Source organism: Heptranchias perlo, unplaced genomic scaffold (genome assembly GCF_035084215.1).
Source record: "Heptranchias perlo isolate sHepPer1 unplaced genomic scaffold, sHepPer1.hap1 HAP1_SCAFFOLD_60, whole genome shotgun sequence".
NCBI lineage: Eukaryota > Metazoa > Chordata > Chondrichthyes > Hexanchiformes > Hexanchidae > Heptranchias > Heptranchias perlo.
In genome coordinates, this window is record NW_027139623.1 from 79 (window position 1) to 72,167 (window position 72,089).

Genomic DNA, 72,089 nt, shown 5'->3' on the forward strand with positions numbered 1-72,089 from the left:
GACACCACGCGGGCGGTTCAAGCGAATCCGTCCCCCCCCCCCCCTCCCGGTCGACGGTTCGTCCTTCAAATTACGAAAAACAAACGGCCTCAACGGCCACCACGGCGGGGCGGTTCCTTTACCTTGCGTTGCGATTGGCTGCCTGGCCTGTCAATCATTGCCCTTCCCACGTGGCTGGGCGGGGCGGGGCCGCCTGGGCAGCTTCTGATTGGCGTGGAGGTGCTGCCCGCGTCACGCGGCGGTGGATGATTGGAGGGGGAGCGGTGTGGGGCGGGGCGACTAGGAAGGGGTGGGGGGGGGTGGGGTGGGGTTGGAGGAGGCCGTTCAGCCCCTCTATTCTGTTCTATTATGAAGAAGGCGGCGGCCGTTCAACCCTTCTGATCTGTTCGATTAGGAAGAGGAGGTGGCCGTTCAGACCCTCTAATCTGTTGGACAGGAAGAGGAGGAGGCCGTTCAGCCCCTCTATTCTGTTCTATTAGGAAGAGGAGGAGGCCGTTCAGCCCCTCTAATCTGTTAGACATGAACAGGAGGAGGCCATTCAGCCCCTCTAATCTGTTAGACATGAACAGGAGGAGTCCATTCAGCCCCTCTAATCTGTTAGACATGAACAGGAGGAGTCCATTCAGCCCCTCTAATCTGTTAGACATGAACAGGAGGAGGCAATTCAGCCCCTCTAATCTGTTAGACAGGAAGAGGAGGCAATTCAGCCCCTCTAATCTGTTAGACAGGAAGAGGAGGCCATTCAGCCCCTCTAATCTGTTAGACAGGAAGAGGAGGCCATTCAGCCCCTCTAATCTGTTAGACATGAACAGGAGGAGTCCATTCAGCCCCTCTAATCTGTTAGACAGGAACAGGAGGAGTCCATTCAGCCCCTCTAATCTGTTAGACAGGAAGAGGAGGAGGCCGTTCAGCCCCTCTAATCTATAACTAGATTGATTCCTGGGATGAGAGAGTTGTCCTATGAGGAGAGATTGAGTAGAATGGGCCGATACTCTCTGGAGTTTCGAAGAATGAGAGGTGATCTCATTGAAACATATACGATTCTGAGGGGGCTCGACAGGGTAGATGCTGAGAGGTTGTTTCCACCTGGCTGGAGAGTCTAGAACTAGGGGGCATAGTCTCAGGATAAGGGGTCGGACATTCAAGACTGAGATGAGGAGGAATTTCTTCACTCAGAGGGTGGTGAATCTTTGGAATTCTCTACCCCAGAGGGCTGTGGACGCTCAGTCGTTGAGAATATTCAAGGCTGAGATCGATGGATTTTTGGACTCGAGGGGAATCGAGGGAGATGGGGATCGGGCGGGAAAGTGGAGTTGAGGTCGAAGATCAGTCATGATCTGATTGAATGGCAGAGCAGGCTCGAGGGGCCGAATGGCCCACTCCCGCTCCTATTTCTTATGTTTCTTACATAGGAACAGGAGGAGGCCATTCAGCCCGTCGAGCCTGTTACTATAGGAACAGGATGAGGCCCATTCAGCCCCTCGAGCCTGTTACTATAGGAACAGGAGGAGGCCATTCAGCCCCTCGAGCCTGTTACTATAGGAACAGGAGGCCATTCAGCCCCTCGAGCTTGTTCCGCCATTCAGTTAGATTATGGCTGATCTGTATCGCTTTATGCAAAACCAAGATCTACCAACGTCAGTCTTGAAAATTTCAACTGATTCACAGCCTGGACTATAAAAAACCAAGAGCTAGAAGAACAAATCTGTAGGCAAATTTCTGAGTGCAAAAATAAGAGGGCAGTAATAGTAGGGGACTTCAACTACCCGAACATTAACGGGGATTCAAACAGTGCGAGGGGCACAGAGGGCGTAAAATTCTTGATCGGTGTCCAGGAGAACTTTTTTTAGCCAGTACGTGACAAGCCCAACAAGGAGGGGATGCAATTCTAGATTTAGTCCTGGGAGATGAAGATGGGCAAGTGGGTGAAGTGACCATACTGGGGATGGTGACCACAATTCAGTTAGTTTTAGCATGATTATGGAAAAGGACAGAGTTAAATCAGGAGTCAACGTTTTAAATTGGGGGGAAGGCAAGTTTTACAGAACTAAGAGGGGGATTCGGCAGAAGTGGACTGGACACAACTGCTCGAGGAGAAGTCAGTGGGAGGCACTGAAGAGTGAAATTCTACGGGTACAATGCAGACACGTCCCCCTCAAAGAAAAAGGGTGGCACTGCCAAATTTCGAGCAGAATTTAGAGTATACGGGGCAGATAAAGAAAGCTTATGACTGTCACAGAAAACTAAATACTGCAGCAAGCCGAGAGGAGTCTAGAAAGTACAGGGATGACGTAAAAAAGGAAATAAGGAAAGCAAAGAGAGGGCGTGAAAAAATATTAGCTAGTAAGATTAAAGAAAACCCAAAGATGTTTTATCAGTACATTAAGAACAAGAGGATAGCTGAGGAAAAGGTGGGACCTAACAGGGATGATAAGGGTAACTTGTGTGTGGAAGCAGAGGACGTGGGGAGTGTTTTAAATGAATATTCTGTCTCAGTATTCACAAGGGAAAGGGATGATCCGGACGTCGTAGTTAAAGAGGAGAGGTGTGAAATATTGGATAAGGTAAACGTAACGAGAGAGGAAGTACTAGAGGGACTGGAATCCCAGGTCCAGATGGATTGTTTCTTGGACTATTGAAGGAAGCCAGGGAGGAAATAACGGACGCTCTGAGGATCATTTCACTAGATACAGGGGAGGTACCGGAGGACTGGAAGACTGCAAACGTAGTACCATCGTTTAAAAAGGGTACGAGGGAAAGGCCGAACAATTATCGGCCGGTCAGTCTTACCTCGGTGGTGGGCAAACGATTAGAATCAATACTGAGAGAGAGGATAAACTGTCACTTGGTTTAATCAGGGATAGTCAGCATGGATTTGTTCAGGGGAGGTCATGCCTTCCAAATCTGATTCAATTCTTTGAGGAAGTGACAAGGAGGATCGATGAGGGCAGCGTAGTAGATGTTATCTACATGGATTTTAGTAAGGCATTTGACAAGGTCCCACATGGCAGACTGGTCAGAAAGGTAAAAGCCCGTGGGATACAGGGAACTGTGGCGAATTGGATCCAAAATTGGCTCAGTAACAGGAAACAAAGGGTAAAAGTCGATGGACGTCTTTGCGAATGGAAATCCGTTTCCAGTGGTGGGTCGCAGGGCTCAGTGTTGGGTCCCTTGCTGTTTGTGGTATATATTAATGATTTGGTCTTGAATGTAGGGGGCATGATTGGTAAATTTGCAGACGATACAAAGATTGGCCGTGTCGTTGATAATGAAGAGGATAGCTGTAGAGTCCAAGAAGATATCAATGGGTTGGTGGAGTGGGCGGAAAAGTGGCAAATGGAGTTCAACCCGGAGAAGTGTGAGGTAATGCACTGAGGGAGGGCAAACAGGTCCCTGAAGGTGGCAGTACAGGTAGATAAGGCTGTGAAGAAGGCATACGGAATGCTCTCCGTTATTAGCCAAGGGATAGAATACAAAAGCAGGGATGTAATGATGGAACTGTATAAAACGCTGGTAAGGTCACAGCTGGAGTATTGTGCGCAGTTCTGGTCACCACATTACAGGAAGGACGTAATTGCTCTGGAGAGAGTGCAGGGAAGATTTACAAGAATGTTGCCCGGGCTTGAAAATTGCAGCTACGAGGAGAGATTGGATAGGCTGGGGTTGTTTTCCTTGGAGCAGAGGAGGCTGAGGGGGGACTTGATTGAGGCGCACAAAATTACGAGGGGCCCAGATAGAGTAGACAGGAAGTACCTGTTTCCCCTAGCGGAGAGTTCAAGAACTAGAGGACGTAGATTTAAGTTGATTGGCGTAAGGGGACATGAGGAAAAACGTTTTTACCCAGAGGGTGGTGGGTGTATGGAATTCGCTGCCCGAATTGAGAGAAACTATTCCCTCTGGTAGAGGGGGGGGGGAGTCCAGAACAAGGGGGCAGAACCTTAAAATTAGAGCCAGGCCGTTCAGGGGTGATGTCAGGAGGCATTTCTTCACACAAAGGGGAGTGGAAATCTGGAACTCTCCCCCACCGCCCCAAAAAGGCCGTGGGTGTTGGGGGTCAGTTGGAGCTTCCAAGACTGAGATCGAGCGATTTCCGTTGGGTATCGAGAGATATGGAGCAAAGTGGGGTGAATGGAGTTGAGGTACAGGTCAGCCGAGATCGAACCGAATGGCGGAGCAGGCTCGAGGGGCTGAATGGCCTCCTCCTGTTCCTGTTTTACAGGTTGGAGGGGCTGAATGGCCTCCTCCTGTTCTTATTTTACAGGTTGGAGGGGCTGAATGGCCAATCTCATCCCTCTGAAGCTTCCGACAGTCTGAATTGCTGACCGTTCCCCCAAGCCGTGCCCATCCCGCCCGAGGTGTGTGTGGTAGCTCACCCGGCTTTATCTGGCCTCGTCCCGCAGGCGGTCCTGGGAGATGGCGGCAAGCAGGATTGGGAAGATCGGCTCCAAGACCAGCGCCCTCTTCCTCTGCGACATGCAGGAGAAGTTCCGCCCCACCGTGGCCTACTTCCCTCAGGTTGTGTCTGTCGCTGCCAGGATGCTCCAGGTGAGGGGGAGGGGGAGGGGGAGGGAGAGGGCATAGGGCATGGGAGGGGGCATGGGAGTGGAGGAAGGAGAGGGGTCGGAGGGAGGGGGGTTGATTGGGTATTGGGGGGGAGAGGGATCGGAGGGAGGGGGATTGATTGGGTATAGGGGGGGAGAGGGATCGGAGGGAGGGGGATTGATTGGTATAGGAGAGGGGGGAGGGTATGGGAGTGGAGGAAGGCGAGGGGTCGGAGGGAGGGAGATTGATTGGGTATTGGGGGGAGAGGGGTCGGAGGGAGGGGGATTGATTGGGTATAGGAGGGAGAGGGATCGGAGGGAGGGGGATTGATTGGTATAGGAGAGGGGGGAGGGTATGGGAGTGGAGGAAGGCGAGGGGTCGGAGGGAGGGAGATTGATTGGGTATTGGGGGGAGAGGGGTCGGAGGGAGGGGGATTGATTGGGTATAGGAGGGAGAGGGATCGGAGGGAGGGGGATTGATTGGTATAGGAGAGGGGGGAGGGTATGGGAGTGGGGGAGGGAGAGGGGTCGGAGGGAGGGGGATTGATTGGGTAGAGGAGGGGGGGAGGGTATGGGAGTGGGGGAGGGAGAGGGGTCGGAGGGAGGGGGATTGATTGGGTAGAGGAGGGGGGGAGGGTATGGGAGTGGGGGAGGGAGAGGGGTCGGAGGGAGGGGGATTGATTGGGTAGAGGAGGGGGGGAGGGTATGGGAGTGGGGGAGGGAGAGGAGTCGGAGGGAGGGAGATTGATTGGGTAGAGGAGGGGGGGAGGGTATGGGAGTGGGGGAGGGAGAGGGTCGGAGGGAGGGGGATTGATTGGGTAGAGGAGGGGGGGAGGGTATGGGAGTGGGGGAGGGAGAGGGTCGGAGGGAGGGGGAGTTGGAGTGGAGAATGAGGGAGACGGGTAGGGGGTGTAGGAGAGGGGTCGGAATGAGGGGAGATGGAGGAGGGTTGTGGGAGAGGGGTCAGAGGGCGGAGGAGATGGAGGAGGGGAGGGGTCGGATTGAGGGGAGATGGAGGAGGGTTGTGTGGGAGAGGGGTCGGAGGGAGGGGAGGTGGGGAGGGGATGTGGGAGAGGGGTCAGAGGGCGGAGGAGATGGAGGTGGGAGTGGGGAGGTTTGTGTGGGAGAGGGGTCAGAGGGCGGAGGAGAGGGGGTGTGGGAGAGGGGTCAGAGGAGATGAAGGAGGGGAGGGGGTGTGGGAGAGGGGTCAGAGGGCGGAGGAGATGCAGGTGGGAGAGGGGTTGGACGGAGGGGAGATGGAGGAGGGGTGTGTGGGAGAGGGGCCGGAGGGAGGAGGAGATGGAGGAGGGTTGGTGGGAGAGGAGTCGGAGTGAGGGGAGATGGAGGAGGGGGTGTGGGAGAGGGGTCAGAGGGAGGAGGAGATGGAGGAGGGTTGTGTGGGAGAGGGGTCGGAGGGCGGAGGAGATGGAGGAGGGTTGGTGGGAGAGGAGTCGGAGTGAGGGGAGATGGAGGAGGGGGTGTGGGAGAGGGGTCAGAGGGCGGAGGAGATGGAGGTGGGAGAGGGGTTGGACGGAGGGGAGATGGAGGAGGATTGTGTGGGAGAGGGGCCGGAGAGGGAGGAGGGGGTGTGGGAGAGGGGTCAGAGGGAGGAGATGGAGGAGGGGGTGTGGGAGAGGGGTCGGAGGGAGGAGATGGAGGAGGGGGTGTGGGAGAGGCGTCGGAGGGAGGAGGAGATGGAGGAGGGGTTGTGGGAGAGGGGTCAGAGTGAGGGGAGATGGAGGAGGGGGTGTGGGAGAGGGGTCAGAGGGTGGAGGAGGAGAGGGGAGGGGGTGTGGGAGAGGGGCCGGAGAGGGAGGAGGGGGTGTGGGAGAGGGGTCAGAGGGAGGAGATGGAGGAGGGGGTGTGGGAGAGGCGTCGGAGGGAGGAGATGGAGGAGGGGGTGTGGGAGAGGCGTCGGAGGGAGGAGGAGATGGAGGAGGGGTTGTGGGAGAGGGGTCGGAGGGAGGAGATGGAGGAGGGGGTGTGGGAGAGGCGTCGGAGGGAGGAGGAGATGGAGGAGGGGTTGTGGGAGAGGGGTCGGAGGGAGGAGGAGATGGAGGAGGGCAAGTGGGAGAGGGGTCAGAGGGAGGAGGAGATGGAGGAGGGGGTGTGGGAGAGGGGTCAGAGGGCGGAGGAGATGGAGGAGGAGAGGGGAGGGTTGTGTGGGAGAGGGGTCAGAGTGAGGGGAGATGGAGGAGGGGGTGTGGGAGAGGGGTCAGAGGGTGGAGGAGGAGAGGGGAGGGGGTGTGGGAGAGGGGCCGGAGAGGGAGGAGGGGGTGTGGGAGAGGGGTCAGAGGGAGGAGATGGAGGAGGGGGTGTGGGAGAGGGGTCAGAGGGAGGAGATGGAGGAGGGGGTGTGGGAGAGGGGTCGGAGGGAGGAGATGGAGGAGGGGGTGTGGGAGAGGGGTCAGAGGGCGGAGGAGATGGAGGAGGAGAGGGGAGGGTTGTGTGGGAGAGGGGTCAGAGGGCGGAGGAGATGCAGAAGGGAAAGGGCTTGGACGGAGGGGAGATGTGGGAGAGGGGTCAGAGGGCGGAGGAGATGGAGGAGGGGAGGGGTGGGTTATGTGGGAGAGGGGTCAGAGGGAGGAGGAGATGGAGGAGGGGAGGGGAGGGGGTGTGGGAGAGGGGTCAGAGGGCGGAGGAGGGGGGAAGGTTGTGTAGGAGAGGGGTCAGAGGGAGGAGGAGATGCAGAAGGAGATGGAGGAGGGGGTGTGGGAGAGGGGTCAGAGGGCGGAGGAGATGGAGGAGGGAGAGGGGTTGGACGGAGGGGAGATGGAGGAGAGAGAGGGGTTGGACGGAGGGGAGATGGAGGAGGGAGAGGGGTTGGACGGAGGGGAGATGGAGGAGGGAGAGGGGTCGGAGGGCGGAGGAGATGGAGGAGGGAGAGGGGTCGGAGGGCGGAGGAGATGGAGGAGGGAGAGGGGGTTGGACGGAGGGGAGATGGAGGAGGGAGAGGGGTTTGGACGGAGGAGGAGATGGAGGAGGGAGAGGGGTTTGGACGGAGGGGAGATGCAGGAGGGAGAGGGGTTTGGACGGAGGGGAGATGCAGGAGGGAGAGGGGTTTGGACGGAGGAGGAGATGGAGGAGGGAGAGGGGGTCGGACGGAGGGGAGATGGAGGAGGGAGAGGGAGATGGAGGAGGGAGAGGGGGTTGGACGGAGGGGAGATGCAGGAGGGAGAGGGGTTTGGACGGAGGAGGAGATGCAGGAGGGAGAGGGGTTTGGACGGAGGAGGAGATGGAGGAGGGAGAGGGGGTCGGACGGAGGGGAGATGGAGGAGGGAGAGGGAGATGGAGGAGGGAGAGGGGGTTGGACGGAGGGGAGATGGAGGCGGGAGAGGGAGATGGAGGAGGGAGAGAGGGAGATGGAGGAGGGAGAGGGGGTTGGACGGAGGGGAGATGGAGGAGGGAGAGGGGGTTGGACGGAGGGGAGATGGAGGAGGGAGAGAGGGAGATGGAGGAGGGAGAGGGAGATGGAGGAGGGAGAGGGGGTTGGACGGAGGGGAGATGGAGGAGGGAGAGAGGGAGATGGAGGAGGGAGAGAGGGAGATGGAGGAGGGAGAGGGGGTCGAACGGAGGGGAGATGGAGGCAGGAGAGGGAGATGGAGGAGGGAGAGGGGGTTGGACGGAGGGGAGATGGAGGCAGGAGAGGGAGATGGAGGAGGGAGAGGGAGATGGAGGAGGGAGAGGGGGTCGAACGGAGGGGAGATGGAGGCAGGAGAGGGAGATGGAGGAGGGAGAGGGAGATGGAGGAGGGAGAGGGGGTTGGACGGAGGGGAGATGGAGGAGGGAGAGGGGTTGGACGGAGGGGAGATGCAGGAGGGAGAGAGGGAGATGGAGGAGGGAGAGAGGGAGATGGAGGAGGGAGAGGGGGTCGAACGGAGGGGAGATGAGGGAGGGAGAGGGAGATGGAGGAGGGAGTGGGGTTGGACGGAGGGGAGATGGAGGAGGATTGTGTGGGAGAGGGGCCGGAGGGAGGAGGAGAGGGAGGAGGGGGTGTGGGAGAGGGGTCAGAGGGAGGAGGAGATGGAGGAGGGAGAGGGGGTTGGACGGAGGGGAGATGGAGGAGGGAGAGGGGGTTGGAGGGAGGGGAGATGGAGGAGGGAGAGGGAGTTGGAGGGAGGGGGGAGGGAGAGGGAGATGGAGGAGGGAGAGGGGTTTGGACGGAGGGGAGATGGAGGAGGGAGAGGGGGTTGGACGGAGGGGAGATGGAGGAGGGAGAGGGGGTTGGAGGGAGGGGAGATGGAGGAGGGAGAGGGGGTTGGAGGGAGGGGAGATGGAGGAGGGAGAGGGAGATGGAGGAGGGAGTGGGGTTTGGACGGAGGGGAGATGGAGGAGGGAGAGGGGGTTGGACGGAGGGGAGATGGAGGAGGGAGAGGGGGTTGGACGGAGGGGAGATGGAGGAGGGAGAGGGGGTTGGAGGGAGGGGAGATGGAGGAGGGAGAGGGGGTTGGAGGGAGGGGAGATGGAGGAGGGAGAGGGAGATGGAGGAGGGAGTGGGGTTGGACGGAGGGGAGATGGAGGAGGGAGTGGGGTTGGACGGAGGGGAAATGGAGGAGGGAGAGGGGGTTGGAGGGAGGGGAGATGGAGGAGGGAGAGGGGGTTGGAGGGAGGGGAGATGGAGGAGGGAGAGGGAGATGGAGGAGGGAGAGAGGGAGATGCAGGCGATGAGAGGCAGGGATCGGGGCCGAGGGCTTCCTCCAGCCCTGCCTCCCAGTGTTTTAACCGGAATCTTTACTCCTAGGCGGCCAAGGTTTTGGAGATCCCGGTCGTGGTCACTGAACAATACCCTAAGGGCCTGGGTCCCACCGTCCCGGAGCTGGGAGCTGAAGGGTTGAAGAAGTTTAACAAGACCTGCTTCAGCATGTTATGTCCCGAGGTGGAGAGGGAGCTGCGGTCCATCCCCAAGCTGGAATCCGTCATCCTCTGCGGCATCGAGGCCCAAGCCTGCATTATGGTCTGTCACTTTAACCCTCTCCCCTGTTCCGGACAGTGTAGGGGGAGCTTTACTCTGTATCTAACCCTGTACCTGCCCTGGGAGTGTTTGATGGGACAGTGTAGAGGGAGCTTTACTCTGTATCTAACCCTGTACCTGCCCTGGGAGTGTTTGATGGGACAGTGTAGAGGGAGCTTTACTCTGTATCTAACCCTGTACCTGTCCCTGGGAGTGTTTGATGGGACAGTGTAGAGGGAGCTTTACTCTGTATCTAACCCTGTACCTGCCCTGGGAGTGTTTGATGGGACAGTGTAGAGGGAGCTTTACTCTGTATCTAACCCTGTACCTGCCCCTGGGAGTGTTTGACGGGACAGTGCAGAGGGAGCTTTACTCTGTATCTAACCCTGTACCTGTCCCTGGGAGTGTTTGATGGGACAGTGTAGAGGGAGCTTTACTCTGTATCTAACCCTGTACCTGCCCTGGGAGTGTTTGATGGGACAGTGTAGAGGGAGCTTTACTCTGTATCTAACCCTGTACCTGTCCCTGGGAGTGTTTGATGGGACAGTGTAGAGGGAGCTTTACTCTGTATCTAACCCTGTACCTGCCCTGGGAGTGTTTGATGGGACAGTGTGGAGGGAGCTTTACTCTGTATCTAACCCTGTACCTGCCCTGGGAGTGTTTGATGGGACAGTGTAGAGGGAGCTTTACTCTGTATCTAACCCTGTACCTGTCCCTGGGAGTGTTTGATGGGACAGTGTAGAGGGAGCTTTACTCTGTATCTAACCCTGTACCTGCCCTGGGAGTGTTTGATGGGACAGTGTAGAGGGAGCTTTACTCTGTATCTAACCCTGGACCTGCCCTGGGAGTGTTTGATGGGACAGTGTGGAGGGAGCTTTACTCTGTATCTAACCCTGGACCTGTCCCTGGGAGTGTTTGATGGGACAGTGCAGAGGGAGCTTTACTCTGTATCTCACCCTGTACCTGCCCTGGGAGTGTTTGATGGGACAGTGTAGAGGGAGCTTTACTCTGTATCTAACCCTGTACCTGCCCTGGGAGTGTTTGATGGGACAGTGTAGAGGGAGCTTTACTCTGTATCTAACCCTGTACCTGCCCCTGGGAGTGTTTGATGGGACAGTGTAGAGGGAGCTTTACTCTGTATCTAACCCTGTACATGACCCTGGGAGTGTTTGATGGGACAGTGTAGAGGGAGCTTTACTCTGTATCTAACCCTGTACCTGCCCTGGGAGTGTTTGATGGGACAGTGTAGAGGGAGCTTCACTCTGTATCTAACCCTGTACCTGACCCTGGGAGTGTTTGATGGGACAGTGTAGAGGGAGCTTTACTCTGTATCTAACCCTGTACATGACCCTGGGAGTGTTTGATGGGACAGTGTAGAGGGAGCTTTACTCTGTATCTAACCCTGTACCTGCCCCTGGGAGTGTTTGATGGGACAGTGTAGAGGGAGCTTTACTCTGTATCTAACCCTGTACATGACCCTGGGAGTGTTTGATGGGACAGTGTAGAGGGAGCTTTACTCTGTATCGAACCCTGTACCTGCCCTGGGAGTGTTTGATGGGACAGTGTAGAGGGAGCTTTACTCTGTATCTAACCCTGTACCTGCCCTGGGAGTGTTTGATGGGACGGTGTAGAGGGAGCTTTACTCTGTATCTAACCCTGTACCTGCCCTGGGAGTGTTTGATGGGACAGTGTAGAGGGAGCTTTACTCTGTATCTAACCCTGTACCTGACCCTGGGAGTGTTTGATGGGACAGTGTAGAGGGAGCTTTACTCTGTATCTAACCCTGTACCTGCCCCTGGGAGTGTTTGATGGGACAGTGTAGAGGGAGCTTTACTCTGTATCTAACCCTGTACCTGCCCTGGGAGTGTTTGATGGGACAGTGTAGAGGAGCTTTACTCTGTATCGAACCCTGGACCTGCCCTGGGAGTGTTTGACGGGACAGTGTAGAGGGAGCTTTACTCTGTATCTAACCCTGTACCTGCCCTGGGAGTGTTTGACGGGACAGTGTAGAGGGAGCTTTACTCTGTATCTAACCCTGTACCTGACCCTGGGAGTGTTTGATGGGACAGTGTAGAGGGAGCTTCACTCTGTATCTAACCCTGTACCTGCCCCTGGGAGTGTTTGAAGGGACAGTGTAGAGGGAGCTTTACTCTGTATCTAACCCTGTACCTGCCCTGGGAGTGTTTGATGGGACAGTGTAGAGGGAGCTTTACTCTGTATCTAACCCTGTACCTGCCCCTGGGAGTGTTTGAAGGGACAGTGTAGAGGGAGCTTTACTCTGTATCTAACCCTGTACCTGCCCTGGGAGTGTTTGATGGGACAGTGTAGAGGGAGCTTTACTCTGTATCTAACCCTGTACCTGCCCTGGGAGTGTTTGATGGGACAGTGTAGAGGGAGCTTTACTCTGTATCTAATCCTGTACCTGCCCTGGGAGTGTTTGATGGGACAGTGTAGAGGGAGCTTTACTCTGTATCTAACCCTGTACCTGCCCTGGGAGTGTTTGATGGGACAGTGTAGAGGGAGCTTTACTCTGTATCTAATCCTGTACCTGCCCTGGGAGTGTTTGATGGGACAGTGTAGAGGGAGCTTTACTCTGTATCTAACCCTGTACCTGCCCTGGGAGTGTTTGATGGGACAGTGTAGAGGAGCTTTACTCTGTATCTAACCCTGTACCTGCCCTGGGAGTGTTTGACGGGACAGTGTAGAGGGAGCTTTACTCTGTATCTAACCCTGTACCTGCCCTGGGAGTGTTTGATGGGACAGTGTAGAGGGAGCTTTACTCTGTATCTAACCCTGTACCTGCCCTGGGAGTGTTTGATGGGACAGTGTAGAGGGAGCTTTACTCTGTATCTAACCCTGTACCTGCCCTGGGAGTGTTTGATGGGACAGTGTAGAGGGAGCTTTACTCTGTATCTAACCCTGTACCTGCCCTGGGAGTGTTTGATGGGACAGTGTAGAGGGAGCTTTACTCTGTATCTAATCCTGTACCTGCCCTGGGAGTGTTTGACGGGACAGTGTAGAGGGAGCTTTACTCTGTATCTAATCCTGTACCTGCCCTGGGAGTGTTTGATGGGACAGTGTAGAGGGAGCTTTACTCTGTATCTAATCCTGTACCTGTCCTGGGAGTGTTTGATGGGACAGTGTAGAGGGAGCTTTACTCTGTATCTAACCCTGTACCTGTCCTGGGAGTGTTTGATGGGACAGTGTAGAGGGAGCTTTACTCTGTATCAAACCCTGTACCTGCCCTGGGAGTGTTTGATGGGACAGTGTAGAGGGAGCTTTACTCTGTATCAAACCCTGTACCTGCCCTGGGAGTGTTTGATGGGACAGTGTAGAGGGAGCTTTACTCTGTATCTAACCCTGTACCTGCCCTGGGAGTGTTTGATGGGACAGTGTAGAGGGAGCTTTACTCTGTATCTAACCCTGTACCTGACCCTGGGAGTGTTTGATGGGACAGTGTAGAGGGAGCTTTACTCTGTATCTAATCCTGTACCTGCCCTGGGAGTGTTTGATGGGACAGTGTAGAGGGAGCTTTACTCTGTATCTAACCCTGTACCTGCCCTGGGAGTGTTTGATGGGACAGTGCAGAGGGAGCTTTACTCTGTATCTAACCCTGTACCTGCCCTGGGAGTGTTTGATGGGACAGTGTAGAGGGAGCTTTACTCTGTATCTAACCCTGTACCTGCCCTGGGAGTGTTTGATGGGACAGTGCAGAGGGAGCTTTACTCTGTATCTAACACTGCACCTGCCCTGTGAGTGTTTGATGGGACAGTGTAGAGGGAGCTTTACTCTGTATCTCACCCTGTACCTGCCCTGGGAGTGTTTGATGGGACAGTGTAGAGGGAGCTTTACTCTGTATCTAACCCTGTACCTGTCCCTGGGAGTGTTTGATGGGACAGTGTAGAGGGAGCTTTACTCTGTATCTCACCCTGTACCTGCCCTGGGAGTGTTTGATGGGACAGTGTAGAGGGAGCTTTACTCTGTATCTAACCCTGTACCAGCCCTGGGAGTGTTTGATGGGACAGTGTGGAGGGAGCTTTACTCTGTATCTAACCCTGTACCAGCCCTGGGAGTGTTTGATGGGACAGTGTGGAGGGAGCTTTACTCTGTATCTAACCCTGTACCTGCCCTGGGAGTGTTTGATGGGACAGTGTGGAGGGAGCTTTACTCTGTATCTAACCCTGTACCTGCCCTGGGAGTGTTTGATGGGACAGTGTAGAGGGAGCTTTACTCTGTATCTAACCCTGTACCTGCCCTGGGAGTGTTTGATGGGACAGTGTGGAGGGAGCTTTACTCTGTATCTAACCCTGTACCTGACGCTGGGAGTGTTTGATGGGACAGTGTAGAGGGAGCTTTACTCTGTATCTAACCCTGTACCTGCCCTGGGAGTGTTTGATGGGACAGTGTGGAGGGAGCTTTACTCTGTATCTAACCCTGTACCTGCCCTGGGAGTGTTTGATGGGACAGTGTAGAGGGGAAGCTCTCTGCGGGAAGGAGGCTGGGGAAAAGGAGTCGGGTCTGAGGGTTGGCGCCTCGGGGAAAGGGGCCTGGGGGAATGGAGCTCAGGGGGGGTGTGGGGGAGGAGGCTGGGGAAAGGGGCTGGTAGACGGGAGCTGGGGGACAGAGGATGGGAGAAGGGGGAAGTGGGCTGGGGGGTGAAGGGGGAAGTGGGCTCTGGGGCGGTGAAGGGGGACGTGGGCTGGGGGGGGTGAAGGGGGAAGTGGGCTCTGGGGGGGAGTGGGATGGAGTCTGAGGGAAGGCTTCAGGACCAGTCGGTGAGTTCTGCTTGTTCTCCCCCGGTCAGAGCACGGCCCTGGACCTGCTGGAACGAGGACTGGACGTCCACGTGGTCGCCGATGCCTGTTCTTCCCGAAGGTAAGTGGGCCGAGGTATCGAGAGAGAGAGGAGGCCGTTCTGCCCGATGCTCAGCTTCTCGATCTGAGTCCAATTCCCAGACTCCTTCCCCGTTGTCGCACAGAAGGAGACCCATCGCCCCCTGTGTCCCCCTCTCTCTGAAAGATCTCTCCCCTCAGTCCCATTCCCCCTTTCCCCATTCACCCCATCGCCCCCTGTGCCCCCCTCTCTCTGAACGATCTCTCCCCTCAGTCCCGTTCCCCCATTCCCCATTCACCCCATCGCCCCCTGTGCCCCCTCTCTCTGAACGATCTCTCCCCTCAGTCCCATTCCCCCATTCCCCATTCACCCCATCGCCCCCCTGTGCCCCCTCTCTCTGAACGATCTCTCCCCTCAGTCCCATTCCCCCATTCCCCATTCACCCCATCGCCCCCTGTACCCCCCTCTCTCTGAAAGATCTCTCCCCTCAGTCCCGTTCCCCCTTTCCCCATTCACCCCATCACCCCCTGTGTCCCCCTCTCTCTGAACGATCTCTCCCCTCAGTCCCGTTCCCCCATTCCCCATTCACCCCATCGCCCCCTGTGCCCCCTCTCTCTGAACGATCTCTCCCCTCAGTCCCATTCCCCCATTCCCCATTCACCCCATCGCCCCCCTGTGCCCCCTCTCTCTGAAAGATCTCTCCCCTCAGTCCCATTCCCCCTTTCCCCATCGCCCCCTGTACCCCCCTCTCTCTGAAAGATCTCTCCCCTCAGTCCCATTCCCCCTTTCCCCATTGCCCCCTGTGCCCCCCTCTCTCTGAAAGATCTCCCCCCTCAGTCCCATTCCCCCTTCACCCCATCGCCCCCTGTGCCCCCTCTCTCTGAAAGATCTCCCCCCTCAGTCCCATTCCCCCTTCACCCCATCGCCCCCTGTGCCCCCTGTGCCCCCTCTCTCTGAAAGGTCTCTCCCCTCAGTCCCATTCCCGCTTTCCGCATTCACCCAATCGCCCCCTGTGCCCCCTCTCTCTGAAAGATCTCTCCCCTCAGTCCCATTCCCCCTTTCCCCATTCACCCAATCGCCCCCCTGTGCCCCCTCTCTCTGAAAGATCTCTCCCCTCAGTCCCATTCCCCCATTCCCCATTCACCCCATCTCCCCCTGTGTCCCCTCTCTGAAAGATCTCTCCCCTCAGTCCCATTCCCCCTTTCCCCATTCACCCCATCGCCCCCCTGTGCCCCCTCTCTCTCTGAAAGATCTCTCCCCTCAGTCCCATTCCCCCCTTTCCCCATTCACCCCATCGCCCCCTGTGCCCCCTCTCTCTGAAAGATCTCTCCCCTCAGTCCCTTTCCCCCTTTCCCCATCGCCCCCTGTGCCCCCCTCTCTCTGAAAGATCTCTCCCCTCAGTCCCATTCCCCCTGTCTTTGGTAAGACATTCCACGTCCTACGACTCACCCACCATCTTTCTCTGTTCTCATGAAAACAGCCCCATAACTAAAGCCCTTCACGCCTGGCGCACCCTTGAAGAATATTAAAGTGGTTAACCAACTCCCTCTGGGAGATTGCGAGAGGCTCATCCCTACAGCTCCTTCGTTACGTCTTCAAAGGGAATTGAAGATATTCTTGGAGGGGGAGAAAGTGCAGGGCGATAGGGGAAAGAGCAGGCGAGGGGAGTGGGACTCATTGGATAGCTCTTCCAAAGAGCCGGAACAGGCATGATGGGCCGATTGGCCTCCTTCTGTGCCGTGAGACCCGATGATTCGATGCGGGCGGGGACTCGAGCCCACGACCTTCCGACTCGGAGAGAGTGCGACTCACTGAGCCACGGTTAACACCCCTTGGTTGGACTGGATTGGTTGGACGAACAGGCTCAGCTTGCGATGCCCCCCCTGGTCGATTGGTCCAGTGAAGGGGCCTGCCCGGCCTGGTACGGGAAGAAATTTTAAAATTCTCACCCTCCTGTTCAAATCCCTCCATGGCCCTCGCCCCCCTCCCTATCTCTGTAACCTCCTCCAGCCCCTACAATTCTCACCCTCCTGTTCAAATCCCTCCATGGCCCTCGCCCCCCTCCCTATCTCTGTAACCTCCTCCAGCCCCGACAATTCTCATCCTCCTGTTCAAATCCCTCCATGGCCCTCGCCCCCCTCCCTATCTCTGTAACCTCCTCCAGCCCCGACAATTCTCATCCTCCTGTTCAAATCCCTCCATGGCCCTCGCCCCCCCTCCCTATCTCTGTAACCTCCTCCAGCCCCGACAATTCTCATCCTCCTGTTCAAATCCCTCCATGGCCCTCGCCCCCCCTCCCTATCTCTGTAACCTCCTCCAGCCCCTACAATTCTCATCCTCCTGTTCAAATCCCTCCATGGCCCTCGCCCCCCTCCCTATCTCTGTAACCTCCTCCAGCCCCGACAATTCTCATCCTCCTGTTCAAATCCCTCCATGGCCCTCACTCCCCCTCCCTATCTCTGTAACCTCCTCCAGACCCTGCAATTCTCATCTTCCTGTTCAACTCCCTCCATGGCTCTCGCCCCCCTCCCTATCTCTGTAATCTCCTCCAGCCCCTACAATTCTCACCCTCCTATTCAAATCCCTCCATGTCCCTCACCCCCCTCCCTATCTCTGTAACCTCCTCCAGACCCTGCAATTCTCATCCTCCTGTTCAAATCCCTCCATGGCCCTCGCCCCCCCCTCCCTATCTCTGTAACCTCCTCCAGCCCCTACAATTCTCATCCTCCTGTTCAAATCCCTCCATGGCCCTCGCCCCCCCTCCCTATCTCTGTAACCTCCTCCAGCCCCGACAATTCTCATCCTCCTGTTCAAATCCCTCCATGGCCCTCGCCCCCCTCCCTATCTCTGTAACCTGCTCCAGCCCCGACAATTCTCATCCTCCTGTTCAAATCCCTCCATGGCCCTCGCCCCCCTCCCTATCTCTGTAACCTCCTCCAGCCCCTACAATTCTCATCCTCCTGTTCAAATCCCTCCATGGCCCTCGCCCCCTCCCTATGTCTGTAACCTCCTCCAGCCCCTACAATTCTCATCCTCCTGTTCAAATCCCTCCATGGCCCTCAACCCCCCTCCCTATCTCTGTAACCTCCTCCAGCCCCTACAATTCTCATCCTCCTGTTCAAATCCCTCCCTGGCCCTCGCCCCCCTCCCTATCTCTGTAACCTCCTCCAGCCCCTACAATTCTCATCCTCCTGTTCAAATCCCTCCCTGGCCCTCGCCCCCCTCCCTATCTCTGTAACCTCCTCCAGCCCCTACAATTCTCATCCTCCTGTTCAAATCCCTCCATGGCCCTCACCCCCCCCTCCCTATCTCTGTAACCTCCTCCAGCCCCTACAATTCTCATCCTCCTGTTCAAATCCCTCCCTGGCCCTCGCCCCCCTCCCTATCTCTGTAACCTCCTCCAGCCCCTACAATTCTCATCCTCCTGTTCAAATCCCTCCATGGCCCTCGCCCCCCTCCCTATCTCTTTAACCTCCTCCAGCCCCTACAATTCTCATCCTCCTGTTCAAATCCCTCCATGACCCTCGCCCCCCCTCTCTATCTCTGTAACCTCCTCCAGCCCCTACAATTCTCATCCTCCTGTTCAAATCCCTCCATGACCCTCGCCCCCCCTCCCTATCTCTATAACCTCCTACGACCCTCCGAGATCTCTGCGCTCCTCCAATTCCGGCCTCTTGCGTATCCCCGATTCCCATCGCTCCACCATTGGCGGCCGTGCCTTCAGCTGCCTGGGCCCTAAGCTCTGGAATTCCCTCCCTAAACCTCTCCCCCTCTCTCTCCTCCTTTAAGACGCTCCTTAAAACCTCCCTCTTTGACCGAGCTTTTGGTCACCTGTCCCAAATATCTCCTTAAGTGTCTCGGGGTGAGATTGTGTTTGATAATCGCTCCTGGGAAGGGCCTTGGGGGACGTTTTAATACGTTAAAGGCCCTGTGTGAATGGGAGATGGTGTTTTGTTTTTGCAATTCCAGTCAATGAGGCATTAAACGGATACCAGCAAAAACTAGAGAGGTGCTGGTGGACTGAACTTCACCTGTTCTGACAGGATTAGTTAACGGACAGAAAACAGAGAGTGGGGATAAACGGGTCATTCTCAGGTCGGCAGGCTGTAACTAGTGGGGTACCTCAGGGATCAGTGCTCGGGCCTCAGCTATTTACCATCTACATTAATGACTTAGATGAAGGGACCGAGTGTAATGGATCCAAGTTTGCTGACGATACAAAGCCAGGTGGGAGAGTAAGCTGTGAGGTGGACACAAAGAGTCTGCAAAGGGATATCGACAGGTTAAGTGAGTGGGCAAGAAGGTGGCAGATGGAGTATAATGTGGGGAAATGTGAGGTTATTCACTTTGGTAGGAAGAATAGAAAAACAGAATATTTTTATAAATAGTGAGAAACTATTAAATATTGGTCTTCAGAGGGATTTGGATGTCCTCGTACATGAAACACAGAAGGTTAACATGCAGGTACAGCAAGTAATTAGGAAGGCAAATGGTATGTTGGCCTTTATTGCAAAGGGGGTTGGAGTATAAGAGTAAGGAAGTCTTAGCACTGGTGAGACCTCACCTGGAGCACTGTGTACAGTTTTGGTCTCCTTATCTAAGGAAGGATATACTCGCCTTAGAGGCAGTGCAACGAAGGTTCACCTGATTGATTCCTGGGATGAGAGGGTTGTCCTATGAGGAGAGATTGAGTAGAATGGGCCGATACTCTCTGGAGTTTCGAAGAATGAGAGGTGATCTCATTGAAACATATCAGATTCTGAGGGGGCTCGACAGGGTAGATGCTGAGAGGCTGTTTCCCCCCTGGCTGGAGAGTCTAGAACTAGGGGGCATAGTCTCAGGATAAGGGGTCGGACATTCAAGACTGAGATGAGGAGGGATTTCTTCACTCAGAGGGTTGTGAATCTTTGGAATTCTCCACCCCAGAGGGCTGTGGACGCTCAGTCGTTGAGGATATTCAAGGCTGAGATCGATGGATTTTTGGACTCTAGGGGAATCGAGGGATCGGGCGGGAAAGTGGAGTTGAGGTCGAAGATCAGCCATGATCCGATAGAATGGCGGAGCGGGCCCGAGGGGCCGAATGGCCTACTCCTGCTCCTATTACTTATGTTCTTGTAACAAACCCCACCCCCACCCCCCCCCGGCCCCGGCCGAACCTCGCGATTAGACGCCCGGAGAGCGCGAGAGCCAGCTTGCCCGCGATGCACCCCGCGGTCGAATTGACCGCTGACGTTTCGTTCTCTGCCCCCGCAGCCAAGTTGACCGGCTGATGGCCCTTTCTCGCATGAAGCAGAGCGGTGCCTTCCTCACCACCAGCGAAGGAACGATCCTGCAGCTGCTGCGCGATGCCACGCACCCCAAGTTCAAGGAGGTAAGTGCCTGGGGGGGAACGGGGGCCGCCAATGTTTCGAGAGGGTTTCTGGCCGCAGCCTGAAATTTACAAGTGTTTAGCGGCTAAATATCACAAATGTGCTTCTGGAGGGATGGAATCGAAAAGCAGAGAAGTTATGTTAAACTTGCAGCGAACCACACTTGGAGCACTGTGCACAGTTCTGGTCTCCATATACCTTGGTTAGACCACACTTGGAGCACTGTGCACAGTTCTGGTCTCCATATACCTTGGTTAGACCACACTTGGAGCACTGTGCACAGTTCTGGTCTCCATATACCTTGGTTAGACCACACTTGGAGCACTGTGCACAGTTCTGGTCTCCATATACCTTGGTTAGACCACACTTGGAGCACTGTGCACAGTTCTGGTCTCCATATACCTGGGTTAGACCACACTTGGAGCACTGTGCACAGTTCTGGTCTCCATATACCTTGGTTAGACCACACTTGGAGCACTGTGCACAGTTCTGGTCTCCATATACCTTGGTTAGACCACACTTGGAGCACTGTGCACAGTTCTGGTCTCCATATACCTTGGTTAGACCACACTTGGAGCACTGTGCACAGTTCTGGTCTCCATATACCTTGGTTAGACCACACTTGGAGCACTGTGCACAGTTCTGGTCTCCATATACCTTGGTTAGACCACACTTGGAGCACTGTGCACAGTTCTGGTCTCCATATACCTTGGTTAGACCACACTTGGAGCACTGTGCACAGTTCTGGTCTCCATATACCTTGGTTAGACCACACTTGGAGCACTGTGCACAGTTCTGGTCTCCATATACCTTGGTTAGACCACACTTGGAGCACTTTGCACAGTTCTGGTCTCCATATACCTTGGTTAGACCACACTTGGAGCACTGTGCACAGTTCTGGTCTCCATATACCTTGGTTAGACCACACTTGGAGCACTGTGCACAGTTCTGGTCTCCATATACCTTGGTTAGACCACACTTGGAGCACTGTGCACAGTTCCAGTCTCCATATACCTTGGTTAGACCACACTTGGAGCACTGTGCACAGTTCCGGTCTCCATATACCTTGGTTAGACCACACTTGGAGCACTGTGCACAGTTCTGGTCTCCATATACCTTGGTTAGACCACACTTGGAGCACTGTGAACAGTTCCGGTCTCCATATTCCTTGGTTAGACCACACTTGGAGCACTGTGCACAGTTCTGGTCTCCATATACCTTGGTTAGACCACACTTGGAGCACTGTGCACAGTTCTGGTCTCCATATCCCTTGGTTAGACCACACTTGGAGCACTGTGCACAGTTCTGGTCTCCATATCCCTTGGTTAGACCACACTTGGAGCACTGTGCACAGTTCTGGTCTCCGTATACCTTGGTTAGACCACACTTGGAGCACTGTGCACAGTTCCGGTCTCCATATACCTTGGTTAGACCACACTTGGAGCACTGTGCACAGTTCTGGTCTCCATTTACCTTGGTTAGACCACACTCGGAGCACTGTGCACAGTTCTGGTCTCCATATACCTTGGTTAGACCACACTTGGAGCACTGTGCACAGTTCTGGTCTCCATATACCTTGGTTAGACCACACTTGGAGCACTGTGAACAGTTCTGGTCTCAATATACCTTGGTTAGACCACACTTGGAGCACTGTGCACAGTTCTGGTCTCCATATACCTTGGTTAGACCACACTTGGAGCACTGTGAACAGTTCCGGTCTCCATATTCCTTGGTTAGACCACACTTGGAACACTGTGCACAGTTCTGGTCTCCATATACCTTGGTTAGACCACACTTGGAGCACTGTGCACAGTTCTGGTCTCCATATACCTTGGTTAGACCACACTTGGAGCACTGTGCACAGTTCTGGTCTCCATATACCTTGGTTAGACCACACTTGGAGCACTGTGCACAGTTCTGGTCTCCATATCCCTTGGTTAGACCACACTTGGAGCACTGTGCACAGTTCTGGTCTCCATATACCTGGGTTAGACCACACTTGGAGAACTGTGCACAGTTCTGGTCTCCGTATACCTTGGTTAGACCACACTTGGAGCACTGTGCACAGTTCTGGTCTCCGTATCCCTTGGTTAGACCACACTTGGAGCACTGTGCACAGTTCTGGTCTCCATATCCCTTGGTTAGACCACACTTGGAGCACTGTGCACAGTTGCGGTCTCCATATACCTTGGTTAGACCACACTTGGAGCACTGTGCACAGTTCTGGTCTCCATTTACCTTGGTTAGACCACACTCGGAGCACTGTGCACAGTTCTGGTCTCCATATACCTTGGTTAGACCACACTTGGAGCACTGTGCACAGTTCTGGTCTCCATTTACCTTGGTTAGACCACACTTGGAGCACTGTGCACAGTTCTGGTCTCCATTTACCTTGGTTAGACCACACTTGGAGCACTGTACACAGTTCTGGTCTCCATATACCTGGGTTAGACCACACTTGGAGCACTGTGCACAGTTCTGGTCTCCGTATACCTTGGTTAGACCACACTTGGAGCACTGTGCACAGTTCCGGTCTCCATATACCTTGGTTAGACCACACTTGGAGCACTGTGCACAGTTCTGGTCTCCATTTACCTTGGTTGGACCACACTCGGAGCACTGTGCACAGTTCTGGTCACCATATACCTTGGTTAGACCACACTCGGAGCACTGTACACAGTTCTGGTCTCCATTTACCTTGGTTGGACCACACTCGGAGCACTGTGCACAGTTCTGATCTCCATATACCTGGGTTAGACCACACTTGGAGCACTGTGCACAGTTCTGGTCTCCATATACCTTGGTTAGACCACACTTGGAGTACTGTGTACAGTTCCAGTCTCCATATACCTTGGTTAGACCACACTTGGAGCACTGTGCACAGTTCTGGTCTCCATATACCTTGGTTAGACCACACTTGGAGCACTGTGTACAGTTCTGGTCTCCATATACCTGGGTTAGACCACACTTGGAGCACTGTGTACAGTTCTGGTCTCCATATACCTGGGTTAGACCACACTTGGAGCACTGTGTACAGTTCCAGTCTCCATATACCTTGGTTAGACCACACTTGGAGCACTGTGCACAGTTCTGGTCTCCATATACCTGGGTTAGACCACACTTGGAGCACTGTGTACAGTTCTGGTCTCCATATACCTTGGTTAGACCGCACTTGGAGCACTGTGCACAGTTCTGGTCTCCGTATACCTTGGTTAGACCACACTTGGAGCACTGTGCACAGTTCTGGTCTCCATATACCTTGGTTAGACCACACTTGGAGCACTGTGCACAGTTCCAGTCTCCATATACCTTGGTTAGACCACACTTGGAGCACTGTGCACAGTTCCAGTCTCCATATACCTTGGTTAGACCACACTTGGAGCACTGTGCACAGTTCCAGTCTCCATATACCTTGGTTAGACCACACTTGGAGCACTGTGTACAGTTCCAGTCTCCATATACCTTGGTTAGACCACCACAGAGAGTGATGAGAATGTGGAACTCGCTCCCACAAGGAGTAGTTGAGGTGAACAGTGGAGATGGATTTAAGGGGAAGCTGGATAAACACATGAGGGAGAAAGGAATAGAAGGATCGGGTGATAGGGTGAGATGGAGTCGGGAGGGAGGAGGCTCGTGTGGAGCATAAACACCGGGATAGACCTGTTGGGCCGAATGGCCTGTCTCTGTGCTGTAAATTCTATGTAATATTCCAATGCTCTCCTGGCCGGCCTCCCATCGCCCACCCTCCGTAAACTCCAGCTCGTCCAAAACTCCTGCTGCCCCCCCGTATCCTAACTCACACCGAGTCCCGTTCACCCATCACCCCCTGTGCTCGCTGGACCGACACTGGTTCCCGGTCCGGGAACGCCTCGATTTTAAAATTCTCATCCTCCTGTTCAAATCCCTCCATGGCCCTCGCCCCCCCTCCCTATCTCTGTAACCTCCTCCAGCCCCTACAATTCTCATCCTCCTGTTCAAATCCCTCCATGGCCCTCGCACCCCCCTCCCTGTCTCCGTAACCTCCTCCAGCCCCTACAATTCTCATCCTCCTGTTCAAATCCCTCCATGGCCCTCGCCCCCCCCCTCCCTGTCTCTGTAACCTCCTCCACCCCTACAATTCTCATCCTCCTGTTCAAATCCCTCCATGGCCCTCGCCCCCCTCCCTATCTCTGTAACCTCCTCCAGCCCCTACAATTCTCATCCTACTGTTCAAATCCCTCCATGGCCCTCGCCCCCCTCCCTATCTCTGTAACCTCCTCCAGCCCCTACAATTCACATCCTCCTGTTCAAATCCCTCCATGGCCCTCGCCCCCCCCCTCCCTGTCTCTGTAACCTCCTCCACCCCTACAATTCTCATCCTCCTGTTCAAATCCCTCCATGGCCCTCGCCCCCCCTCCCTATCTCTGTAACCTCCTCCAGCCCCGACAATTCTCATCCTCCTGTTCAAATCTCTCCATGGCCCTCGCCCCCCCTCCCTATCTCTGTAACCTCCTCCAGCCCCTACAATTCTCATCCTCCTGTTCAAATCCCTCCATGGCCCTCGCCCCCCTCCCTATCTCTGTAACCTCCTCCAGCCCCGACAATTCTCATCCTCCTGTTCAGGTTATTGGTGAGTAAGTGCCGCTTGATAGCACTGTCGACGACACCTTCCATCACTTTGCTGATGATTGAGAGTAGACTGATGGGGCGGTAATTGGCCGGATTGGATTTGTCCTGCTTTTTGTGGACAGGACGTTGCTCGGCAATTTTCCACATTGTCGGGTAGATGCCAGTGTTGTAGCTGTACTGGAACAGCTTGGCTAGAGGCGCAGCTAGTTCTGGAGCACAAGTCTTCAGCACTACAGCTGGGATGTTGTCGGGGCCGATAGCCTTTGCTGTATCCAGTGCACTCAGCCGTTTCTTGATATCACGTGGAGTGAATCGAATTGGCTGAAGACTGGCTTCTGTGATGGTGGGGATATCGGGAGGAGGCCGAGATGGATCATCCACTCGGCACTTCTGGCTGAAGATGGTTGCAAACGCTTCAGCCTTGTCTTTTGCACTCACGTGCTGGACTCTGCCATCATTGAGGATGGGGATGTTTGCAGAGCCTCCTCCTCCCGTTAGTTGTTTAATTGTCCACCACCATTCACGACTGGATGTGGCAGGACTGCAGAGCTTTGATCTGATCCGTTGGTTGTGGAATCGCTTAGCTCTGTCTATAGCATGTTGCTTCCGTTGTTTAGCATGCACGTAGTCCTGAGTTGTAGCTTCACCAGGTTGGCACCTCATTTTTAGGTATGCCTGGTGCTGCTCCTGGCATGCTCTTCTACACTCCTCATTGAACCAGGGTTGATCCCCTGGCTTGTTGGTAATGGTAGAGTGAGGAATATGCCGGGCCAGGAGGTTACAGGTTGTGCTGGAATACAATTCTGCTGCTGCTGGCCCACAGCGCCTCATGGATGCCCAGTTTTGAGCTGCTAGATCTGTTCTGAATCTATCCCATTTAGCACCGTGGTAGTGCCACACAACACGTTGGATGGTGTCCTCAGTGCGAAGACGGGACTTCATCTCCACGAGGACTGTGCGGTGGTCACTCCTACCAATACTGTCATGGACATAAGCATCTGCGACAGGTAGATTGGTGAGGACGAAGTCAAGTAGGTTCTTCCCTCGTGTTGGTTCGCTCACCCCCTGCCGCAGGCCCAGTCTGGCAGCTATGTCCTTCAGGACTCGGCCAGCTCGGTCAGTAGTGGTGCTACCGAGCCACTCTTGGTGATGGACATTGAAGTCCCCCACCCAGAGTACATTCTGTGCCCTTGCTACCCTCAGTGCTTCCTCCAACTGGTGCTCAACATGGAGGAGGACAGATTCGTCAGCTGAGGGAGGACGGTAGGTGGTAATCAGCAGGAGGTTTCCTTGCCCATGTTTGACCTGATGCCATGAGGTTTCATGGGGTCCAGAGTCAATGTTGAGGACTCCCAGGGCCACTCCCTCCTGACTGTATATCACTGTACCGCCACCTCTGGTGGGTCTGTCCTGCCGGTGGGACAGGACATCCCCAGGGATGGTGATGGAAGAGTCTGGGACGTTGGCTGAAAGGTATGATTCTGTGAGTATGGCTGTGTCAGGCTGTTGCTTGACTAGTCTGTGGGACAGCTCTCCCAATTTTGGCACAAGTCCCCAGATGTTCTTGAGGAGGACCTTGCAGGGTCGACTGGGCTTGGTTTGCCTTTGTCATTTGCAGTGTCAGTATTAAAACAGTTCCGAGTCAGATACAGAACAGTGAGGTGGGATGGGTGGGGACAGTTAATCTCTCTGCTCCACCTCCTCAGTAACGTTCCTTAGCCCCCCTGCTTTCTGAGCATCACCCCTTACTTGTCCCTTGGAGGGGGTGCACCGCATTTTCAGCAGAATGATACCCGGGGGGGGGGTGGGCTTAAAGGGTTAAATAACGAGAACAGGATTGCGCAGTCTGGAATGATATCGGGGATGAGGGACCTCAGTTATGTGCAGAGAGACTGGAGAATCTGGGGTCGTTCCCCTCAGAGCAGAGAAGGTTAAGGAGGAGATTTGATCGAGGGGTTCAAAATCAGGAAGGGGTTTCGAGAGAGTAAATAAGGAGAGACTGTTTCCAGTGGCAGGAGGGTCGGTGACCAGAGGACACAGATTTAAGGCGATCGGGGAAAGAGCCAGAGGGGGAGAGGATGAGAAGACACTTATTTAACGCAGTGAGTTGTGATGATCTGGAATTCACGGCCTGAAAGGGAGCAGATTCAATAATAACTTTCAAAAGGGGAATTGGAGAAATACTCGAAGGGGAAAAAGTTTGCAGGGCTACAGGGAAAGAGTGGGGGAGTGGGACTAATTGGAGAGCTCTCTCACAGAGCCAGCACAGGCCCGATGGGCCGAGTGGCCTCCGACCTGTGCTGTACCTACTATGATACCGGGCTTGTATTCCCTCGAGTATAGATGATTAAGGGGTGATCTCATTGAACTGTTTAAGACGATGAAAGGATTTGAGAGGGGAGATGGAGAGAAACTATTTCATCTGGTCGGGGGGGGAGTCCAGAACAAGGGTGGGGGCATAACCTTAAAATTAGAGCCAGGCCGTTCAGGGGCGATGTCAGGAAGCATTTCATCACACAAAAGGGGAGTGGGATTCTGGAACTCTCTCCCCCCCCCCCGAGAAAGGCCGTGGATGTTGGGGGTCAGTTGGAGCTTTCAAGACTGAGATCGATAGATTTTTGTTGGGTGTCGAGGGATATGGAGCAAAGTGGGGGGTGAATGGAGTTGAGCTGCAGGTCAGCCGTGATCGAATTGAGTGGCGGAGAAGGCTGAATGGCCTCCTTCTCTTCCTCCATAACAGGCTCGAGGGGCCGAATGGGCCTCCTCCCGTCCCTGCGGGGCAGGCTCGAGGGGCCGAATGGGCCTCCTCCCGTCCCTGCGGGGCAGGCTCGAGGGGCCGAATGGGCCTCCTCCCGTCCCTGCGGGGCAGGCTCGAGGGGCCGAATGGGCCTCCTCCCGTCCCTGCGGGGCAGGCTCGAGGGGCCGAATGGGCCTCCTCCCGTCCCTGCGGGGCAGGCTCGAGGGGCCGAATGGGCCTCCTCCCGTCCCTGCGGGGCAGGCTCGAGGGGCCGAATGGGCCTCCTCCCGTCCCTGCGGGGCAGGCTCGAGGGGCCGAATGGGCCTCCTCCCGTCCCTGCGGGGCAGGCTCGAGGGGCCGAATGGGCCTCCTCCCGTCCCTGCGGGGCAGGCTCGAGGGGCCGAATGGGCCTCCTCCCGTTCCTGCGGTCAGGTCCCAGAGAGTGAGAGGACAGCGTCTGACCCAGGGCGCCCCCCCGTCGCTCAATTAACCCCCGCCAAGCAGAGTATTTATCGACTATCTTCGAGCTCGCGGTGGGACGTTTGGCGCAGGGGCGACTTGTAACCTCCGGCCTTTCACTCCAGGTGCAGAAGATAATCATGGAGCCTGCCGCAGACAGTAACCTGATTGCCCTTTTCCAAGGGCAAAACCCGCTCTTCGGTTGACGGCCTGGCATCGGCGGAACGAGGAAGGAGGACGCAGACGGGACAGAGCCTCTCCGAGTCGGTTCCAGAACGCCAAGCAAACGAACCAATGGACTGGCCACCGACAGTTCCCAGAGAGGGTCCTTCAAACTCGTAATGCTCGAGGGAATCAGAGACTTCAGATTGGTCCCGTTCTCTGCAATGATCGCGGGCTCTCCCCTCCCGTTTAATCTCCTCCCGCGGCCCGTCCACACTCTCCCCTATCGCGGGCTCTCCCCTCCCGTTTAATCTCCTCCCGCGGCCCGTCCACACTCTCCCCTATCGCAGACTCTACCCTCCCGTTTAATCTCCTCCCGCGGCCCGTCCACACTCTCCCCTATCGCGGGCTCTCCCCTCCCGTTTAATCTCCTCCCGCGGCCCGTCGACACTCTCCCCTATCGCGGACTCTCCCCTCCCATTTAATCTCCTGATTAAACGCCCACTGCCTGAACCCCATTGTTGGACGGTGAAGATCACTGAATATTGATCCTTGAGGAGAAAGTGCCACTCGGCCCATCGAAGCCCGTGCCTGGACTGTGCACACCATGGTTTGTGATTGTCCTTGCAGTAACTCCTGCAGTTCTCCCTCTGTTGCCTTGATTGTTGGATGACTCCATGCATCCCTGACTCTGCCGATAAAGGTCTTCCTGATACCTGCTCTAAATTCTCCCTACTTTCCACACATGGCCTCGAGTCTGAGCTGTCGCATGCAGTTCTGTTCCCAAGCAGGTGCTCATCGACCATGGGGGCCTGATCGGAGCATGGGAACAGGAGGAGGCCCATTCAGCCCCTCGAGCCTGTTACTATAGGAACAGGAGGAGGCCCGTTCAGCCCCTCGAGCCTGTTACTGTAGGAACAGGAGGAGGCCCGTTCGGCCCCTCGAGCCTGTTACTATAGGAACAGGAGGAGGCCCGTTCAGCCCCTCGAGCCTGTTACTATAGGAACAGGAGGAGGCCCGTTCAGCCCCTCGAGCCTGTTACTATAGGAACAGGAGGAGGCCCGTTCAGCCCCTCGAGCCTGTTACTATAGGAACAGGAGGAGGCCCGTTCAGCCCCTCGAACCTGTTACTATAGGAACAGGAGGAGGCCCGTTCAGCCCCTCGAGCCTGTTACTATAGGAACAGGAGGAGGCCCATTCAGCCCCTCGAGCCTGTTACTATAGGAACAGGAGGAGGCCATTCAGCCCCTCGAGCCTGTTACTATAGGAACAGGAGGAGGCCCATTCGGCCCCTCGAGCCTGTTACTATAGGAACAGGAGGAGGCCCATTCAGCCCCTCGAGCCTGTTACTATAGGAACAGGAGGAGGCCCATTCAGCCCCCTCGAGCCTGTTACTATAGGAACAGGAGGAGGCCCATTCAGCCCCCTCGAGCCTGTTACTATAGGAACAGGAGGAGGCCCGTTCAGCCCCCTCGAGCCTGTTACTATAGGAACAGGAGGAGGCCCATTCGGCCCCTCGAGCCTGTTACTATAGGAACAGGAGGAGGCCCATTCGGCCCCTCGAGCCTGTTACTATAGGAACAGGAGGAGGCCCGTTCAGCCCCTCGAGCCTGTTACTATAGGAACAGGAGGAGGCCCATTCGGCCCCTCGAGCCTGTTACTATAGGAACAGGAGGAGGCCCGTTCAGCCCCCTCGAGCCTGTTACTATAGGAACAGGAGGAGGCCCATTCGGCCCCTCGAGCCTGTTACTATAGGAACAGGAGGAGGCCCGTTCAGCCCCTCGAGCCTGTTACTATAGGAACAGGAGGAGGCCCGTTCAGCCCCTCGAGCCTGTTACTATAGGAACAGGAGGAGGCCCGTTCAGCCCCTCGAGCCTGTTACTATAGGAACAGGAGGAGGTCCATTCAGCCCCTCGAGCCTGTTACTATAGGAACAGGAGGAGGCCCATTCAGCCTGCTCGAGCCTGTTACTATAGGAACAGGAGGAGGCCCATTCAGCCCCTCGAGCCTGTTACTATAGGAACAGGAGGAGGCCCATTCAGCCCCTTGAGCTTGTTACTATAGGAACAGGAGGAGGCCCATTCAGCCCCTCGAGCCTCGTTTCGAAATAGTTTCTCTCCATCGACCCCATCAAATCCTTTAATCAGCGTAAACCCCTCGATTAAATCACCCCTTAATCTTCGATACACGAGGTGAATACAAGCCCAGTCTGTGCAACCCGTCCTCGTAATTTAACCCTTCCAGCCCCCCCCCCCCGGGTATCATTCTGGTGAATCTGCGCCACACCCCCTCCAAGGCCGGTATATCCTTCCCGAGGTGCGGGGCCCAGCACCGATCGCAGCACATCCAGCACAGCTCTCCCCTCGTTCCGAGCAGCAAACGGACCTCCAGCCTCGTCAAGCGTCAGGCATTGGGGCTGATAATCTTCAAACCCCACTGTGGCCGCCCCCCCCCGCTGCGTTCTTCACATTTAAACTCGGGGCTGGCTATTCCACCGTGGGGGGCATCGCACCGGATCCCCGGAGTCACAAGGCCAGCGATCAGGAAGCAGCGCCTCCTCCTCCTCCTTGCCCCCCTTGCCTCCTCCGTTCTTCACGTTTGAACTCGGGGAGTGAGAGTGGGCTGGCTGTTCCACTGTGGGGTGCATCGCACCGGACCCCCGAGTCACAAGGCCAGCGATCAGGTGTCAACGCGTCCTCCTCCCCCCCCCCCCCCTGCCCCCTCGCCTCCTCCGTTCTTCACGTTTGAACTCGGGGGAGTGAGTGCGGGCTGGCTATTCCTCCGTGGGGGGCATCACATCGGATCCCCAGAGTCACAAGGCCAGCGATCAGGTGTCAACGCGTCCTCCTCCTTCCCCCGTCCCCTTGCCTCCTCCGTTCTTCACATTTGAACTCGGGGGAGTGAGCGTGGGCTGACTATTCCACCGTGGGGTGCATCACTTCGGATCCCCGGAGTCACAAGGCCAGCGATCAGGAAGCAGCGCCTCCTCCTCCTCGCCTCCTCCGTTCTTCACGTTTGAACTCGGGGGAGTGAGCGTGGGCTGGCTATTCCTCCGTGGGGGGCATCGCACCGGATCCCCGAGTCACAAGGCCAGCGATCAGGAGTCAACGCGTCCTCCTCCTTCCCCCGTCCTCTCGCCTCCTCCGTTCTTCACATTTGAACACCGGGAGTGAGCGTGGGCTGGCTATTCCCCCGTGGGGGGCATCACACCGGATCCCCGGAGTCACAAGGCCAGCGATCAGGAAGCAGCGCCTCGTCCTTCCCCTCCCCACCCCCTCGACTCCTCCATTCTTCACGTTTGAACTCGGGGGGGAGCGAGCGCGGGCTGGCTATTCCACCGTGGGGGGCATCACACCGGATCCCCGGAGTCACAAGGCCAGCGATCAGGAGTCAACGCGTCCTCCTCCTTCTCCCCCCGTCCCCACCTCGCCTCCTCCGTTCTTCACGTTTGAACTCGGGGGAGCGAGCGCGGGCTGGCTATTCCACCGTGGGGGGCATCGCACCGGATCCCCGGAGTCACAAGTTCCAGCGATCAGGAAGCAGCGCCTCGTCCTTCCCCTCCCCCACCCCCTCGACTCCTCCGTTCTTCACGTTTGAACTCGGGGGGGGGGGAGTGAGCGCGCGGGCTGGCTATCTGACTGTGGGGGGCATCGCACCCGGGTCGGAAGGCCAGTAGCAGCGGCAAGCGTGACCACAAAGCTGTGTGTGTGCGTGTGTGTGTCAGAGAGAGAGAGATTGCTGTTAAATAAAAAAAAACCAACTGCTTCACCCATGTCCTCTTCGATGGCGAAGGAAATCTCCCAGTCCTCACACGGTCCGGGGCCCCGTAGGTGACTCTGAATCCCCACGGGCGGGGGGCTCGCACACCAACCTGGGTTGACTCCCTGCAGCGGGCTCGCCCCCCGCCCCGTCCATTGGGACTGTTTGAGGCATCTTCCTGGAACAGCCGCTGCTTTTCTCCGGGGAGTGGGTACAGTGGATGTTACGATTTTGATATTGGGGGCTGGGTGCGTTTGTAGCCCGCTGCTCCGAAATCCAGCCCAGCCCCTGTGGAGATGGGACGCTTTGGGACAATTTAATGCACGCAGCCATCGCCCCTTCTGTTCACTAATTAAGACTTGGTTGCAACTACTCCAGCCACTGACCGTTGTCCGAGAGGCGTTAACATTGTGCAAATGTTTGTCAATTAAAATTTAAAAATCATCACGGTGCCTTTTCCGCCTTCATCAGTTTCGTAGCTGTTCCGCCTCAGAAGACCTCGTCAGCCAGGAGCTGGAAGCCGAGCAACGCCATCTTCTGCCACTCTCCCCTCTTGCTTCAGGAGGTCGTGGGCTCGAATCATCACTCCAGAGACTCGAGCCCCATAATCCAGGCCCACACTCCCACCGCGGTCCCAGTACTGAGGGAGTGCCGCACTGTCGGAGGGAGATGGATATACTCCAGGACTCGAGCCCCATAATCCAGGCCCACACTCCCCGGTCCCAGTACTGAGGGAGTGCTGCACTGTCGGAGGGAGATGGATATACTCCAGGACTCGAGCCCCATAATCCAGGCCCACACTCCCCGGTCCCAGTACTGAGGGAGTGCCGCACTGTCGGAGGGAGATGGATATACTCTAGGACTCGAGCCCCTTAATCCAGGCCCACACTCCCCGGTCCCAGTACTGAGGGAGTGCTGCACTGTCGGAGGGAGATGGATATACTCTAGGACTCGAGCCCCATAATCCAGGCCCACACTCCCCGGTCCCAGTACTGAGGGAGTGCTGCACTGTCGGAGGGAGATGGATATACTCTAGGACTCGAGCCCCATAATCCAGGCCCACACTCCCCCGGTCCCAGTACTGAGGGAGTGCTGCACTGTCGGAGGTAGATGGATATACTCTAGGACTCGAGCCCCATAATCCAGGCCCACACTCCCCGGTGCCAGTACTGAGGGAGTGCCGCACTGTCGGAGGGAGATGGATATACTCTAGGACTCGAGCCCCATAATCCAGGCCCACACTCCCCGGTCCCAGTACTGAGGGAGTGCTGCACTGTCGGAGGGAGATGGATATACTCTAGGACTCGAGCCCCATAATCCAGGCCCACACTCCCCGGTCCCAGTACTGAGGGAGTGCTGCACTGTCGGAGGTAGATGGATATACTCTAGGACTCGAGCCCCATAATCCAGGCCCACACTCCCCGGTGCCAGTACTGAGGGAGTGCCGCACTGTCGGAGGTGCCGTCTTTCGGGTGAGACGTTAAACCGAGGGCCCCGTCTGCCCCTCTCGGGTGAATGTAAAAGATCTCATCTATCGGAAGAAGAACAGGGGATTTCTCCCTTGGGGCCAATATTTATCCCACAGCCAACATCACCAAAAGAAAAGATTATCTGGTCATTTATATCATCGCTGTTTGTGGGATCTTGCTGTGCGCAAATTGGTTGATGCGTTTCCCTAAATTACAACAGTGACTACACTTCAAAAAGCACTTCATTGGCTGTAAAGTGCTTTGGGACGTCCCGATATCGTGACAGGCGCGATATAAAAGTAAGTCTCTCTTTTCATCCTCAGACTATCCCAAAGCGTTCCACTGACTTACAGAGTGCTGTCACTGTTTTTATCAATGAATTGCAATCATTGCATTATTATATTCATTGCCGAACAATGCACTCATAGAATAGAATCGGAGAATGGTTACAGCACGGAAGGAGGCCATTGGGCCCATCGAACCCGTGCTGGGTCCCCGCAAGAGCAATCCAGCTAGTCCCACTCCCCCGCCCTTTCCCCGTAGCCCTGCAAATTTTTTCCCTTCAAGTACTTATCCAGTTCCCTTTTGAAGGCCATGATTGAATCTGCCTCCACCACCCCCTCGGGCAGTGCATTCCAGATCACGACCGCTCGCTGCGTAAAAAAGTTTTTCCTCATGTCGCCTTTGGTTCTTTCACCAATCACCTTAAATCTGTGTCCTCTGGTTCTCGACCCTTCCGCCAATGGGAACAGTTTCTCTCTATCTACTCTGTCTGGACCATTCATGATTTTGAACACCTCGATCAAATCTCCTCTCGACCGTCTCTGTTCCAAGGAGAACAACCCCAGCTTCTCCAGTCTGTCCACGTAACTGGAGTCCCTCATCCCTGGAATCAGTCTAGTAAATCTCTTCCTGCACCCTCTCTAAGGCCTTCACATCTTTCCTAAAGTGCGGTGCCCAGAACTGGACACAATATTCCAGTTGTGGTCGAACCAGTGTTTTATAAAGGTTCATCATGACTTCCATACTTTTGTACTCTATGCCTCTATTTATAAAGCCCAGGATCCTGTATGCTTTTTTAACCACTTTCTCAACCTGCCCTGCCTCCTTCAACGATTTGTGCACATAAACCTCCAGATCTCTCTGTTCCTGTACCCCTTTTAGAGTTGTGCCCTCTAGTTTATATTGCCTCTCCTCGTTCTTCAAACCGAAATGTATCACTTCGGACTTCTCTGCATTAAATTTCATCTTCCACGTGTCCGCCCATTCCACCAGCCTGTCTGTATCCTCTTGAAGTCTATCACTATCCTCCTCACTGTTCACTACCCTTCCAAGTTTTGTGTTATCTGCATATTTTGAAATTGTGCCCTGTACTCCCAAGTCCAGGTCATTAATATATATCAAGAAAAGCAGTGGTCCCAGCACCGACCCCTGGGGAACACCACTGTACACCTCCCTCCAGTCCGAAAAACAACCCTTCACCACTACTCTCTGTTTCCTGTCCCGTAGCAAATTCTGTATCCATGCTGCTACTGCCCCCTTTATTCCATGGGCTTCAACTTTGCTGACAAGCCTATCATGCATCTTTCTCAAACGCCTTTTGGAAGTCCATATACATCACATCCACCACATTGCCCTCATCGACCCTCTCCGTTAACTCATCAAAAAACTCTATCAGGTTAGTTAAACACGATTTGCCTTCAACAAATCCGTGCTGACTTTTCCTAATCAATCCACACTCGTCCAAGTGACTGTTAATTCTGTCCCGGATTATCGTTTCTAAAAGTTTCCCCACCACTGAGGTTAAACTGACTGGCCTGTAGTTGCTGGGTTTATCCTTACACCCTTTTTTGAACGAGGGTGTAACATTTGCAATTCTCCAGTCCTCTGTCACCACCCCCGTAGCTAAGGATGATCAGAAGATTATGGCCAGTACCTCCGCAATTTCCACCCTGACTTCGCTCAGCAACCTAGGATGCATCCCATCCGGACCGGGTGACTTATCTACTTTAAGTACAGCCAGCCTTTCTAGTACCTCTTCTTTATCAATTTTTAGCCCATCCAGTATCTCAACTATATCTTCCTTTACTGAGACTCTGGCAGCATCTTCTTCCTTGGTAAAGACAGATGCAAAGTACTCATTTAGTACCTCGGCCATGCCCTCTGCCTCCATCAGTAGATCTCCTTTCTGGTCCCTAATTGGCCCCACCCCTTCTCTTACTACCCGTTTACTGTTTACTTACGGACAGAGGACTTTTGGATTCCCTTTTATGTTGGCCCCCAGTCTATTCTCAAACTCTCTCTTTGCCCCTCTTATTTCCTTTTTCACTTCCCCTCTGAACTTTCCATATTCAGCCTGGTTCTCACTTGTATTATCAACCTGACATCTGTCATACAACCTCTTTTTCTGCTTCATACACTCGTTGCTGAGTGTTTCACCGAGCCCTGTCTTGATCAATACATTCACCAGGAGCCACATGTGGTGAATTGGGAATCCAGTTGTGGCTAATTGCATTTTTGATTAGTAAATATAAAATGAGTAATAAGAAAGACTTGCAATTTGATCACACCTTGCACGACCTGAATCCCACACAGTACCAGAGACTGACAGGTACAGTATCAATCCCAGACAGTACCAGAGACTGACAGGTACAGTATCAATCCCACACAGTACCAGAGACTGACAGGTACAGTATCAATCCCACACAGTATCAATCCCACACAGTACCAGAGACTGACAGGTACAGTATCAATCCCACACAGTACCAGAGACTGACAGGTACAGTAACAATCCCACACAGTAACAATCCCACACAGTACCAGAGACTGACAGGTACAGTATCAATCCCACACAGTACCAGAGACTGACAGGTACAGTATCAATCCCACACAGTACCAGAGACTGACAGGTACAGTATCAATCCCACACAGTACCAGAGACTGACAGGTACAGTATCAATCCCAGAGAGTACCAGAGACTGACAGGTACAGTATCAATCCCACACAGTACCAGAGACTGACAGGTACAGTATCAATCCCACACAGTATCAATCCCACACAGTACAAGAGACTGACAGGTACAGTATCAATCCCATACAGTACCAGAGACTGACAGGTACAGTATCAATCCCATACAGTGCCAGAGACTGACAGGTACAGTATCAATCCCACACAGTACCAGAGACTGACAGGTACAGTATCAATCCCATACAGTGCCAGAGACTGACAGGTACAGTATCAATCCCACACAGTACCAGAGACTGACAGGTACAGTATCAATCCCAGACAGTACCAGAGACTGACAGGTACAGTATCAATCCGACACAGTACCAGAGACTGACAGGTACAGTATCAATTCCAGACAGTACCCGAGACTGACAGGTACAGTATCAATCCCACACAGTACCAGAGACTGACAGGTACAGTATCAATCCCATACAGTGCCAGAGACTGACAGGTACAGTATCAATCCCACACAGTACCAGAGACTGACAGGTACAGTATCAATCCCATACAGTACCAGAGACTGACAGGTACAGTATCAATCCCACACAGTACCAGAGACTGACAGCTCCAGTATCAATCCCATACAGTACCAGAGACTGACAGGTACAGTATCAATCCCAGACAGTACCAGAGACTGACAGGTACAGTATCAATCCTACACAGTACCAGAGACTGACAGGTACAGTATCAATCCCACACAGTACCAGAGACTGACAGGTACAGTATCAATCCGACACAGTACCAGATACTGACAGGTACAGTATCAATCCCAGACAGTACCAGAGACTGACAGGTACAGTATCAATCCCACACAGTACCAGAGACTGACAGGTACAGTATCAATCCAACACAGTACCAGAGACTGACAGGTACAGTATCAATCCCACACAGTACCAGAGACTGACAGGTACAGTATCAATCCCATACAGTACCAGAGACTGACAGGTACAGTATCAATCCCAGACAGTACCAGAGACTGACAGGTACAGTATCAAACCCAGACAGTACCAGAGACTGACAGGTACAGTATCAATCCCAGACAGTACCAGAGACTGACAGGTACAGTATCAATCCCATACAGTACCAGAGACTGACAGGTACAGTATCAATCCAACACAGTACCAGAGACTGACAGGTACAGTATCAATCCCAGACAGTACCAGAGACTGACAGGTACAGTATCAATCCTACACAGTACCAGAGACTGACAGGTACAGTATCAATCCCATACAGTACCAGAGACTAACAGGTACAGTATCAATCCCACACAATACCAGAGACTGACAGGTACAGTATCAATCCCAGACAGTACCAGAGACTGACAGGTACAGTATCAATCCTACACAGTACCAGAGACTGACAGGTACAGTATCAATCCAACACAGTACCAGAGACTGACAGGTACAGTATCAATCCCAGACAGTACCAGAGACTGACAGGTACAGTATCAATCCCAGACAGTACCAGAGACTGACAGGTACAGTATCAATCCCAGACAGTACCAGAGACTGACAGGTACAGTATCAATCCAACACAGTACCAGAGACTGACAGGTACAGTATCAATCCCACACAATACCAGAGACTGACAGGTACAGTATCAATCCCAGACAGTACCAGAGACTGACAGGTACAGTATCAATCCTACACAGTACCAGAGACTGACAGGTACAGTATCAATCCCATACAGTACCAGAGACTGACAGGTACAGTATCAATCCCACACAATACCAGAGACTGACAGGTACAGTATCAATCCCAGACAGTACCAGAGACTGACAGGTACAGTATCAATCCCACACAATACCAGAGACTGACAGGTACAGTATCAATCCCAGACAGTACCAGAGACTGACAGGTACAGTATCAATCCTACACAGTACCAGAGACTGACAGGTACAGTATCAATCCCATACAGTACCAGAGACTGACAGGTACAGTATCAATCCCACACAATACCAGAGACTGACAGATACAGTATCAATCCCAGACAGTACCAGAGACTGACAGGTACAGTATCAATCCCAGACAGTACCAGAGACTGACAGGTACAGTATCAATCCCAGACAGTACCAGAGACTGACAGGTACAGTATCAATCCTACACAGTACCAGAGACTGACAGGTACAGTTTCAATCCCATACAGTACCAGAGACTGACAGGTACAGTATCAATCCCACACAATACCAGAGACTGACAGGTACAGTATCAATCCCAGACAGTACCAGAGACTGACAGGTACAGTATCAATCCCAGACAGTACCAGAGACTGACAGGTACAGTATCAATCCCAGACAGTACCAGAGACTGACAGGTACAGTATCAATCCCAGACAGTACCAGAGACTGACAGGTACAGTATCAATCCCACACAATACCAGAGACTGACAGGTACAGTATCAATCCCAGACAGTACCAGAGACTGACAGGTACAGTATCAATCCCAGACAGTACCAGAGACTGACAGGTACAGTATCAATCCCATACAGTACCAGAGACTGACAGGTACAGTATCAATCCCACACAGTACCAGAGACTGACAGGTACAGTATCAATCCCATACAGTACCAGAGACTGACAGGTACAGTATCAATCCCACACAATACCAGAGACTGACAGGTACAGTATCAATCCCAGACAGTACCAGAGACTGACAGGTACAGTATCAATCCTACACAGTACCAGAGACTGACAGGTACAGTATCAATCCCACACAGTACCAGAGACTGACAGGTACAGTATCAATCCCACACAGTACCAGAGACTGACAGGTACAGTATCAATCCCACACAGTACCAGAGACTGACAGGTACAGTATCAATCCCACACAGTACCAGAGACTGACAGGTACAGTATCAATCCTACACAGTACCAGAGACTGACAGGTACAGTATCAATCCAACACAGTACCAGAGACTGACAGGTACAGTATCAATCCCACACAGTACCAGAGACTGACAGGTACAGTATCAAACCCAGACAGTACCAGAGACTGACAGGTACAGTATCAATCCCAGACAGTACCAGAGACTGACAGGTACAGTATCAATCCCATACAGTACCAGAGACTGACAGGTACAGTATCAATCCAACACAGTACCAGAGACTGACAGGTACAGTATCAATCCCAGACAGTACCAGAGACTGACAGGTACAGTATCAATCCCAGACAGTACCAGAGACTGACAGGTACAGTATCAATCCCATACAGTACCAGAGACTGACAGGTACAGTATCAATCCCACACAATACCAGAGACTGACAGGTACAGTATCAATCCCAGACAGTACCAGAGACTGACAGGTACAGTATCAATCCCAGACAGTACCAGAGACTGACAGGTACAGTATCAATCCCATACAGTACCAGAGACTGACAGGTACAGTATCAATCCCACACAATACCAGAGACTGACAGGTACAGTATCAATCCCATACAGTACCAGAGACTGACAGGTACAGTATCAATCCCACACAATACCAGAGACTGACAGGTACAGTATCAATCCCAGACAGTACCAGAGGCTGACAGGTACAGTATCAATCCCACACAGTACCAGAGACTGACAGTCATCCCACAGTGCACCCATTGATATCACTGTGATCGCAGAGTGTGCCAAAGATCCTGCAGTGGTCCCACAGTGTCCCAGTTGTGCCTCGATGATCCTATTGTCCCACATCCGTCCCACAGTGCACCCAGTGATCCTGCAGCGATGTCACAGTTATTTCACAGTGATCCCACAGTGTCGCTGTGATCCTACAGTGCGTCCAGCATGATCCCAGAATGTCCAACAGTACACCCAATGTTCCCACTCTGATCCCGCAATGTCCCAATGATCCCACAGTGAACCCATAGCGTCCCAGTGAGCCCACAGTGCACCCAGTGATCCCACCATGATCCCAGAGTGTCCCAGTGATCCTACATTGCTCCCAGTGATCCCACAGAGCACCCAGTGATTCCACAGTTCCCCAGTGAGCCCACTGTGTTACAGTGACCTCACAGTGTCCCAGGGATCCCACAGTGATTCCAGAGTGCTCCTGGGATCCCTCAGTGCACCCAGTGATACCACAGCGATCCCAGAATGTCCAACAGTAAACCCAGTGATCCCACTGTGATCCCACAGAGCACCCAGTGATCCCACAGAACACCCAGTGATCTCACAGAGTCCTGGTGATCCCACAGTTTTCCAATGAGCCCACAGTGCATGCAGTGATCATACAGTGATCCAGAGTCTCCCAGTGATCCCACAATACACCCACTGATCCCACAGTGATCCCAGAGGGTCCCAGTGATTCCACAGTGCTCCCAGTGGTCCAACAGCGATCCACAGTGCACCCGGTGAGCCTACAATGATCTGACAGTGCACACTAAACACTCACAGTGATCACAGGGTGTCCCAGTTATCCTGCAATACACCCAGGGATCCCATGGTGATCCCACAGTACACCCAGTGATTTCACAGTGATGCTAGAGTGTCCAAGTGATCCCACAATGATCTTACAGTGCACCCACTGATCCCACAGTGATCCCAGGGTGTCCCAATGATTCCACAGTGCACCCAGTAGTCCCACAGTGATCTCACAGTGCACCAGTGAGCCCATGGTGCACCCAGTGATCCCACAGTGATTCCAGAGTGTCCCAGTGATCCCAGTGTGTCCCAGTGATGCCACAGTGCACCCAGTGTTCCCACCGTGATTCCACTGTGTCCCAGTGATCCCACATTTTTTCAGTGATCCCACAGTGCACCCAGTGGTCCCAGGTTGTCCCAGTGGTGTTACAGTGACCTCACAGTGTCCCAGGGATCCCACAGTGACCCCAGAGTGCACCAGGGATCTCACAGAGCACCCAATGATCCCACATTGATTTAACAGAGTCCCGGTGACCCCTCAGTTTTCCAATGAGCCTGCAGTGATCATACAGTGATCCAGAGTGTCCCGGTGATCCCACAATACACCCAGTGATCCCACAGTGCACCCAGTGGTCTCGCAGTGATGTTATAGTGTCCAAGGGATCCCACAATTACCTTACAGTTCACCCACTGATCCTATGGTGATCTCAGAGCGTCCCAGTGATTCCACAGTGCACCCAGAGGGCTTACAGTGATCCAACAGTGCACCCAATGCTCTCACAGTGATAACAGGGTGTCCCAGTGATTCCCATAGTGCACCCTGTGACCCTACAATGATCCCACAGTGATCCCACTGTCTGCCAGTGATCCCAAAGTGATTTTACAGTATACCATTGAGCCCACAGTGCACTCAGTGATTCCCATAGTGATCCCAGAGTGTCCCAGTGATCCCACAGTGCACCCAGTGATCCCAGAGTGTCCCAGTGATTGCACAGTGCACCCAGTGGTCCCGTGGTGATCCCAGAGTGTCCCAGTGATTGCACAGTGCACCCGGTGAGCCGACAGTGATCCGACAGTGCATCCAATGCTCTCATGGTGATCACAGGGTGTCCCAGTGATCCCACAGTGCACCCAGTGATCCCAGAGTGTCCCAGTGATTGCATAGTGCACCCAGTGGTCCCGTGGTGATCCCAGAGTGTCCCAGTGATCCGTCAGTGCACCCAGTGATCCCACAGAGATTCGTTAGTGTCCCAGTGATCTGACAGTGCACAAAGTGATCCCACAGTGATCTCACCATATATCACTGAACCCACAGTGCACCCAGTGATTCCCATAGCGATCCCAGAGTGTCCCAGTGAATCCGCAGTTGACCAAGTGATCCCACAGTGATCCAACATCGCACCCAGTGATCCCACAATGCTCCCATAGTGCACCCAGTGATCCCACAGTGATTTCACATTGATCCTACAATGTGCCAGTGATCCCAAAGTGATCTCACAGTAAACCAGTGAGTCCACATTGCACCCAGTGATCCCAGCCTGTCCCAGTGATCCCATGGTGCACCCAGTGCTCCCACTGTGAGGCCACTGTGTCCCAGTGATCCCACAGAGTCAAAGGGATCCCACAGTGTCCCAATGATCCCACAGTGATCCAACAGAGCACCCAGTGACCCCACAGTGATGTTGCAGTGCCCCAGTAATCCCACAGTGATCCCAGAGTGTCCCAGTGATCCCACAGCGTAGCCAGTGATCCCAGAGAGTCCCAGTGATCCCACAGCACAGCCAGTGATCCCAGAGAGTCCCAGTGATCCCACAGTGCAGCCAGGGATCCCAGAGTGTCCCTGTGATCTCATAGTGATCACACAGAGCTTCCAGAAATTCCCTCAGTACTCCCAGTGATCCCACAGGGTCCCAGTGATCCCACAGTACTCCCAGTGATCCCACAGTGATCCCACAGTGTCCTGGTGATCCCACAGTGATCACACAGTGCTCCCAGTGATCCCACCATGATCCCAGAGAGTCCCAGTGATCCCAAAATGCACCCAGTAATCCCAGAGTGTCCAATTGATCTCACAGTGTACCCAGTGATCCCACGTGCACCCAGTGATCCCACAGTTCCCCAGTAATCCCACCGTGATCCCAGAGTGCCCCAGTGATCCCAAAGTGCACCCAGTAATCCCAGAGTTCCCCAGTGACACCACCGTGATTCCAGAGTGTCCCAGTGATCCCACAGTGCACCCAGTGATCCCACAGTTCCCCAGTGATCCCACCGTGATTCCAGAGTGTCCCAGTGATCCCACAGTGCACCCAGTGATCCCACAGTTCCCCAGTGATCCCACCGTGATTCCAGAGTGTCCCATTGATCACACAGTGACCCTAGAGTGTTCCAGTGATCGCACAATGTACCCAGTGATCCCACGGTGATCCGACAGTGCACCCAATTATCTCACATGATCCCAGAGTGCCCCAGTGATCCCACAGTGCACCAAGTGATCCAACAGTACACCCAGTGATCCCACAGAGATACCATCGTGCCCCAGTGATCTGACAGTGCACAAAGTGATCATACAGTGATCCCAGAGTGTCCCAGCGTTCCCACAGTGATGTCACTGTGATCCCAAAGTGTGCCAGTGATCCCACAGTGATTGCACAGTGATGTCGCAGTTATTCCACAGAGATCCCAGCACCCCTCAGTGATCCCACAGTGTACACCGCGATCTCATGGTGTTGCAGTGATCCCACAGTGATCCCAGAGTGTCCCACAGTGCAACAAGTGACCCACAGGAGTCCCACGATGTCCCAGGGATCCCACAGTGTCGCAGTGAGCCCACAGTGATTGCATTGTTTCCCGTGATCCAGTGATCGCCTGGTGTTCCTCGTGACGTGCATTGATCACAGAGTGCAGCCGGTGATCCTACAGTGATGTCACATTGATCCCACAGTGATCTCACAGTGCCCCGCTGAACCCACAGTACTCCCAGTGATCCCACAGTACTCCCAGTGATCCCACAGTACTCCCAGTGATCCCACAGTACTCCCAGTGATACCACAGCGATCCCAGAATGTCCAACAGTAAACCCAGTGATCCCACTGTGATCCCACAGAGCACCCAGTGATCCCACAGAACACCCAGTGATCTCACAGAGTCCTGGTGATCCCACAGTTTTCCAATGAGCCCACAGTGCATGCAGTGATCATACAGTGATCCAGAGTCTCCCAGTGATCCCACAATACACCCACTGATCCCACAGTGATCCCAGAGGGTCCCAGTGATTCCACAGTGCTCCCAGTGGTCCAACAGCGATCCACAGTGCACCCGGTGAGCCTACAATGATCTGACAGTGCACACTAAACACTCACAGTGATCACAGGGTGTCCCAGTTATCCTGCAATACACCCAGGGATCCCATGGTGATCCCACAGTACACCCAGTGATTTCACAGTGATGCTAGAGTGTCCAAGTGATCCCACAATGATCTTACAGTGCACCCACTGATCCCACAGTGATCCCAGGGTGTCCCAATGATTCCACAGTGCACCCAGTAGTCCCACAGTGATCTCACAGTGCACCAGTGAGCCCATGGTGCACCCAGTGATCCCACAGTGATTCCAGAGTGTCCCAGTGATCCCAGTGTGTCCCAGTGATGCCACAGTGCACCCAGTGTTCCCACCGTGATTCCACTGTGTCCCAGTGATCCCACATTTTTTCAGTGATCCCACAGTGCACCCAGTGGTCCCAGGTTGTCCCAGTGGTGTTACAGTGACCTCACAGTGTCCCAGGGATCCCACAGTGATCCCAGAGTGCACCAGGGATCTCACAGAGCACCCAATGATCCCACATTGATTTAACAGAGTCCCGGTGACCCCTCAGTTTTCCAATGAGCCTGCAGTGATCATACAGTGATCCAGAGTGTCCCGGTGATCCCACAATACACCCAGTGATCCCACAGTGCACCCAGTGGTCTCGCAGTGATGTTATAGTGTCCAAGGGATCCCACAATTACCTTACAGTTCACCCACTGATCCTATGGTGATCTCAGAGCGTCCCAGTGATTCCACAGTGCACCCAGAGGGCTTACAGTGATCCAACAGTGCACCCAATGCTCTCACAGTGATAACAGGGTGTCCCAGTGATTCCCATAGTGCACCCTGTGACCCTACAATGATCCCACAGTGATCCCACTGTCTGCCAGTGATCCCAAAGTGATTTTACAGTATACCATTGAGCCCACAGTGCACTCAGTGATTCCCATAGTGATCCCAGAGTGTCCCAGTGATCCCACAGTGCACCCAGTGATCCCAGAGTGTCCCAGTGATTGCACAGTGCACCCAGTGGTCCCGTGGTGATCCCAGAGTGTCCCAGTGATTGCACAGTGCACCCGGTGAGCCGACAGTGATCCGACAGTGCATCCAATGCTCTCATGGTGATCACAGGGTGTCCCAGTGATCCCACAGTGCACCCAGTGATCCCAGAGTGTCCCAGTGATTGCATAGTGCACCCAGTGGTCCCGTGGTGATCCCAGAGTGTCCCAGTGATCCGTCAGTGCACCCAGTGATCCCACAGAGATTCGTTAGTGTCCCAGTGATCTGACAGTGCACAAAGTGATCCCACAGTGATCTCACCATATATCACTGAACCCACAGTGCACCCAGTGATTCCCATAGCGATCCCAGAGTGTCCCAGTGAATCCGCAGTTGACCAAGTGATCCCACAGTGATCCAACATCGCACCCAGTGATCCCACAATGCTCCCATAGTGCACCCAGTGATCCCACAGTGATTTCACATTGATCCTACAATGTGCCAGTGATCCCAAAGTGATCTCACAGTAAACCAGTGAGTCCACATTGCACCCAGTGATCCCAGCCTGTCCCAGTGATCCCATGGTGCACCCAGTGCTCCCACTGTGAGGCCACTGTGTCCCAGTGATCCCACAGAGTCAAAGGGATCCCACAGTGTCCCAATGATCCCACAGTGATCCAACAGAGCACCCAGTGACCCCACAGTGATGTTGCAGTGCCCCAGTAATCCCACAGTGATCCCAGAGTGTCCCAGTGATCCCACAGCGTAGCCAGTGATCCCAGAGAGTCCCAGTGATCCCACAGCACAGCCAGTGATCCCAGAGAGTCCCAGTGATCCCACAGTGCAGCCAGGGATCCCAGAGTGTCCCTGTGATCTCATAGTGATCACACAGAGCTTCCAGAAATTCCCTCAGTACTCCCAGTGATCCCACAGGGTCCCAGTGATCCCACAGTACTCCCAGTGATCCCACAGTGATCCCACAGTGTCCTGGTGATCCCACAGTGATCACACAGTGCTCCCAGTGATCCCACCATGATCCCAGAGAGTCCCAGTGATCCCAAAATGCACCCAGTAATCCCAGAGTGTCCAATTGATCTCACAGTGTACCCAGTGATCCCACGTGCACCCAGTGATCCCACAGTTCCCCAGTAATCCCACCGTGATCCCAGAGTGCCCCAGTGATCCCAAAGTGCACCCAGTAATCCCAGAGTTCCCCAGTGACACCACCGTGATTCCAGAGTGTCCCAGTGATCCCACAGTGCACCCAGTGATCCCACAGTTCCCCAGTGATCCCACCGTGATTCCAGAGTGTCCCAGTGATCCCACAGTGCACCCAGTGATCCCACAGTTCCCCAGTGATCCCACCGTGATTCCAGAGTGTCCCATTGATCACACAGTGACCCTAGAGTGTTCCAGTGATCGCACAATGTACCCAGTGATCCCACGGTGATCCGACAGTGCACCCAATTATCTCACATGATCCCAGAGTGCCCCAGTGATCCCACAGTGCACCAAGTGATCCAACAGTACACCCAGTGATCCCACAGAGATACCATCGTGCCCCAGTGATCTGACAGTGCACAAAGTGATCATACAGTGATCCCAGAGTGTCCCAGCGTTCCCACAGTGATGTCACTGTGATCCCAAAGTGTGCCAGTGATCCCACAGTGATTGCACAGTGATGTCGCAGTTATTCCACAGAGATCCCAGCACCCCTCAGTGATCCCACAGTGTACACCGCGATCTCATGGTGTTGCAGTGATCCCACAGTGATCCCAGAGTGTCCCACAGTGCAACAAGTGACCCACAGGAGTCCCACGATGTCCCAGGGATCCCACAGTGTCGCAGTGAGCCCACAGTGATTGCATTGTTTCCCGTGATCCAGTGATCGCCTGGTGTTCCTCGTGACGTGCATTGATCACAGAGTGCAGCCGGTGATCCTACAGTGATGTCACATTGATCCCACAGTGATCTCACAGTGCCCCGCTGAACCCACAGTACTCCCAGTGATCCCACAGTACTCCCAGTGATCCCACAGTACTCCCAGTGATCCCACAGTACTCCCAGTGATCCCACAGTGATCTCACAGTGCCCCGCTGAACCCACAGTACTCCCAGTGATCCCACAGTACTCCCAGTGATCCCACAGTGATTGCACAGTGTCCCGGTGATCCGACAGTGATCTCACAGTGTACCAGTGAGCCCACAGTGCACTCACTGATCCCATAGTGATCCCAGAGTGTCCCAGTTATTCCACAGTGCACCCAGTGGTCCCACAGTGACCCACAGTGCACCCAGTGAGCCTACAGTGATCCGACAGTGAGCCCAATTATCTAACAGTGATCCCAGAGTGTCCGAGTGATCCCACAGTGATGGCACAGTGATTCCACAGTGATCCAACAGTGTGTCAGTGATCGCACAGTGTTGCGATGATCTCACAGTGATCTCACAGTGTACCAGTGAGCCCCCAGTTCACCGAGTGATCCCACGCTGTTCCCAGAGTGCCCCAGTGATCCCAGAGTGTTCCAGTGATCCTACAGTGAATCCAGTGTTCCCACTGTGATGCCACTGTGTCCCATTGATCCCATATTGTTCCAGTAAACCCGCAGTGCTCCCAGTGATCCAAAAAGTGATCCCAGTTAGTCCCAGTGATCCCACAGTGTTACAGTGACCTCACAGTGTCCCAGGGATCCCACAGAGATTCCAGAGTGCTCCAGGGATCCCACAGTGCACCCAGTGATACCACAGTGATCCCGGAATGTCCAACAGTTTACCCAGTGTTACCATTGTGATCCCACAGTGTCCCAGTGATCCCACAGAGCACCCAGTGATCCCACAGTGATGCCACATTGATCCCACAATGATCTCACAGAGTCCCAGTGATACCACAGTTTTCCAGTGAGTCCACAGTGCATGCAGTGATCCCACAGTAATTGCAGAGTGCATCCAATAATCCCGCCGTGATTCCAGAGTGCCCAGTGATCCCAAAGTGCACCCAGTAATCCCAGAGTGTCCCAGTGATCTCACAGTGCTCTCAGTGATCCCACGGTGCACCCATTGATCACACAGTGATCCCAGAGTGTCCCAGCGATCCCACAATATACCCAGTGATCCCATGGTGATCCCACAGTGCACCCAGTGATCTCACAATGATGCTAAAGTGTCCAAGTGATCCCACAATAACCGTACAGTGCACCCACTGATCCCACAGTGATCCCAGAGGGTCCCAGTGAGCCCATAGTGATCCCAGAGAGACCCAGCGATTCCACAGTGCACCCAGTGCTCCCTTGGTGATCCCAGAGTATCCCAGTGATACCACAGTGCCCCCAGTGGTCCCACAGTGATCCACAGTGCATCCAGTGAGCTTACATTGATCCGACAGTGCACCCAATGCTATCACAGTGATCACTGAGTGTCCCATTGATCCCATAGTGCATCAAGTGATCCCACAGTGATCCAACAGTGCACCCAGTGATCCCATACAGATCCTGTTGTGTCCCAGTGATCTGACAGTGATTCGACAGTGCACAAAGTGATCCACAGTGATTGCAGAATGTCCCAGTGATCTCACTGTGCACCCACTGTGATGTCACTATGTCCCAGTGAACCCACATTGTTCCAGTGAACCCTCAGTGCTCCCAGTGATCACACAGTGATTGCACTGTGTCCTGTTGATCCCACAGTTATCTCACAGTGTACCAGTGAGCCTACAGTGCAGCCAGTAATCCCACAGTGATCCCAGATTGTCCCAGTGACACCAGAGTGCACCCAGTGATCCCACCATAATCCCAGAGTGTTCCAGCGATACCACAGTGTCAAAGTGATCCCGCATTCATCCCACAGTGATCCCAGAGTGTTCCCAGAGTGTCCCAATGATTCGACCGTGATCCCGCAGTGTCCCAGTGATCCCACAGCAGCCCAGAACTCCCACAGTGATCCCAGAGTGCTCCAGTACAGTACACCTAGTGATCCTACAGTGATCCCACAGTGCACCCAGTGACCCTACGGTGATTCCAGAGGGTCGCAGAGATCTGACGGTGATCCCACAGTGTGCACCCAATGATCCCAGTGTCCAAACTGCACCTGTGTAAAAGACTGAGAGACAATCTTTATATACAACGACTACAGCAACAACTTGTATGTATAATGTAATGTATAGATACACTATGTTCTATATTTATATATTACATAGAGTAAAGAAGTCTCTCCTGTAACGCCATGAACTATAAACAAAATGACGGCCAATGTCCCAGTGATCTCACAGTATCCCAGTAGATCCATAGTGATCCCACTGTGTCCTGGAGATCCCACAGTGATCCCACGGTGCACCCAGTGATCTCACGTTGAACCCAGAGTGTCCCAGTGATCCCACAGTGCACCCAGTGATCCCACAGTGCACCCAGTGATCCCACAGTGCACCCAGTGATCCCACAGTGCACCCAGTGATCCCACAGTGCACCCAGTGATCCCACAGTGCACCCAGTGATCCCACAGTGCACTCAGTGATCCAAGAATGTCCCAATGATTCGACAGTGATCCCACAGTGTCCCAGTGATCCCACAGTACACCTAGTGATCCTACAGTGATCCCACAGTGCACCCCAGTGACTCTACAGAGATTCCAGAGGGTCCCAGTGAACTGACAGTGATCCCACAGTGTGCATCCAATGATCCAGTGTCCAAACTGCACCTGTGTAAAAGATTGAGAGACAATCTTTATATACAACAACAGCATCTTGTATGTATCATATAATGTATTACGTTATATATTTATATATTTCATAGAATAGATTACAACACTGGGTAAAGAGGTTTCTCCTGTAACGCCATGAACCTGAAACAAAATGGCAGCCAGTAAGGCCGCCATCATAAAACATGGCGGCCAATGTCCCAGTGATCCCACAGTGTCCCAGTGGGCCCACAGTGCACCCAGTGAACCCACAGTGCTCTCAGAGATCCCACAGTGATCTGCGAGTGTCACAGCGATCTCACAGGGATCTCGCAGTGCGCCCAGTAATCCCAGAGTGTCTCAGTGATCCCACAGTGCACCCAGTGATTCCACCGTGATTCCAGAGTGCTCCCAGTGATCCCAAATTGTACTCATTGCTCACACAGTGATCCCAGAGTGTCCCAGTAATCCCACAACACACCCAGTGATCCCGTGGTGATCCCACAGTGCACCCAGTGATCTCGCATTGATGCTAGAGTGTCCAAGTGATCCCAGAGTGATCTTACAGTGCACCCACTGATCCCACAGTGATCCCAAAGGGTCCCAGTGAGCCCACAATGATCCCAGAGTGTCGCAGTATTTCCACAGTGCACCCAGTGATCCAGTGGTGTTCCAAGAGTGTCCCAGTGATTCCACAGTGCACCCAGTGGTCCCACAGTGATCCGCAGTGCATCCAGCGAGCCGACAGTGATCCGACAGTGCACCACGTGATCCTGCAGTGATCCCACAGTGCACCCAGTTATCCTTGAGTGTCCCAGTGATCGCACAGTATTCCAGTGACCCCACACTGTTCCGATAGTGCACCCACTGATACCACAGTGATACTGGAATGTCCAACAGTAAACCCAGCGATACCTCTGATCCCTCAATTGTTCCAGTGTCTCCCAGTGATCCCACAATGATCCCACAGTGTTCCAGTGATCCCATTGTGTTCCTAGTGACCCGCATTGATCACAGAGTGCAGCCAATGATCACACAGTGATGTCACATTGATCCCACAGTATCCCAGTGATCCCACAGTGAACCCACAATTTTCCAGTGATCCCACCGTGCATGCAGTGATTCCACAGTAATCACAGAGTGCACCCAGTGCTCCCAGCGAGATCCAAGTCTCTCAGTGATCCCACAGAGATCCAACAGTGTACCTGATCATCCCCTTGTGACCCACTGTGGTCCCATTGTGTCCCAGGGATCCCACAGTGATCCTATTGATCCCACAATGATCCCACAGTGTCTCAGTGATGTCATGGTGATCCCATTGATCCCATAATGATCCCAGTGATACAACAGTGTCAAAGTGATCCCAGGGTGACCTAGTGATCCCACAGTGCTGCCACTGTGTCCCAGTGATCCCACAATGATCCCACAGTTTCCCAGTGAGCCAGCAGTGCACCCAGTGATCCCACAGAGAGCCGAGTTTCCAGTCATCCCACAGTAATCCCAGAGTGTCCCACAGTGATTCCCAGTGACCCCAAAGTGCAACCAGTGATCCCGCAGTGTCCCAGTGATGCGGCTGTGATTCCACCGTATCCCAGTGATCTCACAATGATCCCAGAATGCCTAGTGATCCAACAGTGCTCCCAATAATGCCACAATGATCCCACAGTGCTCCCAGTGATTGCACAGTGATCACAGAGTGCACTCCGTGATCCCACAGAGATCCCAGATCACAGTGATCTCACAGTGATCCCAGAGTGTCTCACAATGCACTCAATGATCCCCAGTGATCCTGCAGTGCAACCACTGATACTACAGTGTCCCAGTGATGTGACTGTGAACTCCCAGTGGTCCCACAGTGTACTAGTGATCGCACAATGGTCACAGAATGTCCAGTGATCCCACACTCCACCCAGTGATCCCATGGTGGTCCCAGAATGCCCGGTGATCTCACAGTGTTCCCAGTGATCCCACAGTGAGCCCTGAGTACCCCAGTGATCCCACAGTGCAACAGCTATCCCACGGTGATCCCAGAGTGTCCCAGTGGTTCTCACAGTGCACCCAATGATCCCACAGTGATCCTGCAGTGTTCCAGTGATCCCATAGTGTCCCAGTGATTCTGCAGTGACTCAGTGATCCCACATTGCTCCCAGTGATCCCAGAGTTTTCCAGAGATTCCACAGTGATCCGACAGTGTCCTAGTGATCCCACAGAGATTCCAAAGTGCACCCAGTGATCCCACCCAGTGATCGCAGAGTGCACCCAATTATCCCACAGTGATGTGAAAGTGATCCCACGGTGATCCCACTGTGTCCACGTGATCTTGCAGTGATCCCAGAGTGCACAGTCATCGCACCCACTGATCAGACAGTGATCCCAGTGATTCCACAGTGCTCCCAGTGATCCGACAATGACCTCAGAGTGCCCTAGTGATCCCTCAGTGCCCATTGATCCCACAATGTTCCCACAGTGCTCTCAGCAACCACATAGTGACCCCAGTGTCCCAGTGATCCCAGAGTGTGCTAGTGATCCCACAATTCACCCAGTGATCACCCAGTGCATCCAATGATCTCACAATGATGCTAGAGTGTCCAAGTGATCCCACAGTGAACTTACAGTGCAACCACCGATCCCACAGTGATCCGAGAGGGTCCCAGTGAGCCCACAGTGAACCCAGAGTGTCCCAGTGATTCCACAGTGCACCCAGTGGTCCCACAGTGATCCACAGTGTACCAAGTGAGCTTAAGTGATCCAGCAGTGCACCTAATGCTCTCACATTGATCACACAGTGCCCCAGTGACCCCACAATGCACAGTGATCCCACAATGTTCCAACAGTGATCCCACAAAGATCCCATTGTGTTCCAGTGTTCTGACAGTGATCCCACATTGCACAGAGTGATCCCACAGTGATTCCACCGTGATCTCACAGTGTGGCAATGATCCCACAGTGATCCCATTGTGTCCCAGTGATCCCACAGCACACCAAGAGATCCCAGAGGGTCCCAGTGATTCCACGGTGCACCCAGTATTCCCACTGTGATGCCACTGTGTCCCAGTGATCCTACAGTGTTCCAGTGACCACACAGTGTCCCAGGGATCCCACAGTGATTCCAGAGTGTCCCAGTGATCCCACAGAGCACTCAGTGATCCCACAGTCATCTCACAGTATCCCAGTGATCCCACAGTGAGCCCACAATTTTCCAATGAGCCCGAAGTGCATACAGTAATTCCACAGTGAAGCCAGAGTGTCCCAGTGATCCCACCGTAATCACAGAGAGCACCAAGTGATCCTAGTGAGATCCCAGTTTCTCAGTGATCCCACAGAGATTCCAGTGTCCCACAATGCACTCAGTGATCCACAGTGATCCAGTGACCCCACAGTGTGCCAGGGGTCCTACGGTGATCCCACAGTGCCTCAGTAATCCCACAGTGATCCCAGAGTGTCCCAGGGATCCCACAGTGATCTCACAGTTTCCTAGTGAGCCAACAGTGCACACAGTGATCCCACAGAGAGCCGAGTGTCCATTGATCCCACAGTGATCTCAGAGTGTCCCACAGTGCACTCAATGATCCTCGGTGACCCCACAGTGCAACCAGTGATCCCACAGTGTCCCAGTGAAGCGACTGTGATTCCCCAGTGATTCCACCGTATCCCAGTGATCACACAATGATCCCATAATTCCCAGTGATACCACAGTGCTCCCAATGATTTTACAGTGATCCCAGAGTATCCCAGTGACCCACAGTGCACCCAATGATCCCACAGTGGTCGCTCCGTGTTCCAGTGATCCCATGGTATCCCAGCCCACAATTTTCCAATGAGCCCGAAGTGCATACAGTAATTCCACAGTGAAGCCAGAGTGTCCCAGTGATCCCACCGTAATCACAGAGAGCACCAAGTGATCCTAGTGAGATCCCAGTTTCTCAGTGATCCCACAGAGATTCCAGTGTCCCACAATGCACTCAGTGATCCACAGTGATCCAGTGACCCCACAGTGTGCCAGGGGTCCTACGGTGATCCCACAGTGCCTCAGTAATCCCACAGTGATCCCAGTTCCTCGTTAGTATAGTGGTGAGTATCCCCTGCCTGTCACGCGGGAGACCGGGGTTCAATTCCCCGATGAGGAGTTTATTTTCTATTCTATTTGCCGGTGCGGACACGATGGGCCGAAGGGCCTCTATCCGTGCTGTATGACTCTATGACTCTATGATTCCGCAGTATCCCACCGTGATCTCAGAGTGCACCAGAGATCCCACAGTGCTCCTAGTGATCCAACAATGATCCCACAGTGCTCGCAATGAACCCCCCCCCCCAGTGACCCAGTGATCCCACGGGGATCCTGGTGTCCTTTCGGTATCCCACTGTGACCCGGAATGATCCCACAGTATCCTAGTGAGCCGACAGTTCATCCAGTGATCCCAGAGTACCCAGTGATCCTACAGTGCACCCACTGATTTCAGAGTGTCCCAGTGATCCTGCAGTGTTCCAGTGATCCCAGGGTGCTCCAGAGATTCCATAGTGATCTGACAATGTCCTAGTGATCCCACAGAGATTCCAAAGTGCACCCAGTGATCCCACCCAGTGATCGCAGAGAGCACCCAATTATCCCATAGCGATGTCAAAGTGACCCCACAGTGTCCACATGATCTCACAGTGATCCCAGAGTGGCCAGTAATCGTACAGTGCATCTACTGATCCCAGAGTGTCCCAGTGATCCCACAGTGCACCCAATGATCCCACAGTGATCCCAGAGTGCCCACTAATCATACAGTGCATCCAATGATCCCAGAGTATCCCCGCGATCTCACAGTGCACCCAGTGATCCGACAGTGATCCCAGAGTGTCGCAATGATCCGACAGTGTCCCAGTGATCCCACAGTGTCCCAGTGATCCCACGGTGCACCAAATGATTCCACAGTGATCCCAGAATGTCCCAGTGATCCCACGGTGCACCCAATGATCCCACAGTGATCCCAGAGTGCCCAGTAATCATACAGTGCACCCAATGATCCCAGAGTATCCCCGCGATCTCACAGTGCACCCAGTGATCCCAGAGTGTCGCAATGATCCCAAAATGTCCCAATGATCTCACAGTGCACTCAATGATCCCACAGTGCACCCATTGATCACACAGTAATCCCAGAGTGTCCCAGTGATCCCACAATACACTCATTGATCCCAGGGTGATCATCCAGTGCACCCAGTGATCTCACAGTTATGCTAGAGTGTCCAAGTGATCCCACAGTGACCTTACAGTGCACCCACTGATCCCACAGTCATACCAGAAGTCCGAATGAGCCCTCAGTGAACCCAGAATGTCCCAGTGATTCCACAGTGCACCCAGTGGTTCCCTGGTGATCCCTGAGTGTCCTTGATTCCATAGTACATCTAGTGGTCCCACAGTTATCCACACTGTACCCAGTGAGCCTACAGTGATCCAACAGTGAACCCAATGCTCTCACAGTGGTCACAGAGTGTCCCAGTGTTACCACAGTGCACTAAATGATCCCACAGAGATCCCATTGTATCCCAGTGATCTGACAGTTATCCGACAGTGCACAAAGTAATCGTACAGTGATCACTGAGTGTCCCAGTGATCCCACAGCGATTCCACAGCGATCCCACAGTGTGTCAGTGATCTGACAGTGATCTCACGGTATACCAGTAAGCCCACAACGCAGCCAGTTAGCTCACAGTGCGCCCAGAGATCCCACAGAACGCCGAGTTTACACTGATCCCGCAGTGATCCCAAAGTGTCCCACAGTGCACTCAATGATCCCACAGTGTCCTATAAGTGCAGGCAATTGGGACTAGCTTAGTGGTATAAACTGGGCGACATGGACATGTTGGGCCGAAGGGCCTGTTTCCATGTTGTAACTTCTATGATTCTATGATGAGACTGTGATCCCCCAATGATTCCACCGTATCCCAGTGATCACACAATGATCCCAGAATGCCCAGTAATCCCACAGTGCACAAATGATCCCATAGTGATCCCAGAGTGCAATCAGTGATCCCACAGAGATCCCTGATCTCAGTGATCCCAGAGTGTCCCACAGTGCACTCAATGAACCCCAGTGATCCCGCAGTGCAACAACTGATACTACAGTGTCCCAGTGATGTTACTGTGACCTCCCCCCCCCCCAAATGGTTCCACAGTGTATTAGTGATTGCGCATTGGTCCCAGAATGCCCAGTGATCCCACAGTGCATCCAGTGATCCTACGGTGTTCTCAATGATCCCACAGTGATCTCAGAGTGTCCCAGTGATCCCGCAATTATCACAGATTGCCCAGTGATCCCACAGTGCAACAGTTATTCTACAGTGATCCTAGATTGTCACAATGATCCCCCAGTGATCTCGCAGTGTTCCAGAGATTCTGCAGTGTCCCTCTGATCCCACAGTGATCCTGGAGTGTCCCAGTGATCTCACAGTGGTCCCAGTAATCGGACAATGATCCCAGAGTGCCCGAGCGATCCTACAGTGTCCCATTGATTGTACAGTGCTCGCAGTGATCCCAGAATGTCCCAGATTTCTAACAGTGATCCAGCAGTGTCCCAGTGACCCCACAGTGCTTGCAATGATCCCACAATGTTCCCACAGTGCACCCAGCAACCCCACAGTGACCCCAGGGTGTTCCACAGTGTCCCGGTGATACCACGGGGATCCCAATGCCCTACAGTGTTCCCACTGTGTCCCCACAGTGATCCCACAGTGTCCCAATGAGCGGACAGTTCATCCAGTGATACCACAGTGATTCCAGAGTGTCCCAGTGACCCCACAGTGCTCCCAGCGATCCGATGGTCTTCCCAGTGATCCCAGTGTATCCCACAATGCACTCAATGATCCCACAGTGTCCCAGTGATGCCACAGTGATCCCACGTTCTCCCAGTGATTCCACAGTGATCCCACAATGCACCCAATGATCCTACAGTGATCCCAGTGTTTCCCACAGCGTCCAACAGTGATTTGACTGTGCCCCAGTGATCTCACAGTGCTTGCAGTCATCCCACAGTGCACGCTGTGACCTCACAGTGATCCCAGAGTGACTCACAGTGTACCTAGTGATCCCATAGTAATCCCAGAGTACCCCCGTGATCCCACAGTGTGCCAGGGCTCCCATAGTGCACCCTAGATCCCACAGTGGTACCAGACTATCCCACAGATATCACAGTGCACCCAGTGATCTCACAGTGATCCCAGAGTGTCCCAGCGATACCACAGTGTTCTCAGATTTCGTCCAATGATACCGCAGAGATCCCAGAGTGCTCCACAGTGCACTCCGCGACCCCCAGTGAACCCATAGTGTTCCAGTGCACCCATTGATCCCACAGTGACCCCACAGTGACCCCACATCGTCCCAGTGATCCCACAGTGATGCCACGGTGTCCCAATGATCCCAGAGTGATCCTAGTACCTTACAGTGATCCCACATTAATCCCAAAGTGCACCCAGTGATCCCACAGTGTCCCAGTGGTCCCTCAGTGATCCTACGGTGTCCCAGTGAACCCAAAGCGTTCCCTATACTCCCACAGTGATCCCACAGTGCATCCAATGATCTCACAGTGATCCCAGTATCCCAGTGATCCCACACTGGCCCCAAAGTGTCCAACATTGTTCCCAGTGATACCACAGTGTTCCAAGTGACCCCACATTGCTCTCAGTGATCCCACAGAGATGCTCCTAGAGTGTCCTGGTGACCCCACAGTGAATACAGTGATCCCAGAGATCCCACAGTGATCACACAGTGTACCCAGTGATCTCACAGTGATCTTCGTGTCCCAGTGACACCACATTAATCCCACTGTCCCTGTGATACAATAGTGATCCCAGAGTGTCCCACAGTGCACCCAGTGACCCACAATGATCCCACCCAAGGAGTCCCAGTGATCCCACCGATATCTTATTGACCCATAGTAATCCCAGAGTATCCCAGTGACCCCAAAGTGCATCGAGCGATCCCACAGTGATCCCAGAGTGTGCCAGTGATATCACAATGCCCTGGCGATCCCACAGTGCACCCAGTGTCACCCTAGTGACCCCAGGGTGTTGCAGTGATCCCACAGTGTGCCAGTGATCCCAGGGGCTCCCAGTGAGAGCACAGTGAACCCAGTGATCCCCACAGTGGTCCCAGAGTGTCGCAGCGATCCCACTGTGGATGCAGTGATCCCACAGTGATCCCAGAGTGTGCCAGTGATATCACAGAGTCCTGGTGATCCCATAGTGTCCCAGTGATCCCACAGTGTTGCCACAGTGCACCCAGTGATCTCACAGTGTTGCAGTGATCTCATAGTGTTGTAATGATCCCTCAGTGATCCCAGAGTGTCCTGGCGATCCCACAGTGCACCCAGTGACACCCTAGTGACCCCAGGGTGTTGCAGTGATCCCACAGTTTCCCAGTGATCCCAAAGTGTCACAGTGATTCCACAGTGATCTCAGAGAGTCCCAATGAGACCACAGTGAACCCAGAGTGTCCCAGTGATCCCACAGTGTTCCAGTGATCCCAAAGTGTCACAGTGATTCCACAGTGACCTCAGAGAGTCCCAATGAGACCACAGTGAACCCAGTGACCCCACAGTTATCCCAGAGTGTTGCAGCGATACACAGAGGTGGAGATTACACAGAGGGGGAATATTACACAGAGGCGGAGATTACATGGAAAGGGAGATTACACAGGGTGTATTACACAGAGGGGAATCCTACACGGAGGGGGAGATTACACCGAACGGGAAATATTATACAGAGGGGGATATTACACAGATGTGGTGATTACACAGAGTGTGAGATTACACAGAGGGGGAATTATTCAGAGGGGGAGATTATACAGAATGCGAGATTGTATAGAGGGTGTGATTATACAGAGGGAAGGTCACACTGAGGGAAGGTTACACAAAGTAGGTTATTACACAGAGGGGGAGATTACACAGAGTGGGGGGAAGTTTGTACAGAGGGAAATATTACACAGAGGGGAAATCTTACACAGAAGGGACTATTATACAGAGCCGGTGATTAAACAGAGGGGGATATTACACAGGGGGGAGTATTACACAGAGGGGGAGTTTACAGAGTTGGTAGATTACATAGAAGGGGAGATTACACAGGGGTTGTGATTACACAGAAGGGGAGATTACACAGAGGGGGAATTACACAGGTGAGTATTACATAGAGAGGCGAGTTGGCTAAGGTAGATTGGGAAATTTTATTTAATGATATTACGGTAGATAATAGAAATTTAAAGAAATAATTTGTAATTCCCAACAAATATGCCTATCCTTGAGGAATAAGAATTCCACAGGAAAGTGATCCATCCGTGGCTAACTAGAGAAGTTAAGGATAGTATTAGATTAAAAAAGAGGCTTACAATGCTGCCAAAAAGAGTAGTAAGCCTGAGGATTGGGAGGGTTTTAGAAATCACCAAAGGATGACCAAAACATTGATGAAGAGGGAAAAAATTGAATATGAATTTCGAAAATTGGGACTAAAAGCCAACAAGTCCCCTGGACCCTGATAGCTTACATCCTAGGGTTTTAAAAGAGGGGGATGCAGAGATAGTGGATGCATTGGTTTTGATCTGCTAAAAATCTCTAGATTCCACAGTTGTCCCTGACAGGAGAGAAAACAGGGAACTCCCAACCAGTTATCCTGACTTCAGTAGTAGGGAAAATGCTAGAATCTATTATTAAGGACGTAGTAACAGGACATGTAGAAAATCATAATATGCTTAGGTAACAGAGAGGTTTGATGAGGGTAATGCGGTGGATGTTGTGTATATGGACTTCCATAAGGCGTTTGATAAATTGCCATATAATCGGCTTGTCAGTAAAATTGAAGCCCAGGGAATAAAAGGGGCAGTAGCAGCATGGATATGAAATAGGCTAAGTGACAGGAAACAGAGAGTAGTGGTGAAGGGTTGTTTTTCAGACTGGAGGGAGGTGTACAGTGGTGTTCCCCAGGGGTCGGTGCTGGGACCACTGCTTTTCTTGATATATATCAATGACTTGGACTTGGGTGTACAGGGCACAATTTCAAAATTTGCAGATGACACAAAACTTGGAAGTGTAGTAAACAGTGAGGAGGAGAGTGATAGACTTCAAGAGAACATAGACAGGCTGGTGGAATGGGCGGACACGTGGCAGATGAAATTTAACGCAGAGAAGTGCAAAGTGATACATTTCGGTAGGAAGAACGAGGAGAGGCAATATAAACTAGAGGGCACAATTCTAAAAGGGGTACAGGAACAGAGAGATCTGGGGGTTTATGTGTACAAATCGTTGAAGGTGGCAGGGCAGGTTGAGAAAGTGGTTAAAAAAGCATACGGGACCCTGGGCTTTATAAATAGAGGCATAGAGTACAAAAGTATGGAAGTCATGATGAACCTTTATAAAACACTGGTTTGGCCACGATTGGAGTATTGTGTCCAGTTCTGGGCACCGCACTTTAGGAAAGATGTGAAGGCCTTAGAGAGGGTGCAGAGGAGATTTACTGGCATGATTCCAGGGATGAGGGACTTTAGTTACGTGGATAGACTGGAGAAGCTGGGGTTGTTCTCCTTGGAACAGAGACGGTTGCGAGGAGATTTGACAGAAGTGTTCAAAATCATGACGGGTCCAGACAAAGTAAATAAATAAAAATGGTTCCCATTGGGCACAGATTTACGGTGATTGGCAAAAGAACCAAAGGCGACATGAGGACCATCTTTTTTACCCAGCGAGTGGTCGTGATCTGGAATGCACTGCCCGAGGGGGTGGTGGAGGCAGATTCAATCATGGCCTTCAAAATGGAATTAGATAGGTGCCTGATGGAGAAAAGTTTGCAGGGCTACAAGGAAAGAGTGGGGGAGTGGGACTAGCTGGATTGCTCTAGCAGAGAGTTGACGCAGGCTTGATGGGCAGAATGGCCTCCTTCTGTGCTGTGACCATTGTACGATTCTCTGATTAGGCAGAGCCAACACCGTTTTATTGTGTTTGACAAATCTATTAGGGTTTTTTGAGGGTGTAGCTAGTAGGGTAGATAAAGGAGAGCCAGTGGACGTAGTATATTTGGATTTTCAAAAGGCATTCGATAAGGTGCCACATAAAAGGTTGTTGCACAAGGTAAGGGCTCATGGGGTTGGGGGTAATATATTAGCATGGGTAGAGGATTAGTTAACGGACAGAAAACAGAGAGTAGGGATAAACGGGTTATTCTCAGGTCGGCAGGCTGTAACTAGTGGGGTACCTCAAGGATCAGTGCTCGGGCCTCAGCTATTTACAATCTACATTAATGGCTTAGATGAAGGGACCGAGTGTAAAGTATCCAAGTTTGCTGATGATACAAAGATAGGTTGTAAAGTAAGCTCTGAGGAAGACACAAAGAGTCTGCAATGGGATATAGACAGGTTAAGTGAGTGGGCAAGAAGGTGGCAGATGGAGTATAATGTGGGGAAATGTGAGGTTATTCACTTTGGTAGGAAGAATAGAAAAACAGAATATTTTTTAAATGGTGAGAAACTATTAAATGTTGGTGTTCAGAGGGATTTGGGTGTCCTCGTACAAGAAACACAGCAATTTAACATGCAGGTACAGCAAGCAATCAGGAAGGCAAATGGTATGTTGGCCTTTATTGCAAGAGGGTTGGAGTATAAGAGTAAGGAAGTCTTACTACAATTGTACAGGGCACTGGTGATGAGAATCCCTACATGGTCAGTTTTTGGTAAAATATTAAAATGCCTACGTGGCAAAGAAGCAGAATGCAAAATGGTTAGAAAGGGTTAATTAGTTAGTAACTGAGATTGATACGGGTGGCCTGGCCCTCCTGCTGGGCCATATGTTTGCTTAGTCAGCAGGCCTGCATTGTCTTATCAATGATAGGCCTTTGATGTGATTGAAGGACTGGTCTGAATGTCTCCATGTTTATGGCAGATCAATATAGGTAACGAGCTTAGCCAAAGTTGAAAGACATTCCAGGTTGGGAGATAAGGAACAGAAAGAACAGGGAAGAACATTCCAAGTTGGAAGGTGAGGAAGTGTCCCCTTTGATGTCTAACAGCAACATGGTCAGCACATGGATTATCTATGATTGGCCGGAAATAATGTAGCCTCGCATGGCAACCTGTGCCCGGCTTATGATTGGTGTTGACTCTTGTGTTAATGATGTTCCAACCCCTATCGATCTGTATAAATTGTAAACAATTTTACAACACCAAGTTATAGTCCAGCAATTTTATTTTAAATTCACAAGCTTTCGGAGGCTACCTCCTTCCTCAGGTGAACGATGTAGAAATGAAATCCTCGAAATGAAATCGCATTTATAATTCACAGAACAATGCTTGGTGATAACAGACAGTTTTTTCAACTGCCCGTTGCCAAGGCAATCAGTGTGCAGACAGACAGGTGTTACCTGCCAGGTCTCAGAATATACAAATCACCAAAAAAAACAACAAACAAAAAAAAACAGAGATAGAGAGGTAGAAACATAGAAAAGACAGCAACTGACCCGTTATATTAAAAACAGATAACATTTGTTCGCTGGTGGGGTAACGTGTAGCGTGACATGAACCCAAGATCCCGGTTGAGGCCGTCCTCATGGGTGCGGAACTTAGCTATCAATTTCTGCTCGACGATTTTGCGTTGTCGTGTGTCTCGAAGGCCGCCTTGGAGTACGCTTACCCGAAGGTCGGTGGATGAATGTCCTTGACTGCTGAAGTGTTCCCCGACTGGGAGGGAACCCTCCTGTTTGGCGATTGTTGCGCGGTGTCCGTTCATCCGTTGTCGCAGTATAAAGGTATGAGTTTTTGTCTTTGTCTTTGTCTCCTTATTCTGTTAGAATCGTTCGGATTCTCTCAGGAATCTGAATTGAAGCTACAGACTAAGATCTGCTATTAAAGTTGTGTTTGAACTTTACGGTGGACTCGAATCAGTTCTTGCTGAACCAGACTGAGGGGAAAGAATCCGGTTCGTCAGTGAGACCTCACTTGGGGTACAGTTTTGGTCTCCTTACCTAAGGAAGGATACACTTGCCTTAGAGGCGGTGCAACGAAGGTTCACTAGATTGATTCCTGGGATGAGAGAGTTGTCCTATGAGGAGAGATTGAGTAGAATGGGCCCATACTCTCTGGAGTTTAGAAGAATGAGAGGTGATCTCATTGAAAGATATCAGATTCTGAGGGGGCTTGACAGGGTAGATGCTGAGAGGCTGTTTCCCCCCTGGCTGGAGAGTCTAGAACCAGGGGGCATAGTCTCAGGATAAGGGGTCGGACATTCAAGACTGAGATGAGGAGGAATTTCTTCACTCAGAGGGTGGTGAATCTTTGGAATTCTCTACCCCAGAGGGCTGTGGATGCTCAGCCGTTGAGGATATTCAAGGCTGAGATCGATGGATTTTTGGACTCGAGGGGAATCGGGAGATATGGGGATCGGGCGGGAAAGTGGAGTTGAGGTCGAAGTTCAGCCATGATCCGATTGAATGGCGGAGCAGGCTCGAGGGGCCGAATGGCCCACTCCTGCTCCTATTTCTTAAGTTCTTTTGATCTTGTTACACAGCGGGTAAAAGGGACGATTTAATCTCGCCCGCTATTGTATGGCAAGTGTGTGCCTCATTGTCAGCTCCCGTACATGTATCGTGAAAGATTGAACAGACTGGGGCTCTATTCTCTGGAAAACAGAAGACTGAGGGGTGGCCTGAGAGAGGTCTTTAAGATTATGAAAGGGTTCGATAGGGTAGACGTAGAGAAGATGTTTCCACTTGTGGGGGAGAGCAGAACTCGGGGCCATAAATATAAGATAGTCAGTAATAAATCCAATCGGGGAATTCAGGAGAAACTTCTTTACCCAGAGAGTGGTGAGAATGTGGAACTCGCTCCCACAAGGAAGGATAGATGCATAGAAGCTAGATAAACACATGAGGGAGAAAGGAATAGAAGGATATGGTGATAGGGTGAGATGATGTGGGGAGGGAGGAGGCTCGTGTGGAGCATAAATGGGCCAGTTGGGCCGAATGGCCAATTTCTGTGCTGTAAATTCTATGTAAAAGTAAATGGGAATGATTCATTTTACGGCTTGTGTGTGTCTCAATATCAGCTCCTGTACCTATACAGCACACTGAGATTAACGTGAAACATTTCACTCCCACCCCGTACTGTACGGCCCCGTGTGTGTCTCTGTGTCAGCTCCTGTACATGTACAGTACACAGTGGGTAAAAGGGAACGATTCACTCCCGTCTGGGACTGTACGGCCCGTGTGTGTCTCTGTGTCAGCTCCTGTACATGTACAGTACACAGTGGGTAAAAGGGAACGATTCACTCCTGTCTGGGACTGTACGGCCCCGTGTGTGTCTCAGTGTGAGCTCCTGTACATGTACAGTACACAGTGGGTAAAAGGGAACGATTCACTCCTGTCTGGGACTGTACGGCCCCGTGTGTGTCTCAGTGTCAGCTCCTGTACATGTACAGTACACTGTGGGTAAAAGGGAACGATTCACTCCCGTCTGGGACTGTACGGCCCTGTGTGTGTCTCAGTGTCAGCTCCTGTACATTGTACAGTACACAGTGGGTAAAAGGGAACGATTCACTCCTGTCTGGGACTGTACGGCCCGTGTGTGTCTCAGTGTGAGCTCCTGTACATGTACAGTACACAGTGGGTAAAAGGGAATGATTCACTCCTGTCTGGTACTGTACAGCCCGTGTGTGTCTCAGTGTCAGCTCCTGTACATTGTACAGTACACTGTGGGTAAAAGGGAACGATTCACTCCTGTCTGGGACTGTACGGTCCGTGTGTGTCTCAGTGTCAGCTCCTGTACATTGTACAGTACACTGTGGGTAAAAGGGAACGATTCACTCCCGTCTGGGACTGTACGGCCCCGTGTGTGTCTCAGTGTCAGCTCCTGGACATTGTACAGTACACAGTGGGTAAAAGGGAACGATTCACTCCTGTCTGGTACTGTACGGCCCCGTGTGTGTCTCAGTGTCAGCTCCTGTACATGTACAGTACACAGTGGGTAAAAGGGAACGATTCACTCCTGTCTGGTACTGTACGGCCCCGTGTGTGTCTCAGTGTCAGCTCCTGTACATGTACAGTACACAGTGGGTAAAAGGGAACGATTCACTCCCGTCCGGTACTGTACGGCCCGTGTGTGTCTCAGTGTCAGCTCCTGTACATGTACAGTACACAGTGGGTAAAAGGGAACGATTCACTCCTGTCTGGTACTGTACGGCCCGTGTGTGTCTCAGTGTCAGCTCCTGTACATTGTACAGTACACAGTGGGTAAAAGGGAACGATTCACTCCTGTCTGGTACTGCATGGCCCGCGTGTGTCTCAGTGTCAGCTCCTGTACATTGTACAGTACACAGTGGGTAAAAGGGAATGATTCACTCCCGTCTGGGACTATACGGCCCGTGTGTGTCTCAGTGTCAGCTCCTGTACATGTACAGCACACAGTGGGTAAAAGGGAACGATTCACTCCCGTCTGGTACTGCATGGCCCGCGTGTGTCTCAGTGTGAGCTCCTGTACATGTACAGCACACAGTGTTTAAATGGAAACGATTCGCTGAGAGATTGCAATGGTGAGTGTAACGCTTATTTGACGCGTTCTGTCCCTAAACCGGCTGTGTTTTAACAGACACTTTTACAGTGAAGAGTTGAGTTTAGTTTAGGGAGGCGTGTACAATCCGTGTCTGGGACACACTGGCCCTGTGAAATATTGAATTTTGATAATATGGTGCGTTTGGATTAATAGAGGACAAGGTTTAACTACACTGGGCTGGGTTGTTTTTATAAATCACTCATTGACTGGGTCTTTCAGACCAGGATGGGAGCTGCTTCTCTCTCTTTCTCTATCTGAACACCCCGAGGCGGTGAAATTCTCTCTGACAAACTGTTCAAAGAAACAAACACATCAGACATGGGGAATATACAAAAACCTGCGATCGAAATGAGCCGCCCACCGTACCCAGAGAGCAGAGAGAAGGAGGAAATCAACACACATTCAAAATCTGGATCTGTTGCGTCTTTGTGACAGATTTTGTTTAAATTCAGTTCTTGAAATGTAGTCGCCATCCAGTGTGGGATGTGTCAGGAAACCCTGAGTTACGTTATGGACCCAGTGACACTGAGACACACACGCACACACAGACTGTACAGTCAGGAGACACGTGTCCCTCGTACAGACATTGGGGTTGAATTGAGCTGAGCTGTGCCACAAATGAATCTGCGTTTAAAATATCAAATTCAAATCAGTTCGCTCCAGACCTTCCCCATGTGTCTGTGGTTTCATTACCGCACCTGGAATACTGCATACAGTTTTGGTCTCCATACTTAAGAAAAGACATACTTGCTCTCGAGGCAGTACAAAGAAGGTTCACTCGGTTAATCCCGGGGATGAGGGGGTGGACATATGAGGAGAGGTTGAGTAGATTGGGACTCTACTCATTGGAGTTCAGAAGAATGAGAGGCGATCTTATTGAAACATATAAGATTGTGAAGGGGCTTGATCGGGTGGATGCGGTAAGGATGTTCCCAAGGATGGGTGAAACTAGAACTAGGGGGCATAATCTTAGAATGAGGAGCTGCTCTTTCAAAACTGAGATGAGGAGAAACTTCTTCACTCAGAGGGTAGTAGGTCTGTGGAATTTGAAGCCCCAGGAAGCTACATCATTAAATAAATTTAAAACAGAAATGGACAGTTTCCGAGAAGTGAAGGGAATTAGGGATTACGGGAAGTGGGCAGGAAATTGGACATGAATTTAGATTTGAGGTTAGGATCAGATCAGCCATGATCTTATTGTAAACAATTTTACAACACCAAGTTATAGTCCAGCAATTTTATTTTAAATTCACAAGCTTTCGGAGGCTTCCTCCTTCCTCAGGTGAACGATGTGAACGATTTTCACATCGTTCACCTGACGAAGGAGGAAGCCTCCGAAAGCTTGTGAATTTAAAATAAAATTGCTGGACTATAACTTGGTGTTGTAAAATTGTTTACAATTGTCAACCCCAGTCCATCACCGGCATCTCCACATCATGATCTTATTGAATGGCGGACCAGGCTCGAGGGGCCGATTGGCCTACTCCTGCTCCTATTTCTTATGTTCTTATGATCTTATGTAATACAATTTCACAAAATGGTTTCTGAATTAACAACCATTTCTTTCTGAGATGTAGGTGCACCTTTTAAAAAATAAAACTTATAACTAAGAAAACATTTTAAGGCTGTTTATCAGATTTGGGCAAACTGGGTGCTGCAGGGCGCTCCATGAAAGTGCTTTTAATTTCAATTAAGACAGTGCATACATTACATTGTCAGCTGTGGCTCAGAAGGCAGTACTCTCTCCTTTACTGACTTAGAAAGTTATAGGTTCGAGTCCCAGTCCCAGTCATTTCCATCCACCTCTCAGGTGGATGGAAATGACCTTATGGTGCTATTTCGATGAAGAGCACAGGAGTTCTACCCTGATGTCCTGGTCCATATTTATCTCACAACCAACATTACTAAAGCACAGATGACCTGGTCATTATCACCTTGCTATTTGTGGGATCTTGCTGTGCGCAATTTAGCTGCCGCCTTTCCCACATTACAACAGTGATTAACTTCAACAGTACTTCGATTGGCTGTAAAACGTTTGGACTTATCCTGAGGTCGTGACAGGCTCTGTGTTGGAAGAATGAGACGTGATCTCATCGAAAGATATAAAATTCTGACAGGACGAGATGCAGGGAGGATGGTTCCCGATGGCTGGGGAGTCCAGAACCAGGGGTCACAGTCTCAGGATACGGGGGGTAGGACATTTAGAACCGAGATGAGGAGAAATTTCTTCACTCAGAGGGTGGTGAACCTGTGGAATTCTCTACCACAGAAGACAGTGGAGGCCAAGTCGATTTGATCTTGTATTCAAGAAGGAGATCGATATATTTCTTAATGATCAAGGGATTATGGGGAAAAAGCAGGAACAGGGTACTGAGTTGGACGATCAGCCATGATCATTTTGAATGGCGAAGCAGGCCCGAAGGGCCGAATGGCCTACTCTTGCTCCTGTTTTCTATGATTCTATGATACATGCGAGTCTTTCTGTCTTTACAATCACCTCAAGTCACAATCAGGACAGATGTTGACAAAGTGACCCAAACTTTTTAGATTCGATGAAATGGATATTTAGATTACCAGTTGTGACGGTCACTTTATGAAAGTTTCTGCTGGCCAACACACACGTTTACCAATGAATATTCTGTTCTCACTGCTGGTAATAAGTTAAAAAGCTGTCGGAAATGCCCTCAAATTCTGGATTTCTATCACTCTCACTATCTCTCTCTCTGTCACTGTCTCTTTCCAGGACTGTCTCGGAGGCTCTACGAATGATGAATTAATCTCATGGGAAATGCTGTGAGCAAAAATCATATGAACTTTTAAAAAATATATATATTTAAATAACATTACTTTGAACACTTTTGTATATTAGTGATAAAAATATCGGCGAAACAAAGGCTGTTTGACCGGGTGATGGGTGAACGGGACTTAGGTGGGAGTTAGGATACGGGGGCAGCAGGAGTTTCGGACGAGCTGGAGTTTACGGAGGGTGGGCGATGGGAGGCCGGCCAGGAGGGCTTTGGAATAGTGGAGTCTGGAGGTGACAAAGGGCACGGGTGAGGGTCTCAGCAGCAGGTGAGCTGAGGCAGGGGGCAGAGACGGGTGATGATTCGGAGGGGGAAGTAGGCGGTCTCGGTGATAGAGCAGATATGATATGTCTCTCTGTCTCTGCCTCTCTTTATCTGTCTCTTTTGGTCTGTCTCTCTGTCTCTCTCTCTCCATCTCTCTCTGTCTCTCTCTCTCTATCTCTCCCTCTCTCTATCTCTCTCTCTCTTTATCTGTCAGTCTGTCTCTCTCTATATGTGTTTCTATCCCACTTGTCCTGTCTCTCTATCTCCCTGTCTTTCTGTCTCTCTCTCCGATTCTATCTCTCTCCATCTCTCTCTGTCTCTCTCTCTGTTTCTCTCCCTCTATCTCTATCTCGCTCTCTCTTTATCTGTCAGTGTGTCTCTCTCTATATGTGTTCCTATCCCACTTGTCCTGTCTCTCTATCTCCCTGTCTTTCTGTCTCTCTCTGTCTCTCTCTCCGATTCTCTCTCTCTCCATCTCTCTCTGTCTCTCTCTCTGTCTCTCTCCCTCTATCTCTCCCCCCTCTCTATCTCTCTCTCTCTTTATCTGTCAGTCTGTCTCTCTATATATGTGTTTCTATCCCACTTGTCCTGTCTCTCTATCTCCATGTCTCTCTGTCTCTCTCCCTCTATCTCTCCCCCCCCCTCTCTCTCTCTCTTTATCTGTCAGTCTGTCTCTCTATATATGTGTTTCTATCCCACTTGTCCTGTCTCTCTATCGCCCTGTCTTTCTCTCTCTCTCCGTCTCTCTGTGCTCTCTCTGTCTATCTTTGTCTTCTGTTTTCGAGAGAAAAGAGCCTCGGCCTGTTCAATCTTTCGTGACAGGCATAACCTCTCAGTTCTTGTAACATGCTTGTCAATCAGTCAATAAACAAATGTAAATCGTGCGGAAAATCAGCACCAGGGAAAGATAGAAAGAGAAATAAAGAAAGAAGAAAGAAAACTCCCTTTTATATTGCGCCTTTCATGACCTCAGGACGTCCCAATGTGCTTTACAGCCAATGAAGTGTTTTTGAAGTGCAGTCACTATTGTAATGAAGGGAAATGCGGCAGACAAATTCCGCACAGCAAGATCCCACAAACAGTAATGTGATAAATGATCAGATCACCTGTTTTTTTTAGTGCTGTTGGTTGAAATAAAATTAAAATTAAAAAAACACGAAGAAGAATCCATTAGGGGTGGAAACACTGAACAAATTAAAGCAAAAACAAGATATTAAATGAAAGAGAAATGGCAGGAATTAAAATACATGCTCCACATCTGCAAATTCCAATCTCAGCCAATCAATATCGTGGGGGGTAGGTATAAACTATCAGACATCAAAATCAATGTGTTTCCATCAATAAAAATCAATATAAACCATCAGACATCAAAATCAATGTCTCGCCATCAATAAAAAAAATCAATATAAACCATCAGACATCAAAATCAATGTCTCGCCATCAATAAAAAATCAATACAAACCATCAGATATTAAAATCAATGTACTTCCATCAATAAAAATCAATCAATATATAAACTGAGGCAGTGAGAGAGGGGGAATAATCAGGGATTAATAATGTATGGACATGAATATATCAATTTGTATAAATATATATACCGGAACAGAAAGAACAGAGATAATGGGTGTTAGGATAGCCGAGTGATCTAAGGCACTAGACTTCCAGGAGTAAAGTCTTTTTGCAATAAGACAGGTATTTGGTCTTCAACTGGAAGCATGGATTCAAATCCCACTTCTGATACAAATCTTTTAACGGGTACGGTAGTATAGTGGTTATATTGCTGGACTCGTAATCCAGAATTATGAATTCAAATCCCGCCACAGCAGCTGGGAAAATTTAATTAGTTAAATAAAATCTGGAATTAAAATACTGGTATCAGTAATGATGGCCATGCAACTGCCGGATTGTCGTAAAAACCCATCTGGTTCGCCAATGTCCTTTCGGGAAGGAAACCTGCCGTCCTTACCCAGTCTGGCCTATATGTGACTCCGAACCCACAGCAATGTGGTCGATTCTTAATTGCCCTCTGAAATGGCCCAGCGAACCACTCAGTTGTGAAATCTCGCTAAAAAAAAGTTATAATAAGAATAAAGCTGGACAGACCACATGGCATCGGACCACCCGGCTTCGGACAGGACAACGGCAAACCAAGCCCAGTCGACCCTGCAAAGTCCTCTTCACTAACATCTGGGGACTTGTGCCAAAATTGGGAGAGCTGTCAAGCAACAGCCTGACAAAGCCATACTCACAGAATCATACCTTTCAGCCAACGTCCCAGACTCTTCCATCACCATCCCTGGTGCATGTCCTGTCCCACCGGCAGGACAGACCCACCAGAGGTGGCGGTACATTGATATATCGCGGTTCCTTCATCGTCACTGCTTCAAAATCCTGGAACTCCCTTCTTAACAGCACTGTGGGATGAACCTTCACCACACGGACTGCAGCGGTTCAATGAAGGCAGCTCACCACCACCTTCTCAAGGGCGATTAGGGATGGGCAATAAATGCCAGCCTAGCCAGCGATGCCCACATCCCATGAACGAATAAAAAACAAATTAGACGCTTAGTAGCTCACTATTTCCAAGTATGTTTTTCGTCAATTCCTTCTATAGGGAAAAGAATTGAACGTTGAAAACATTTTACGATAATATTATTTTGGAAACAATATCCAACTGAACTGCATCAAATTCGTTTGCAAACTCCGAGTTTCTGAAGAAAGTAAATTAATAAGAATAATTAATTGCGATGGCCGGGAATCAAACCCGGGTCAACTGCTTGGAAGGCAGCTATGCGCATCACTATACCACCATCGCTGACAATGTATGAGACTAAAATAGTTGATAAACATCAGACCCTGAACAGACACTGCAAGCTGTTGGATTTTGTCCTTCATTTGAACTGGTTTCTGACGGATCCTTTCTCGCTCTGTTGCAGTTCCCGTTTCCGCCCAGTCGATGACGCCAACTCCCCAATCAATGGAAATTACACAACAGCCAGTAATTCTTCACCTGATATCGGACTGAAGAGACAGTCGATACCTGCAATACTTGACCGGCTGGAAATACATTTTGCCGCAGCTCACATCAGCCATTGAGTAAAGTTAAATAATTATATTAAATCATTACAGAGACCTGAATACCAGCTGGGCACGAATGGCAGCTTAATATTCAAGCCTACAAGATCTTTAGAAAGGACAGAGAAATAGGGAAAGGAGGAGGAGCAGCAATATTGCTAAAGGACAATATTACAGCAGTTCAAAGATAGAATATCAGTGAGGGTGAGCGGGCAGTGTAAACACTCTGAGAGAGACCCATCACAAGTGCCCCCACTGTACTCCTCCAGAAGGTATAAGAAGGGCGAGTGCGGGAGGATTTCTTCATTCTTTGTGAAAGTGTTTGTGAGATTGTGGAAATGTCTGGAAGAGGAAAAACCGGCGGTAAAGCTCGGGCCAAGGCCAAGTCTCGCTCATCCCGGGCCGGACTGCAGTTCCCTGTGGGCCGTGTTCACAGGCTCCTTGCGAAAGGGGAACTACGCTGAACGTGTGGGTGCCGGAGCCCCGGTCTATCTGGCTGCTGTGCTCGAGTATCTGACGGCTGAAATCCTCGAGCTGGTTGCGAAGTTTAAGATTCCGCTTCACACAGTGGCCAGGGACAAGTCTCTGTCCATCCCGGTCCCTGAATCCAGTCCCCACACAGGACCAGTCTCCATCCATCCCGTTGCCTGAATCTATCCAGTCCCCAATGACCTCAACTCTAATTAAACTCATTGTACCCATACAGGAACTGTCTCTGTCCATCCCTGTCACTGAATCCAGTCCCCACACAGGACCAATCTCCATCCATCCCGGTGCCTGAATCTATCCAGTCCCATACTGACCCAAGCACGGAAAGGTATCGGGTGCCTTCCACACCGATTTATGTTTATTGAACTATTGGGCGCCTCCTGTCAGCTCCAAATCTGAAAACTAAAACTCCCTCTTCCAACGGTCCCGGAGCGGCACTGATTGATTCTGTTATGATAGTGATTGTATTGGAAATGTAGTGTGCCTCAATTATTGAATTAAAATTGTATTTTCCGCCTTTTCTTTCGAGCAATCCTTGAATATTAAGCCGGAGTCTGTAAGGATTGTGTCTGAATTTATATTTCGCATTTGATGCTGGTGAAAATTTTATAAAGGACGGTAACTGATTCCTGGAGGCGGAGCTCGAAGTTACACGTCCGCTTGTCCGTCATTCTGAGCCAGTCTCCTCCCT

General features: G+C 52.1%; 1 protein-coding gene across 2 annotated transcripts; it reads left to right on the forward strand.

The window, feature by feature from the left end:
• The first annotated feature begins 4,304 nt into the window (after window positions 1–4,304).
• Window positions 4,305–31,862, forward strand: isoc2 (isochorismatase domain containing 2). Of its 2 annotated transcripts, XR_010961574.1 has the most exons (6): window positions 4,305–4,545; window positions 9,283–9,495; window positions 14,297–14,367; window positions 19,579–19,696; window positions 27,624–30,342; window positions 30,491–31,862. XR_010961574.1 is itself a non-coding variant. In XM_067980548.1 (5 exons), exons 1-5 carry the CDS (start codon window positions 4,414–4,416, stop codon window positions 27,702–27,704), a joined length of 615 nt encoding a protein of 204 aa, XP_067836649.1. In that variant the 5' UTR covers window positions 4,305–4,413; the 3' UTR covers window positions 27,705–31,862. The 2 variants fall into 2 exon arrangements, 1 of the variants encoding a protein (XP_067836649.1); XM_067980548.1 differs by having other exon boundaries at window positions 27,624–31,862.
• The last annotated feature ends 40,227 nt before the right edge of the window (window positions 31,863–72,089 follow it).

What these genes read in the sequence shown, in the direction of transcription:
- isoc2 (XM_067980548.1), top strand. Translation starts at nt 4,414, where the DNA reads ATGGCGGCAAGCAGGATTGGGAAGATCGGCTCCAAGACCAGCGCCCTC. An exon ending in TCGCTGCCAGGATGCTCCAG is followed by an intron (nt 4,546 to 9,282) that starts GTGAGGGGGAGG and finishes CTTTACTCCTAG; the next exon opens with GCGGCCAAGGTTTTGGAGAT. An exon ending in CGCACCCCAAGTTCAAGGAG is followed by an intron (nt 19,697 to 27,623) that starts GTAAGTGCCTGG and finishes CTTTCACTCCAG; the next exon opens with GTGCAGAAGATAATCATGGA.